Source organism: Anolis carolinensis, unplaced genomic scaffold, assembly GCF_035594765.1.
Source record: "Anolis carolinensis isolate JA03-04 unplaced genomic scaffold, rAnoCar3.1.pri scaffold_14, whole genome shotgun sequence".
NCBI lineage: Eukaryota > Metazoa > Chordata > Lepidosauria > Squamata > Dactyloidae > Anolis > Anolis carolinensis.
In genome coordinates this window covers 14,940,722-15,012,810 of record NW_026943825.1, presented here as the reverse complement: position 1 = coordinate 15,012,810, position 72,089 = coordinate 14,940,722, and the positions used below count along the sequence as shown (strand labels likewise).

The 72,089-nt window shown below is 42.1% G+C and overlaps 3 protein-coding genes and 3 long non-coding RNA genes across 6 annotated transcripts in view; 4 read left to right on the top strand and 2 right to left on the bottom strand.

Moving 5' to 3' along the window:
- LOC107983375 (uncharacterized) overlaps window positions 1-911 on the top strand; it is a 2,802-nt gene extending 1,891 nt beyond the window's left edge. The window contains exon 2 of the long non-coding RNA XR_001730813.2: window positions 335-911. This is a non-coding gene — a long non-coding RNA (uncharacterized LOC107983375). The remainder of the gene's footprint in view (window positions 1-334) is intronic.
- An 8,643-nt stretch (window positions 912-9,554) lies between these two features.
- On the top strand, window positions 9,555-12,074 carry LOC107983372 (uncharacterized). Its single transcript, XR_001730811.2, has 2 exons — window positions 9,555-9,599; window positions 11,200-12,074. It is a non-coding gene; the product is annotated as an uncharacterized LOC107983372 (long non-coding RNA).
- Window positions 12,075-13,326: 1,252 nt separating this feature from the next.
- Window positions 13,327-17,384, bottom strand: LOC103280369 (keratin-associated protein 4-3). Its single transcript, XM_008119133.3, has one exon. It carries the CDS (start codon window positions 15,091-15,093, stop codon window positions 14,368-14,370), a length of 726 nt encoding a protein of 241 aa, XP_008117340.2. The 5' UTR covers window positions 15,094-17,384; the 3' UTR covers window positions 13,327-14,367.
- An 11,311-nt stretch (window positions 17,385-28,695) lies between these two features.
- LOC103280368 (keratin-associated protein 4-4) lies at window positions 28,696-33,055 on the bottom strand. Its single transcript, XM_008119132.2, has 2 exons — window positions 32,790-33,055; window positions 28,696-29,911 (listed from the first exon to the last, which is right to left on the bottom strand). Exon 2 carries the CDS (start codon window positions 29,888-29,890, stop codon window positions 28,994-28,996), a length of 897 nt encoding a protein of 298 aa, XP_008117339.1. The 5' UTR covers window positions 29,891-29,911; window positions 32,790-33,055; the 3' UTR covers window positions 28,696-28,993.
- A 4,365-nt stretch (window positions 33,056-37,420) lies between these two features.
- On the top strand, window positions 37,421-40,843 carry LOC107983363 (uncharacterized). The gene is made up of 2 exons (XR_001730807.2): window positions 37,421-38,251; window positions 40,291-40,843. It is a non-coding gene; the product is annotated as an uncharacterized LOC107983363 (long non-coding RNA).
- A 17,280-nt stretch (window positions 40,844-58,123) lies between these two features.
- On the top strand, window positions 58,124-59,249 carry LOC134294369 (involucrin-like; the record flags this gene model as incomplete). The annotated part of the gene is made up of 1 exon (XM_062965214.1): window positions 58,124-59,249. A coding segment is annotated over one exon (612 nt), but the record flags the coding sequence as incomplete, so codon positions are not given.
- Window positions 59,250-72,089: the final 12,840 nt, after the last annotated feature.

Genomic DNA, 72,089 nt, shown 5'->3' with positions numbered 1-72,089 from the left:
AGATCGTTCCTGGCCCTTCTCCACCATAATTGAAAAACCATTCGGTACAGTTGCGGTTTTAATTTTCCAGCAACCTCTGGAAGCAGAGTACAACAGGGCATTGTGGGAAATAATAATAATAATAATAATAATAATAATAATAATAATAATAATAATAGTCCAAGGATGAGAATCCTACCAATGGAGGGCAGGCTTCACCAGAGGAGACTTCTCGCAGAGCTCTCATCAACCTATAGTTAGTACAACAACCAACAAGCCCCCATAGAACCCTCAGGTTTTGCATGTAAGTATTAAGCAAAAGTACCAAAATAATTCCTTGTTTTTTCTTTTGTAGCCTTATCCTGCCTTCACAATGATGCCTATGCTGGGAAACTTAATGATGGGAAGCGGAATGATGGGAGGCGGAATGATGGGAAACCCAATGATGGGAAACGGAATGATGGGAAATGGAAGGGTTATGTGTATACCTATCAACGGTGGCGGCGCGAACTTCAATCCTTCTAGCAATGGCCCATGCATCTACATGGTTGGTGGAGGACGCCACTAACTCCTGCTGTTGATGTTGTTAACTAAAGCTCCGGGAAAGAACCTCAATGAGTAGCAACATGGATGTCCCACCAGGCAGAACTATCTCGGTGTCAACGATATCTATTTGAAGACCTGTCTGATGACCTTTTTTCCTCCTCATTGACCAGTCAAAACTAAAGCTTTGTGGTTGCCTCTTGAAAAAATGCCTACCTTCTTTCTCCTCTTCATTTTACTTTGAAAATCTGATTCCTAGATGTCCCGATAAACACAGAAAAAGGCCCGATGGATCGTGCTGAAAGCATGGATGCAGATCTCCTTTTACGTCTCTAGGCTATCACTGAAAATCCCCCCCATTCTTCTCACAATAAATGAAATCATAAGCATTTTTTTGCACGTGTGTGATTTTTTTTTAAAGCTAGGTACTTCAGAAATGAAAGGGGTTAGGATTGGAATGGACTCCTTGAGGTCTTGAGGCTATCTTAGGTGTCTTCAAAAGAGCTTTGCCTTCCTTCTAGGTCACCCAGAAGGTTTCTGCAGTCTCTTCTCATTGAAAATCAGATCCCAAGAAGTCCTGAGAAATCAAGGATGCCTGATGGATCATGTTGAATTCATGGATAGCATTCTTGTTCTTGTCTTCATGGGCTATGGAAGTTCTCGGACTATCCCTATATGAGACATCTGACAAAAATATTGGTGTTTTGAACAAAGAGTTGGCATAAAGGAAGATTGTCATAAAAGCCCATTGTGTAGCCTGGGTGAGCCATTCTAGGCTGGGCTTTGCGTGGAGAGGGTGGTGGTCTGCAAACAGAGAGCAAGCAAGCCTCTTGAGGGAGAGAGAGGGTGAATTTCTAGTTTTCAAAGTATCTTTGCACACCTTGCCAGGGCATTGCTTGACGTGGTGGTCACTGGTCCATTTCTAATTGAAGGCATTGAGTTGAGGCTTGTGGGATCACATAGCTAGAGACACCATTGATTTCCAGTGTCCTTCTTGCTTACAAATATAGCAAGGGAATTTCTAGTTTTCAAAGTATCTTTGCACAACTTGATGAGGATAGCTCAAGAAATGAGGGCGGGAGAGCCCTGTAAACGTCCCCCCATTCCTTTTTTTGGCGATTGCGCATGCGCGTCCGCCATTTCAGAAACATTTAGAATCATTACGAATTTTTGGAAATATCCGAAATTTTGGGGTGAAAAAATTGGAAATACAGTAGAGTTTCACTTATCCGACACTCGCTTATCCAACGTTCTGGATTATCCAACACAGTTTTGTAGTCAATGTTTTCAATACATCGTGATATTTTGGTGCTAAATTCGTAAACACAGTAACATAGCATTACTGCGTATTGAACTACTTTTCTGTCAAATTTGTTGTATAACATGATGTTTTGGTGCTTGCCGGCCCGTTTATGTTAGATAAGTGAAACTCTACTGTACTTTCTATATCGAAGCGCCTGCGTCCTCTACTTTAGAAACGAGAATTGGAACATTTTTTTCATCGATCGGACATGCCTACTAAGTATACTTTAGAAACACTTTATAAGTGCCCACCCTCAGTTTTGTAATAACTTTTGAACCATTTTAATGGATCATTATTTATTTATTTATTACAATATCTATATCCCGCCCTTCTCACCCAACAGGGGACTCAGGGTGACTTACAATAAAACACACATATAAAAGCTGTACAATACACTATAAATCGGTTAAAAAATTAACTTACATAAGACATTCATAAAACGCATACATCATACATCCCTACTGCCTCCATAATGAGCTGCTCCAGAATCTTTCGTAGTATTTATGTCAAGTTGACTAGATAGTAATTATTTGGGTCCGCCACCCTGCCCCTTGATGATAGAGACAGTAATATTTGTTCTCCTTCAATCTGCTGAGACTACTGTTTTCCAAGATTTCTCAAAGAACATTGCCATTTGAACATTACAGAGATCAGAAGATTGAGGTTCAGGGATTGCCGACATATTTTTCTTTCTCTACCATAGAAGACATCATGATCCCTAAACTGGGGCATTAAACTGCTCCATTACAACCTCTTGTGGAGCTCAAGAGAACTGCTGCATGCATTTATGGCTGCTATAATGGACATCAGGATATGATCTCATCCCTGTCCTGGTTGTATTATCTGCCTTTTGTGGGGTGTATGCTACTGTGAAGCCATGCTGGAACATGACGTCAAACAGCCACAAGATTTCCCCCAGATGAACGAGTGGGTTGGCATGTTCTGGTTTTAGATATGTCCTACCGAACCTTAGTACAACAGTAATCTTGTTCAATAGAACCACAGTCTTTCTAATTATTCTTTCTCAAACAATCACCCAGATATATTGTCTAAGGCTGTGAATCTTTTGGGCTGTATGGCCATGTTCCAGAAGTTTTCTCTCCTGACGTTTTACCCACATCTCTGGCAGGCATCCTCAGAGGTTCTGAAGTATCATAACAAACAACACACAACAACCCTATCACAATTAGATTATCACCCAGATAATCTAATTTCCAAGAAAACACAATTTTAAGGCTAATTGTAGTTGTACCTGGATTGGGTTGAGAAAGTTCTGTTTTCTGTGCTTAAAATACAACACATTTTAAAAGTATCCCAGTGAAAAGAATGAAATTGCGTCCAGGATGTTCTTAAATAATAACTTACGGAATAATAACATGGGAAGGTTGGTGATTACTAGGCATGTCCGATCGATGAAAAAAATGTTTCAATTCTTGTTTCTAAAGTAGGGGCGCCTACACATACATACTAGCTTTGCCCGGCCACGTGTTGCTGTGGCTTATGCTTTCAGAGTGTTGCTCTTTATTTACTGTCCTGATTTTAGAGATTATATTGTTCTGTATTATTATTAATCGCTTTGAATGCGATTTCCTGCTTCTTGGCAGAATGGGGTTGGACTGGATGGCCCATGAGGTCTCTTCCAACTCTACTATTCTATGATTCTATGATTCTATATCACAGTAATTATTACATATTATATTGATAATCTTATATTATCTGCTTAGAACTGGATTATATGAGGCCCCTTCTTCACAGCTGTATAAAATGCACACTGAAGTGGATTATATGGCAGTGTGAAGTCCAGATAATCCAGCTCAAAGCAGATAATATAAGACTATAAATGGGTTATATAGCTGTGTGGAAGGGCCTTGAGTCTACACTGCCATATAATCCAGTGCAAATTTGATAATCTGTGGAAGAGGCCTAAGTGAGGCCTAAGTCTGCCTGTCCACCGGCCTGAGTTGGTTGCTAGGAGTGGGCAGAGATTAGTCCTCTAACTGGCAGTAATTGGATAAAAACAATTATTCCTTTCCCTCTAATTAGGACTTTATTTTTCTTTTCTTTTTGTTGTATCAGCCTAGAGGCGTGGATGATGGGTTGTATTGTCAAATTTCGAGGTTGGGGGGCCTGTAGTTTTGTTGTTTTGTTGGTCGCCGTGATGCCATCACACACACACACATATATATATATATATATAAAATTCTATTATTATTCTATTATTATTCTATTATTATTCTATTATTACTATTATATTATTATTATATTATTCATTATTCATGATTACATTGAAACTACAACCGAGAGAAATCAGCGTGGAAACTTCAAGAGGGACCATAGATTGTTGTACATGGAAATAATGGTAGTAAATAGTTTTTGATTTATTAAATACAGTTATATATTACAATTATATATTTTTGTTATTTAAACGATATATATTGTGAAATTATGGTTTTTTTCCTCGAAGTGACACACCACCCAAGTCATGCTAGGTTTTTTGGTGAATTTTGACACACCAAGCGCAAAAGCTTGCCCATCATTGTTCTACGTGTAGATGTGTCGTAAGAGCTGAATACAGGGGAATGGAGATGCATGCGCTTGGGTTCTGGTTCACAGAGTTATAATCAATAAACAAAGGATTTATGAAGCTGTGGTCTGAAGGTAAAAGGAGGCATGGTCTAATGTTGACGTGAAAGAGCAAGAAGAACATGTCAACCTTGTAAGATAGGTGAGGCTCTTCACATTTTCCCCCATTTTCCTGAAGACAACTATTGTCCTGGCAGGTGGAGACCCATCATTCAGTTGAAGCATCCAAGCAACGTAGTACCTCCTGGTTGATGATTCAAATTGTACTGTTGTTAGCAAAAGCTTGTCTTTAATCATTCACAAATGAGGAGAAAAGATAACAGGAGTCAAGCCAACATCATGTTGTGGGCAGTTGTTTTGCTTACTAACAGGAAATTAACCATTCTCCATCAGTGTCTCACTCCATAAGTAGAAGGTTACTGAGATGACCGACCTTGTCATTAGCTTCAGATGCCGTTTGTTTGGGATGCGTATGACACATCGGGAAGGAGACGTTGTTCCCTTAGTGTGCATCCATACTATATAATTAATGCAGTTTGGCAACAACTGCCATGGTTAAATGCTATGGAATCCTGGAAGTTGTAGTCTGATGTTCTTAGGCAGAGAAGGCAAAAGACCTTGCAGGATGACAGCTCTGGAAGAGGAGGCACAGGACACACATGTCACAAAACACAAATATGAGTGGCAATTATTTAGAATGGGTGTGCGACTCAGCAAAAAACCATGCCATTTTCAGCCTTGTTTACTGTGTCCTCCCTCCCCTGTTGTTGTTGTTGTTATTATTATTATTATTATTATTATTATTATTAATATTTTATTTTTCTATCCCGCCTCCATCTCTCCGCAAGGACTCGGGGTGGCTAACATGGGGACAAGCCCAACATGGGGCTAAAATGGGGCCAAGTTCTATTTACCAGGAAATTCCCAAAATCAGGAAGGGGGTTCCCTTAACATCCTGGTAAGATTTGGTCTATTAGTGCCAATGGCGAAACTTTAGAAGCTCGTTTCTCCATCAGATCTATCAGCATGAAACTTGCCTCACTTGTAGGATATATTTATGACTGCAAGCTTGCCAAGTTTCAGAGCGTTTCACCAATCCACTGATTTTTGGGAAATTGTTGGTTTTTTTCACCATAACAGTAGAAAGACCCACAAGAGGGGGTTCTGGGAATTGAAGTCTGAAGCCCATGTCACAAGAGGGTTGGGGGGTGAATGAACACAGTCATAATCAGCTCTGAATCCCCTTGGGGAAATAGAACGGAATATACATAAAGTATATTATTATTATTATTATTATTATTATTATTATTATTATTATTATTTTATGACACAGCAAACAAGATAGATATGCTGGATTTCGTATCACAAAATCACAAGTCAAACACTTCCCAAGTGTCTAGGACTGTGTGATGTATTTTCGGATGATGGGTGCAGATCCCAGCAGGGTGGCCTTTTGCAGTTGGCAGATCGTAATTTTGTCAATGTCTATTGTTTCCAAATGCCGGCTGAGATCTTTTGGCACGGCACCCAACGTGCCCATCACCACCGGGACCACCTGCACTGGTTTCTGCCAGAGTCTTTGCAGTTCAATCTTGAAGTCCTGAGAGCGGCTGAGTTTTTCCTGTTGTTTTTCGTTAATGCAACTGTCACCTGGGATGGTGACATCAATGATCCAAACCTTTTTCTTTTCCACAACTGTGATGCCTGGTGTGTTGTGTTCCAGAACTTTGTCAGTCTGGATTCGGAAGTCCCACAGTATCTTTGCGTGCTCATTTTCCAATACTTTTGCAGGTTTGTGATCCCACCAGTTCTTTGCTGCTGGGAGGTGGGACTTGAGGCATAAGTTCCAATGAATCATTTGGGCCACAGAGTTGTGCCTCTGTTTGTAGTCTGTCTGTGCAATTTTCTTACAGCAGCTGAGGATATGATCCATGGTTTCGTCAGCTTCCTTGCAGAGTCTGCATTTTGGGTCATCAGCTGATTTTTCGATCTTGGCCTTGATTGCCTTTGTTCTGATGTCTTGCTCCTGGGCTGCAAGGATCAGGCCTTCTGTCTCCTTCTTCAGGGTCCCATTCGTGAGCCAGAGCCAGGTCTTCTCCTTGTCAGCTTTTCCTTCAATTTTGTCAAGGAACTTTCCATGCAATGTTTTGTTGTGCCAGCTGTCAGCTCTAGTCTGTAGTGTGGCTTTCTTGTACTGGTTTTTTGTCTGCTGTGCTTTGAGGAGTTTCTGATTTTTGACTTCAATCAAAGCAGTTTCTTCACTTTGCTTTACATATTCTGCCAGGGCATGTTCTTCTTCTTTGACTGCTTGTTTTACTTGTAAGAGTCCTCTGCCCCCTGATCTTCTATTATTATTATTATTATTATTATTATTATTATTATTATTATTATTATTATTATTATTGTCTGATTTGTGAGGCTGCCCACACACCACCTCCACCTCAGGTAGGATGCTGCTCAGCCTCATTAACCCCCATTTATCCCCATTATCTGAAACGATCAGGCTGCTATGAGCCGTATCGGCAAAGGCTTCAGCTGCCCACTGCCAGACTTCTTCCTGGCGATTCAGCCGTTGAATCCCCAGAATCCGGTGCATCAAAAGGATATCATGCACATCCCTAATATGTACGGTGGGATCGTCCAGACATACAGATGAGGGAAGCAACCATAGGGCAATGACAACCTTTTTTGATGGGCGGGAGCTTGGAGGACCAAATGAAGAGGGGAATGGAATAATACCGAAAAATGAATCATTCTGTCTCGGGTTTGTACACACGTGGTCAACGCGTGAATAGTGACCTGTCCCAAAGCAAACACAACCAAAGAGGTACATGATATCATCTTGCTTGCTATCCAAACGAAACACGGTTCCACGTTTAATCACTTACCACAATGACATCCTACTTACTCCACCAAGATGGAATGTTCTCACCCTTCCCTGATGTTGTTTATTCTCATTGTTATTGTGTGTCTTCAGGCTGTTCGCAACATTTCCAACTCTACGTGAAATCTTTGGTTGAAAAGATTTGTTAGAAGGAGGGTTACTGATATAATTAGAAAAACCTTGGCTTCTCCTCCCTACATGTGTGTTTCACCTGTTTATTCCCCTTACAGTAGACAAGGAAAGCTATTTGCAGTTCCTAATTTCCAACCAAGGCATCTTGGTAGCCAAATGTCTAAAAAAACCCAATGTGACGATCGTGTGAAACAATGGGAGTTTAGGGTCTAGATCTCTCATTCTCAACGTGTGGCACTTGCCCCAAAGGGTCTCAATTTGAGAATGAGATAATAACTGTGAATTTTCACCTCTGTTATACTTTCTGCAGCCTCATATACAATGTATAAATATACTAGCTGTGCCCGGCCACGCGTTGCTGTGGTGAAGTCTGGTGGTATGAGAAATAAAGTATTGAGGAATTGGTGGTAGTTAAGGTAAAGGGTAAAGGTTTTCTCCTGACATTAAGTCCATTATAAATGGGTTATATAGCTGTGTGGAAGGGCCTTCAGTCTACACTGCCATATAATCCAGTTCAAATCAGATAATTTGTATTTTATAGGCAGTGTGGAAGAGGCCTAAGTGAGGCCTAACTCTGCCTGTCCCCTGGGCTGAGTGGGTTGCTAGTAGACCAAGTGTGCGGAGCTTAGCCTTCTAACTGGCAGCAATTGGATAAAAACAATTATTCCTCTCCCTCTAATTAGGACTTTATTTTTCTTTTCTTTTTGTTGTATGAACCTAGAAGCATGGATGAGGGGTTGTGCTGCCAAGTTTAGTGTTTCTGGGATGTGTAGTTTTGTTGTTTTGTCCTTGGCCGAAATTTCATTACCCTTTTATATATATAGATATTATGACATCTACATTTTAAAATGAAAATCTGAATGTACATAGTAATCAGCTGCTGACAATGGTGAATGGGGAAACTGGCTAATAGAGAGGAAGAAGTGGATGGAGCATAGAGGGAATAGGGAGTGAATGAGCTATCTGTAGTTAACTCTACAACTACCAGGCGTGTGAACAAAAAGTAGAGTTGTGCATGGAATGCGGATTAGTTTTTGGTCAACTTTATATTCAGTTTGGTTATTTGGGGTGCTGATTCAGAAAATTGCATTAGATAGGCCACATTAGCTCTAGTTTTTGATCCAGAATATATGTCATCCAGTAGTTGCCGTCTGCTCATCCACAGAAAACCATATTTAATAATCTAGAACTGATGTGGTCTATCCAATGCAATTTTCTGAATCAGCATCCCAAATAACCCTAGGAACAGACATAAAAACGAAGACACCAAGAAAAAAAATTGGTTTTGGTTGTGCTTTGTTATTATCCATAGTTGTAACGATAAGGGTGTGGGCTATATTTTAGTTCTTGTGGACCGCTGGTCGTCCATGGACCACAGGTTGGGAATCACTAACTTAGGTGAACGACACAATCACAGAAAGTCCCATGAAAGGTTCATCATAGAGTGACCATGAGTTGGGAAAAAAACACTTCAAGGCACACAACAGCAATGCTTCACAACCAGTGACAATTGGCACTTCCAGGACTTCCGGTTTCACTCCAAACGTTCAAGGAACATCCATGGATCCAGGTCCTTAAAGTTGAGGCTTAAACCTAGGGGAAAACCCACCGGACACACTAGTTGCCACTGATGATATGAGAACTAAGCATAATGGTGAACATGTCCTTGAAATGTCAAGGTTCACGTGAAATCCTAAATGGAGCAAACTGTTAGAAAGGAAATGAGATGATCCAGAGCAAATACTGATTAGGTTGGACATCAGTGATGGGGTGGAGTCAACACCACATTGGCCACACCGAAGGCATTTGCTTTGCATCACATTGAATAACAATGATGGTGACAGTTTCCATTCATTCCTACACACTCCTTTAATTGCTTTTCGCTTTGATGTCACAATACTGGGTGTATGGAGCATATTAGTATTAAGGCTCAGGTATTAACCACACACAATTTATAAATGCTCCCTCGATGAGAGATATGGTCAAAGCCAGGCCACGCAATGCGGAAATGAAGCAATACAAGAGGGCATGGACACTTTGCCAAGGGTCACATGATCCTCAGAGGTGCCTCTCATCCTCCAGCAATGGTGGATGATGCCCTATAAAAGGGCGCAGAGGCTTCCCATCCATACACTGAAGCATCAGTTGCTTACGAACTTCCTACACTTGAGCAAGGTAAGGCTGATCCAAGCGAAGAGTGAGAGGTACTAAATTTGGACCTTGGTCCAGTTTGGTGAATTCAGGGATTCTTGTGTGTGTGGATGGTTGAAATCCGTATGTTGATAAATTATGATGGCATATATTAGCTTTATGACAATTTTTTTTTTGGGGGGGGGGGGGTTGTTGTTGAGGAGTCTGTTTCAATCATGGAATGATCAGACCTGCTCAAAAAGACACGCTCTACATGGGGTTGCCTTCGGAAGCTTCAAATGGTCCAACGGACGGCAGCCAGATTGCTCACCAACTCCTCCGTTACACCAGCTCCACTGGCTGCCAATCTGCTACCGAGCACAATTCAAAGTGCTGGCCTTAGCCTATAAAGCCCTAAGGGCTAATCAATACAATGTTCTTCTTTTAACAGATTGTGTTAACCAATAGACATGCCCAAAAAATCGTTTTGAATCGTATATCGGAATTATTTCAGATTGTTCTCGCTTTTTGATACGCATTCCGAGACATTGTCTCACAGTGCAACCAGCAATGTAATTTGAACCATTGTTGGCCCATTCTCTCATTGTCTCTTAATGTTTCGTTAATTCTCCCCCCCCCCAAATATTTTTAATATATTTTTAAAAATATTTTAATTTTTTTTTGTTTCTGCAATCTACCTTGAGTGGGAGCTTAGCGCAGCCTAACATGGCTGCCACTCCCCGGCCAATCAGAAGCTTCCACGATGGACACAAAGGTGGGGGCTAACGTCCTCTGCGTCCACATGGAAGATTGCCATAAAAGCCCGTTGTGTAGCCCTGGCAAGCCATTCTGGGCTGGGCTTTGTGCGGAGAGGGTGGTGGTCATGTCTCCGTTGCTGCGAACGGAGAGCAAGCAAGCCTTGTGTCTGGAGGGAGAGGGTGAAGGGGCCCAGTCTGGCTGTTCCCACAGAGAGGTTTGGAGAAAGGGTTAGGGTTTTGTTGCTGGTTCTTTCACTTAGCAAGGTAATTTCTAGTTTTCAAAGTATCTTTACACTCCTTGCCAGGGCATTGCTTGGCGTGGTGGTCACAGGTCCATTTCTAATTGAATGCATTGGGTTGAGGCTTGTGGGATCACATAGCCAGAGACACCATTAATTTCCAGTGTCCTTCTTGCTTATGAATATAGCAAGGGAATTTCTAGATTTCAAAGTATCTTTGCACAACCTGCAAGGGCATTGCAAATTTGATGAGGATAGCTCAAGAAACGAGGGCGGGAGAGCCCTGTAAAAGTCCCCCCCGGTTCCTTTTTTTTTGGCGATTGTGCATGCGCGTCCGCCATTTTAGAAACATTTAGAATCATTACGAATTTTTGGAAATATCTGAAATTTTTGGGTGAAAAAATCGGAAATGCTTTCTATATCGAAGCGCCAGCGCCCCCTACTTTAGAAATGAGAATTGAAACATTTTTTTCATCGATTGGACATGCCTATTAACCAGCGCCATGTCTGTTTCTGCAAATGGGTGACATTACATAAGCTCATGGAAGGTCATGTTGGGTGACTGGGTGGGGAGCTTCTATGTTACTCTGACCTGATATGAATACTTGGCTGTTCCTTCACAGAACCTCCTTCTGTTTTCTCTTAAAGGCTCTCCCTTTTTTGTGCCGTAACCATGAGCTGTTGCAGTCGTTGTGGTGCACGCAGCGGTTGCTGCTGTTGCCACCGAAGCAAGCCCAGAGTGGTCTACTACGTGAGGAGACAGGTCCCCATGGTGCCCTGTTGCGGCGGTGGGCAGTATTCCTACTCCTACGTCCCTGCAAGAAGTTGCTGCTGTGCCCCTAGGCCCCGTCTGCCCATCCAACAGTGTACCATGCCGGTGAAGAAATACTAAGCACGCCTCAAGGATGTCAAGGAAGCCTGCAAGTCTCAGCCAGCTGGAGGAGACGAGTGAATAGTCAACACGTATTTGGAGACTGTTGTTTATCTTTTGTGCTCATCTTGCCAATGGAAATACCTGCGGCTTCTGTCAACTAAATTATTCAGCACTCTCTCATTCCTTTCACATGATTCCTTGAAAACAAATCCAAATAAGTGGAGACTGGGCGGCTTTATCTTCTCAGCATCTTTTCTTCTGCCGCTGTTCTTTGATGACTCCTTTCTTTGGTGTATACCTTGCCAGCATAATTTGATGTCATGGTCCAATGTTTGTTCTCTCTAGTAACTATAAAGTATCTAGTAACTATAAAGTTCTCAGCATGGTCACTAAACTATAATTATGAGTTCTCCAAGGCAGTGGTTCTCAACCTTTGGTTCTCCAGATGTTTTGGACATCAGCTCGTGTTGTCGATGCTCAAGAATTCTGGGAGAGGAAGTCCTAAACATCTTCAGAACCAACGGTTGAGTACCAATGCCTTAGGCTGAGTCATGGTGTAAGACCAGTTATGATATTTATGTTCTACTTTCACCTGGTGTTTTCTTTTTCCTAATCTGCATACAACAAGCAATAAAATCCTGAAAATCAAGTTCACATTCTTACACTGTCTTATTCCCCTTGAAGTGCTCAAGGGTTCAATTAGAACTCATAGATCCTTCTATACACACAGGCAATGGGCTCTTTCGGTATTGATTTGATTAATATCATGGTCTACTGCAGGGGTTCTCAAACTTTTTCAGCTGCAGAGCCCTTTTTGAAGCAAAAGTTTCTCATAGAACCGCAAAAAATATTTATATATAGTATTATATACTAGCTTGGAGACCCAACGATGCCTGGGTTATTAGAAAAAGGCATTGTTTGTTTTTGGATGTTTGGTATTATCAGTTTGGTGTGGGTGAACTATAATTTCCAAAATTGTGGGTCAATCCTCCCCAAACCCTGCCAGTATTCAAAGTTGGACATTTTGGGTCTGTACACAAAGTTTGGTCCAGAAATGTAATCGTCTGGCTGCAGTGCTCTCTGGATAACAGTGAACTACAGCTCCCAGACTGCAAGTCTGCCAGTATTTACAGTTGGCCATGTTACGTCTTTGTGCTACGTTTGGTCCAGATCTGTCATTGGCTGGGTTCAGTACTCTCTGGATGCAGTTGAATTATGACGTCCAAAATCAAGGCCAATCCCCTGAAGTATGTTCAGTTGGTCATGGAGCTTCTCTATGGTGAGTTTGGTCTTGGTCCATTGTCGGTAGGGGTCACAGTTTCTCTGGGTGCAGGTGAACTATACATCCCTTTTTACCAAACTTCTCCAGTATGTTCTGTTAGTCATGGGGAGTCTTGTGTGCAAAGTTTGGTCTAGGTCCATCACTTGTGGAGGTCGCAGTGGTCTGTTGAAGTTGGAGCCGATTCGGGTGAAGGTACTGCAAATCCCATCATCCGTGGACCATCCTCCCCTAATCCATACCAGGACGTAAATTGGGTCATGGGGCGGGGGGGGGGGGGGTCTGTGTGCCAAGTTTGGTCCAGGCCTGTCTATAGATATAGATAATGTATAGATCAAGCATGGGTGAACTTTTAGGCCAACATAAACTTAACAGTATTTCAGTGGAAGACCCCAGGAGCCATCCACTGGAACTCTTTTTTACCATGCAGAAAACCACAAAGTACCCAACAGATAGCCAGCCTTTGTAATAATAATAATAATAATAATAATAATAATAATAATAATAGGAGCAACCCCAGGGACCATCCAGTTCAACTCTCTTCTGCCATCTAAGAAAAGCACAACCAAAGCACCCTCTGAGAGGTGGGAGGGAAATAGGGTATTGGAAGCAAGCAAGGCAAGGAGTAAAGGATCTGAGTGGTGAGGAAAGTGAGGAAAAAAGGTTTTGGAGATGAGGGAGGCAGGGGAGGGGAATGAAAAGGAAAGAGGGAAAGTTTTATGGGGTAGGGGGAGTAGGAAGGAAGACTAGGGAACCATGGAGCCCCTCAATATGCTTCACGGAGCCTCAAGGGCTCCATGGAGTACAGTTTGAGAACCACTAGTCTTCTGATTTGGGGGTCTGACTACAAATATGGAAGACCAGAGATGAACTCAGAACTATCCCACACTTTGTCCACCCTTTCCATGTGGAAATAATGGAAGAAATGAAACAAGACACAGATTATCTGTCACACCTTTTACAGTCCATTTCCATGGATTGTACCATCCATGGCTTGAAAATACTCCCCCCGTTAAAAAAAAAACTAGCCTTGAATTTGCCAATTTATATAAGGAGCACCACCACTGTATAGAATGGGATTTCAGCATCCATGGATTTTGGAATCCTTGGCGGAATATCCTTGAGTTTAACCCCACGGATACTAAAGAAGTCATGTATTGTTATGTGCCTTTTAGCCACTCTATTCTATCAAAAGCTAGACACTATTCAGACTACGTGAAGTGCTCTCCAACCACTCCGTGTGCCCGTGAAGTTCGTCTCATTTAAAGTCTACTTTGGGAAGCAATAGTGGGATACAAATAAATACGATAATCATGATCTGTCATCCCAAATGTTGACATTAGAAGGAAATCCTCCAAAACCCAAACAGAAATCCTCAAAACTGCTTTGATGGTTACATGCTTTTATTGGAGAAGATATGGAGAACATTGAAGACCCAAGCACCAAGAGGGGAGTGAAGACAAATAGTAAGCATGGCTCCTTTGTTGATGGGAAGACAGTTCAGGCATGGATTACGGAAAACAAGAAGAAAAGTTACAGATATGGTTGAAGGAGCCAGGTAAGAAGATTTGGGCAATTCAGATGTGCTAGAAAGCAGACATGATGAACATGGTTGAGGGATAGGTGAAAGATTTCGAGACTTCCTTGGACTTGAGTGGGCCCCTTAGCATTTCTTGCTCTGGCAACAGGGGGGTGGTGCACAGCAGGAGGATTTGCAGCAGGGAGGTGGTGCACAGCAGGAGGATTGGCAGCAAGGAGGTGGTGCACAGCAGGAGGATTTGCAGCAAGGAGGTGGTGCACAGCAGGAGGATTTGCAGCAAGGAGGTGGTGCACAGCAGGAGGATTTGCAGCAAGGAGGTGGTGCACAGCAGGAGGATTGGCAGCAGGGAGGTGGTGAACAGCAAGATTGCTTGCAACAGGGAGCTGGCGCACAGCAGGGAGGTGGTGAACAGCAAGGAGGTGGTGAACAACAAGATTGCTTGCAACAGGGAGCTGGCGCACAGCAGGGAGGTGGTGAACAGCAGGGAGGGGGTGAACAACAAGATTGCTTGCAACAGGGGGGTGGCGCACAGCAAGGAGGTGGTGAACAGCAAGATTGCTTACAACAGGGTGGTGGCGCACAGCAGGAAGATTTGCAGCAGGGAGGTGGTGCACAGCAGGAGGATTTGCAGCAGGGAGGTGGTGCACAGCAAGAAGATTTGCAGCAGGGAGGTGGTGCACAGCAAGAAGATTTGCAGCAGGGAGGTGGTGCACAGCAAGAAGATTTGCAGCAGGGAGGTGGTGCACAGCAGGAGGATTGGCAGCAGGGAGGTGGTGCACAGCAGGAAGATTTGCAGCAGGGGGGTGGCGGGCAGCAAGATTGCTTACAGCTTTGTCCACAGGAACACATTTTCTGGGGTTCAGGTCAAGCTGAAATAGAACCGAGAAAGCTCATGCGTTAACGTTTGCAACATCAGTAAAAGGTGGAATTTACTGCAGAAGTGTAAGAGGGTAGGATGCTCGACAGACTTGAAAACTACCAATTTGAGCTACTATTAGAAATGAATTTGGAAGAGAATTCCAGGGAAACGTCCTCTGACACTTGCCAACTGTTCCCTACAAAGACGGTTGCGGGAAACACAGCAAAACTCCAGTCTCCATTAAGTAAAATTATTGGGCCCAGCTGTGGCGCAGCTGGTTAGTAGGCAGCTGCAGTAAATCACTACTGACCAAGAGGTCATGGGATCGAAGCTCGGGTGGGATTGAGCTCCCAACCGTTAATAGCCTAGCTCGCTGCCCACCTAAGCAGCTCGAAAAACAGTTGCATCTGTTGAGTAGAAAATTCTATGTACCACTTTATGTGAGTAGGCTAATTTAACTAATTTATGACACCATAAAAACTGCCAGCAGCGTGAGGAAAGGAAAGAGGAAGCACTATCATCAAGAACGATGAAGCAGCAGCTCTCCCTGTGGCCGGAATTGAGCATACCCTCATGAAGCTGGAAGCTGGAAAATGTTAAATTGCCTCTATGTGTGTCTATATATTATACTAGCTGTGCCCGGCCATGTGTTGCTGAGGCAAAGTATGGTGGTATGGGAAATAAAGTATTGAGGAATTATCAGATTAGAACTGGATTATATGAGGCCCCTTCTTCACAACTGTATAAAATGCACACTGGAGTGGTTTATATGGCAGTGTGGAGTCAAGATAATCCAGTTCAAGGCAGATAATATAAGATTATAAATGGGTTATATAGCTGTGTGGAAGGGCCTTGAGTCTACACTGCCATATAATCCAGTGCAAATCTGATAATCTGTATTTAGGCAGTGTGGAAGAGGCCTAAGTGAGGCCTAACTTTGTGGGTTGCCAGGAGATGAAGTGGGCGTAGCTTAGCCTTCTAACTGGCAGCAATTGGATAAAAACAATTATTCCTCTCCCTCTAATTAGGACTATTTTTCTTTTCTTTTTGTTGTATGAACATAGAGGCGTGGATGAGGGTTGTGCTGTCAGTTTTCGAGGTTGTGGGGTGTTTAGTTTTGTTGTTTTATCCTAGGCCGAAATTTCATTACCCTTTTCTATATATAGATGTCTAATAATAGCATTGAATGTTTGCCATATATATGTGCATTGTAATCCACCCTGAGTCCCCTTTGGGGTGAGAAGGGTGGAATATAAATATAGCAAGTAAATAAATAATACATTCGTATGGTGGACCCAAGATATAATAAGTTGCAATACCCCCTTTCTACTGCTCTCATTACAAAATTTCAGCACAGATCGTGGGATGGAAAGAGATGGAGAGGCATAAATTGCACTCTAGTGAGGTTCATCAATCAGGATTCTCTCCATACATTATAGGATTGGAGATCCCAGCATCCATCACCTTGGTTCATAGCTCAGTCTGACACTGGAGGCCTGCACCATTCTCAGTCTTGGTCCATAGTGCTATATTTTGTTGACCCACCTCAATAGAGCGGTAAATTTCCACACACAAAGAAAGATGTGGGAATACCTTGTTAAGGAAATCTGTCAAATGCTACTATATCCCACCAACTGTTCACAACAAGCAACAGGAGTCCTCTTACCTTACTTAGGAGTGGTAGATGGTGAAGGCAATTGAAGTGAATGATGGGATGGGAGGTGGGAGCCTTTTTATACAGCTCCCCGATTCCTCTACCAAGGAAATGAGGCAGCCGCAAAAAATGGCCCTTGCGATGAGTGGGTATTCTCACCACTTTGAAATCATCCGCTCCTTGCTGTATTCATGATGAATGGAGTTGGAAACACTATAGGGCCTGTCATTAACTTTTGCTTCATCCCATAAGACTGCAATTTGCTCCAGTGTTAGCACCAGTGTTAGCATCCACGTGGCTCCTGGAATAGGATGGATAGAGAATAGGGTCATGGAGATGCCAACTGAGTTGTTCTCCAGGAACTAAGGATGGTCACCTTGAGGATGAATCAACCAAAGGGTCTCACCACGGGTTTAATACACTCAGAAGCATATGGATTATACGTTATTTCCTTCTGCATACATACGGACTGCAGGGCATGGCTAATAATTATACTCCTTGGAGTAGGAACATGGTACCCGGCCAAGTCTCAATTAATACCCCAAGAAGCAATCCATGGTGGCAATAGATATAATCAATGGACATTAGAGAAAAGTGCCAGATGGCTGTCACTATTGTACATCAAGGGTATGCTATGCATGCCTCTTCACCAGAATAATATCACAAGATTCCTATTTTTAGTCACTCTCATTCTTGATGGAGTCCTCATCCCACAACTGTAAAGTCCATTTCAAGGAAAGGGAAAGAATAATAATAATAATAATAATAATAATAATAATAATAATCTTTATTTATACCCTGCCACCATCTCCCCAATGGGGACTCGGGCGGCTTACATGGGGCCATGCCCAGAACAATACAATTTGACAGGATATTTTTTAAAAAAACAACAATAATACAGGATGAATATTCCTTACCCAGAAATCCAAAACCTGACACATTGCATGGCTGAGATAGTGACACTTTTGCTTCCTAGTGGTTCAATGGACAGCTGGTCCTCTGTATCCATAAATTCTGCATCCATGGATTCAAACATCCACGGCTTTAGATATATATATTTTTTTAATCTCAAAAGGAAAAGCCTGATTTTGCCATTTTACATAAAACACACCAGTAAAGACTTTCTGCATATATTTCAGATTTCAATATTAATGTCAAAAATACGTAGCATGATTTTACAAAGGATTCGTGCTACATTAGAACAGTAAAGACAAATATCAAGTAAATATTAAATAACCAAAAAAAAAAAATAATAAGGTATAAACACTAAGCTAATCTGGGAATCTGCTATTGCAACACATCCAATGAAGTGGTTTAAAACTAATATAAAAAAGATTAGGACTAAGTATGTTCCAGTTTACTTGGAATACATGTTACTATTTCATTGTTTATTATGGGACTTAAGCATCCATAGATTTTTTTATCTGCTAGAATCCTGACAGCAAACTGCAACCAAATACATGTCTCAACATTGGATTGTATCTTAACTATGTTTTTATGTATGTTCAATTTTAATTTAGTCTTATTTCATGTTTTATGTTTTAGGCACTATGTAGAGAAAGGTGGGATATACATATGGTAAATAAATAAATACCACAAAACTTTGTTTTGTGCACTAAATTATTAAAGATATTCTATAAAACTACCTTCAGGTTCTGAAAGGAATTCCGTGTTTACACTTGTGCTTCATCCCCATCATATTTCATTATGAATACATATGTCAATTCAGGGATTCCAGTACAAAATTAAAAAATAGAAAACCCCAAACACTTCTGGAGTTTCAGATAAGGAAGATTCAACCTGTAGTATATAGATGCTTTTCAACATGCAGGAGACTAAATCATGGATGTTGCATATAGCCCAAAAGTGGAAGGATTCATGGATCATTAGAAAAGAAACACCTTAAGAGCAATGGATTTAAATGACAGTAAAGGAGATTCAACCTGAACATTAAGAGGAACTTCCTGACCACAAGAAGAGCTATTCAGTGAGAGAAACCTACCCTCGGAAGGGAAATTCATTCCTGGAAAAGTTATTATCATGGGGAAAGGTCGTCTCTTCAATCCTTGTTTCCACAACAAACCAAATGTTTAAAAAAATCCAATTATCACAGGGACAGAAAATGAGATGAAATCTTCTGAGCAGGAAAAACAAACAGCATTGATTTGGGAATGGGCCCACCAGTCTATATCCATATCATGACATTGTTATCAATTTTATTTATTTATTTATTTATTTATTTATTAGACTTGTATGGCTCGGAGTTTGGCTCGGAGCGGTTTACAGAAATAGATTAAAGCAATACACTTAGCTTTAAAATAACAATAAAAACAACAATAAAAACAGACATAGCCCCGAGTTTTTCACCCATCGAAAGCTTGTCGGAAGAGCAAGGTTTTGCAGGCTTTCCGAAAGGCAAGTAGGTCTCGGATAGTTCGAGTTTCAACTGGCAAGGCATTCCATCAATGAGGGGCTACAATTGAGAAAGCTCTCTACCTAGTGGAAGACAAATGATAAGTCTGTAAGTTAGGGACTTCAAGCAAATTTTGGTCTTCGGACCGAAGTAATCTCTGGGGTTGGTAGGGGGATAAGCGGGCCCTCAGGTATGCCGGCTCCAAACCATGTAAGGCCTTAAAGGTTAGAACCAGTATCTTGAAAGTAATCCGGTACTCAATCAGTAGCCAGTGCAGCTGTTGTAGAATTGGGGTGATACGCCAACTCGCCGGCACCCCGGCGAGAAGACGAGCAGCCGCATTTTGCACCAACTTCAGTTTCCGGATCACTGACAGAGGAAGGCCAATGTAGAGGGCATTAGGGTATCCCCTGGGCAACGTCCAGCCAATTTTCTCACACCAGAAATGACTTGCAGTTACTCAAGTTGCTCCTGACACGAAAAAAAATCCATAATAATGTTTCCTTACAAGATTTACCTTACAATGAAAGACCCAACAAATAGAAATTGAAGCCACTAAAAATTAAGGTGTAGCTTAATGATGAAAATGAGAGGACAACATGGGGATCAAGGAGACCTTCAGCTCATGCTTTCGAATATTTGACGATCTCACAAGCACAGTTCCCTCTCTATTTTGTGGTTCGCTTATTGCGTTTTCGCAGTTTCGCGGTTTTCCAATAAGCTCTAAAAGACAATTATAAATCATAAAAAATTACATCTCACCTGCCTACGTACTAGTCAATAAAGGTAAGCTGTTCCAAACATTTACTAGATCAGTTGTGATGAATCCAACTGTTGTGATGGTTTTTCTATTCATGATTCACTTAATTGGAAGTACAGTGTTCCCTCACTACTTCGCGGTTCATTTTTCGTGAATTCACTGTTTTGCGGTTTTTTTCAATAAACTCTAAAAGACTATTATAAATCATTAAAAATTACAATTTGCAGCCTAAGAAAGGGAGGAAGGAGAAGCCGAAGGGAGAGAAAAGGAGCCCAAGCAGCAACGGGAGGAGGCAATTTATCAACACACAATTGGTTGATAAAGACTTGAAATAGTGTATAACTACTAAAATAATGTATCAATATTAAAATAAATATAACGTCCCTACTTCGCAGATTTTCACTTATTGTGGGTGGTCCTGGAATGTAACCCCCGTGATAAGGGAGGAAGATGCAATCACTAAAATTGAACATATAGTTTAACTTGAAGGTGTGAGGGCAATATGGTCACTAATAAGGTACTCTATGGACTCATGGTTCCTACCCTCCTGACGACTCAAAGAGGGGTACAATAAAGTCAAAACACAGGACCATAAAATAATACAATAAAATACATAGATAAAAACACACCATTATTTAAAAACATACATCAAACACAGGGTACAAATTTAACATATCAACGCAATAGAATGTACATAGAGCATTGGTCAGCTTCTAAACATAGAGCTGCGTATGGAACGCAATTTGGTACGCCAAATAGTTTGTGCAGGAATTTTGAATGAAATGATCTAATGGCACTGTTAGTTGGGGTTAGCCAAATCGGTGCTCCATAGAGTATTTGTGCTCTCACCTTTGCTTCGAAGACTTGCAGGGCTGGAGGATATATATTGGTTGAGCTTGGAGAGGTAGAACCTCCCGATGGCACTGGGACTTGGTTGGTGTATTTTAAATGAGTGGACCATGACAAGTTGTTGCTAAACCGGAGCCTTAGGTATTTGAAATTTTTTACTTGCTCAATGTAGTGTATTCTGTCACTTGCTGGGCCTGTAACTATTGTCTTTGCATAGGACGTATACTTTATGCCCAGCGGGAAGCCAGGGCACCTCAAAAGAGAGGTTGTTGAGGATTTTCCTGAACAAGGATAGTCCTTTGGGTCTTTAATGAGATAACAAAGTCTTTATTGATGAACAAATAATAAATCTTCAAGGAGTCAAATAACACTTCAAAGTTTCCTTAATAAACTGTTGGCCCTTTCAGTCTTGTCCCCAAGGGACAGGCAATTGGTTTTGGATAACTGTGAAAACCCTCTTATAACCTCTCCCAGGCTGTTTATTTTATGGGTTTAGCTGATGTAGGACCCACTACCGATTCCAAATGCGCCTGGGTATCGAGTGGACCTACCAACCAAGGCTTGCAGATGTTTCAGCTGGGGTTCCGTGGATCTGTGATACTGTTCTCTCTTTGAGTCTTTGGAAACTTAGGGCTGTTTCCCTCAGGAGCTGTGAGGCTGAGAGGCTGTAAGCTCTCAGCCAGAGCTTTTGGGACCTTTCCCCTGGAATTTCTGTTTCTGTTTCCTCAGATGTTCTATATCCCCGGATGTTCTTGAGATATGAAGCTTTTCTACAGGACAAGCTGGTCTACGTCCTATAGCTTAACTTTCTAAGTGAGACTGACTTAAAAATGGCTCCTTCCATCCCAGAGCTCTGAACAAGGGGCGGAACCAAACTTGATGATTAACAGGTGGCCTGTCCTATGATTGCAAACATTAGCAACAAGAAAATAAAGTCGGAGCTTTTGGTACAGCCGTACCAGCACATAGTGGCCCTTTACCTTCCAGACTTGCTTTTTGTTGCTTTTCCCAAAAACCAAGATCTTGGTTTTGTCATAGTTCACCTGGAGATCAGAAGTCAACAAACCTATGCAGGAGACTTTTTAATCCTACGCGGGAGAGGGATAGTAGGGCTGTATCATCTGCAAATAGGAACATGCTTTGGGCCAATCTTGGGGGAATGCCCGTCCACTTGGGCAAGGGCTATAGAGAGATTGTGCAGGAAGATGTTAAATAGTAAGGGGGCTGGTAATAATAATAATAATAATAATAATAATAATAATAATAATAATACTTTATTTATATACCACCCTATCTCCCGGATGGGACTCAGGGTGGTTTACAGTCATAAAAGCAACACAACATTAACATAACAACATAACACACATTATTAAACAAGGTAAAACAAGGTAGTACGCACCCTTGTTTGACTTTTTTGACCTTGATCGGGTTCGATAGAAATCCCCTGTGATTTTTTACCTGGCATAAGTTTTGGTTGTGCAATTGCTTGATTAGAAAAAGAAGTCTTGGGTCAATGCTGAGGGCAGCTAGTATCTTCACAAGGATAAATGAAATGGAGATATTGACAAAGGCATGGACCTCCTCTGTAATGGTCCCAATATTTTAAAAAGGTGACCAAAACGATCCAGCAAACTACCGACCTATTAGCCTGATCTCTATTATAGGGAAGACTTATGCCAAGCTTCTCTTGATTAGACTAGTATTGTGGGTCAAACAAAAATATATAATTGGCCCTGAGCAAGTGGGATTTTCTAAGGGGAAATCAACACTCGACCAGGCCCATTCTTGGCCCACTTAGACAACAAATACTCAAAAAACAACCCTAACAAATTAAGTGTGGCCTTCTTGGACCTTAGGGAGGCATTTGACTCTGTAAGCAGAGAAAAGCTTGTGGAGGAAACTAGCTGCCCTGGAGTAAATGTAAAGCCCACAGAACTTAGGTGTCCAAAGGGGCCATGAATTGTGCCGGAGAAGGTGATACTGTATAGGGGTGTGCAGAAATGGCAGAAAACCATTATGTTTTCATTCCGAATTTTGGGTGCCCTCCATGCTGTTTTTGGGAAGATTTCAGGAGATTAGGATGGGAACCGTCTGGATTCGCAATTCGAGATTCAGAGTTCCGTTTCTGTTTAGGGAAGAATCTTCCTGAAAACAGACAGGAGGTGGGGGAGACACCTGAAATTTGAAATGAAAATTGAACAGATTTCTGCCATTTTGCACACCCCTAAATAAGTCACCTGGACCCAAACCATGTAGAGCTTTAGAGGTCAAAGCCTACACTTTGTACTTTGTATAGAAACTAATTGGCAACCAGTGGAATTTCAATTTCAATATGGGGGTGATATGCTCACGCCTAGATGTTTCTGTAACCAATGTGGCTCTCATATTTTGAATTAATTGGAGTTTCCAAACTTGGTACAGAGGTAGCCCAATGAACAGAAGTCCATCCTTGGGAGCACCACCATCCTTTGTTTCTCCAAGTCTAGGAAGGGGTGCAACTGGCATATCAGCTGACGCTGGTAGTAAGCCATCCTGACCACCACATCTCCCTGGGCTGACATTTGGAGAATCCAGGAGCATTTCCAAGCTGCAAACATAGTCTTTCAGGGGAGTGTAGCCCCATCCAGAACTTGTTGACATACCTCCAACCCTATGTTAGGACCCTTGACGGGAACTATGTTTTATTTGGATTCAGTTTCAATTTGTTTTTCCTCATCCAGCCCATAGTTTCCTCCAAGCATTTATTCAGAGAAGATATACTGTCCTTAGCAGAGGCTGTTTTTGAAGGTCCTTCTAAAACGAGTTGTTGTTTTAGAAGGTCATTGACTTTCTCTGTCAAACTCCAACTCCCAGGGTTCCATAGTATTGAGCCACGACAGATCAAGTGATGTAAGACTGCATTCATTCCACAGTATAGATCAGAGTTTCTCAACCTGGGGGTCGGGACCCCTGGGGGGGGGGGGTAGCGAAGGGGGTTTCAGAGGGGTCACCAAAAACCATCAGAAAACACATATTTCTGATGGTCTCAGGAATCCAAATCCTTCCAGTATTTTCTGTTGGTCATAGGGAAGTTGGCCCAATTCTATCATTGGTGGAGTTCAAGGGGCTCTTTGATTGGAGGTGAACTATAAATCCCAGCAACTACATCTCCCAAATGTCAAGGTCTATTTTCACAAATTCCAACAGTGTTCACATTTGGGCATATTGAGTATTCGTGCCAAGTTTGGTCCAGATCTTTCATTGTTTGGAGTCCACAGTGCTCTCTGGATGTAGGTGAAGTGCAGCTCCAAAACTCAAGGTCAATGTCCACCAAACCCTTCATATATTTTCTGTTGGTCATGGGAGTATACATCCTGCATATCAGATATTTACATTACAATTCATAACGGTAGCAAAATTACAATTATGAAGTAGCAACGAAAATAAATTTATGGTTGAGGGTCACCACAACACGAGGGGTCACGGCATTAGGAAGGTTGAGAACCACTGGTATAGATGCACTCTTGTAAAGCTCTAAAAAGAATGACCCATTATCAGGGGTTTGCCATTGACTTCTCATGCAGTTCAGAAAATGAGACTAGACCATGGTAATCCAGTAGGTTTCCATACAGAAGGGTAATTTGAACCCTGGTCTCCCAGTATCCTCATCCAAAGCTCAAACATCGGTTTTCTTCTTATTCATAATTTTTTCCATAAGACCTAGTTGGAGGCATTATTTTCTTTTTAAATATTTATTGGGTTGCATTTTTACATGATTTCGTCTTGGTTGCAATGGCTTTTATGAGAAGCTTCTTGCCCACCATCTCGAAAAGAGATCAATTGCTTACCAGAAAGATTCCATATTATCTCTATCTACATATACACCCCTAAATCAAGATGTTGACATGGGAAACAATATAGGCAAATGAATGGAAAACAAGTCCCAAGATCAACTTTGATAGTTCCACGATTTTATTATTTTTGATATATTCAGTTGGAGAAAAAGTCAGCAGTTAAGGAGCCCATACACCAAGAGAGGGACAAAAAGACCGTCTATTCTATGTCTTGAATCCTTTATTTATGAGAAGGGTGAAGAGCTGGTGGAACAGAGGCATAGACCTGAATCATCAAAGTCCACGGTTGCTGGAGTTCTTCAGTTTCCACCCTGAGATTTCTAGACTTCCTGGTGCTCCTTAGCATGCCTTGGTCTTGCAACATGAAGGGGATCAGGGGTTGTAAGGATTCGGGCAGTAGTAAGGGTGACAGCATTGTGGTTTGCAATGTGGAGGGCAGCAGCATGGGTCGCAACATGGATGGGAGCAACATTGTTTGGGATAGGGATCACAACATTGCTTTGGGCAAAGGTCACAGCATTGCTTGTGGCAAGGATGGGAATAGCAAGGTGAGCCGCTTTTCTGGCAGGGAAACAGCTCACAACAAGGAGAGCTGGTGTGACAATAGTTATAAGCCATCTTGATGGAGTGAAGAGAAAGCTGGAACAGAAGAGAAAGAATTCACTTGTAAGTATTTGCATCAGTTGTATGTGGCATGCCTGAAGGTACTGTAGAAGCTCAGCAGGCAGAAAGCTCTGTGTTCTGGAGGACCTGCATATCAACACAGCTTTTCAAAACACACATGTTTTGAATGGCTATCAAACTGAAGCCCTCAATGGCAAGATTTTTAGAATGAATTGCAAAATACTAGTCTCCAGAGCAAGTTAAGCAAAGCCCAAGATAATATATCTTGACTGTGGGATGCAGTCAAGATATATTACATTGCAATACCCCCTCTCTACTACCTTCCAATGGAAGTCTGACTGCAAAGATCTCAGTATAGGTAGAGGATGAGAAATGTTCTCTAGAATTTGGAGCAAATACTCCAGGCAGAGGCGGTTCAACCACCAGGCCAACTAGGCAGTTGCCTGTGGCGCCATCTTGTTGGGGGCGCCATCGAGGCAACTCCTGTCTCCTGCGGCCTGCCTCTGCAAGGTATTGAACTGCTTTTTCTGTTGATTTGTTGTAAAACATGATATTTTAGTGCTTAATTTGTAAAATCTTAATGTAATTTGATGTTTAATAGGCGTTTCCTTAATCCCTCCTTATTATCAAACATTTCTGCTTATCCAACGCTTTTATTTTTCAGTAATTGGTATTGGTTTGAGGGGGGGGGGGTGTCAAAATTCTGTTCGCCTACACTTGAAAAATACCTAGGGCCGGCTCTGACTCCAGGGCCCATTGAGAAAAGTACCTGACCAAATGTCACTAGTGGGGATGCAATCAAGATTTGTTATCTTACAATACCCCCTATCTATTAGCCTTTACTAAGCATGGGTCAGAGATGAGATCAGGGTGGAATGGATTACGGAGGAGAATATAGGTGGCTGACTTGAACAATAAAAAGATAATTCTACAACAAGGTTGGGTAAAATACACCTCTTCAGATATTATAGAATTTCAGTTGCCAGCACAGATGGAGACAGCTCCTCTAACTTTGGATCAAATCTTGCTATTCCTCGTCAACTTCTCATCCAAATCACTCAGCTTTCTCTTACCTTGCTTGGTGGCAGTAGATTCTGAGGGAAATGGTATGAATGGAGACTGGAAGAAGGGATGTGTTTATATACCGTTTCTGCAGTCTTCCTCACAGGAAGTGAGGCAGTATGAAACCATAGAAGACCTCTTCTGAATTTATTCCTAGCTTATGTACAAAACCTTCATTTGTGACTTTTCATGGCTTATGGATGTCATGAGGTGAAAATCCAATGGGCCTGTAATTAGTTACATCCCATAAGACTATAATTTGCTTTGGTGTTGAGGCAGCACTTTAGTGGCCATTGGGATAGGATGGATGTTTAGGGTGCCAGAGAAGCAGCTGAGTTATTCTCCAGGAATTCGTAATGAATGCCTTGGGGAATGAATGAAGTTTTCCCAATACTTCTTTCCAAAAACATGGAGATCCGTTGCCATGGTTCACTGTCCAAAAAGAAAACAGGACATTACTGCTAATTATACACATGGAAGAAGAAATATGGTAGCCGGTTAAGTCACCCTGGTTGCGTGATGAATCCCTAAAGAGTTTTTGGTGGTACTAAGTGATGAAGAATGAAGGAAGTAGTTGAAGAAAAGCTAGTAAGGGTCTGGATCTAGTCTCCTAAAACTATTTGATGTGCCACCCCCCCCCCCCCCCAAGCAACCTTCTCATCTTTGACTCGTGAACCTCATGAGCTAAAATTCATAGGATTGGTATTTTTAGTCAGGTCCATTTTGTATGGAAACATAGTTTGTGCACCTTGGACCATCTGAAAGACATGTGTTGTTATCTCAACCACACATGTGGACAATTTTGGAGTATTTAAGATATGGGATACTCAACCTGTAGTCTCCTTCAACTACTTAACCTATATACTCATATGTAAGTCTAGAAATTTTAGTTCAGAGAAATGAAAATGAAATAGTGGAGGCCAAGCTAGAACATTTATGGAGAAATCCATGTGCTTGAATGGCTCCTCATTGGTCATGGAGCTAACAGATACATTAGGAAGCCCAAGATAGAAATCTGAGATGTCTCCCAAGTCATTTGTCTTATTGGTGAGACCTCTTGAGTTCATGTGGTCAATCTGTTAACAATGACCTGACAGCCCATATTCTATCAACTGGTCTATAAGTATATCATGAGGACCTGATCTCTTCCACAACCTTCCCTGATATAATACTTAGTGGACTGTAGTTGTGTTGGTCCTCTTTTCTGCTATTTTTGAAGATAGGGACAATATCCTCCCTTTTCCAGTCTGCTGGGACATCTCCAGTTCTCCAAGAATCCTCAAAGATTATGGACATAAACTTTAACGTAACACCTACATGTTCCTCTGATGCTCTTGGATGGAGTTAATTTTGGTCTTCATTTAGAGTTTAGCATGTATACACTACACTTTACCTGTCCTGGGATGCTGAACCCATCCTGCATCAGTTATGATCTTTCCATGAGGTTGAACAATGTTCTCCCTGGCCGAGAAGACTGAGGCAAAGAAGGTATTAGACAGTTTGAACCTCTCAGTGTTACCTGTTAACATTTCAATATCTGGATATCCTTAAAAGCAACCAGTAGGTGGATGTTATTCACTGGAAGCAACTTCTAGTCCATCTTTTGACAGCTTGGTGATTTGATCCAACCTTGGATTGCTTACTGACTCCTCTACTTGAACTTTGTTCTAATTTATGGCTTCTTGACATGAAGGGAATTGTGTAGGCAGATAACTCTCAGGTCTCCTGTGGTCCTCTAGATGTTGTTGATCTACTGTTGACCATCTCCTAAGTACACCAACATCTGTAGACCCATGATTTCCCAAGCCCTGTCAGAGACTTTCATCCTAAATACTTTACCATTGGAACTTGATGGTTTTTGGAAGTTCATTCTCCAAGATCTTGGTAAGGTTGCAAGCCACACGTGTAGGTGGAATGGGAGCTCCCTGTTTGTGTTGGGCTACTGGCAACTCCTTCTAAAACAGTGGTTCTCAACCTTTGGTTCTCCAGTTGTTTTGGACTTCAACTCCCAGAAATCCCATCCAGCTTACCAGATGTGAGGAATTGTGGGAGCTGAAGTCCAAAACATCTGGAGGACAAAAGGTTGGGGACCACTGTTCTAAAAGGACCAGGCAGCAGAAAATCATGTTTGTGCCTGAGATCACGAAGGTGGAAACCAAATCAACATCAACAGTTTAGGGTTGGGTGGACAGCATGTGATGCTCTAGGTCAGTGGTTCTCAACCTGGGGTCCCCAGATGTTTTTGGCCTTCCGTTCCCAGAAATCCTAACAGTTGGTAAACTGACAAACATCTGGGGACCCCAGGTTGAGAACTACTGCTCTAGGTGTTACTGACTTAAATCTAGATGTAGCCATTAGACACAATACAGGCAAATGGATGAAAGACAAGTCCAAAGGTTTGATTTCACAATTCCATAATTTTATTATTGACTATATATTTAGTTGAAGATGTGTTGACAATAAAGGACCCCATACACGAAGAGAAGAACAAAGACACCACCTATCCTACATACAATAGTCTTGACTCCTCCATGAGTGGAATAAGGAGAGGACCATAAGAAGAAACATCTACGATGAAATTGAAGGAGCCAGGCAAGAAGCTGGTGCATTGAAAGCATAGCTCTGAAACTTTGAAATCTAGACTTTTTGAGGTTAAGCTATTCTACTCTGGGATTTGTAGACTTCCTGGAACTCTTTAGCATTTCTTGGTCTTGCAGCATGGAGGGCAGCAGGGCTTGCAGACAGTCTGGCAACAGCAGGGTTCACAGCATTGTGGCTTGCAGCAGGGTTCGCAACAGGGTTCGCAGCATTGTGGCTTGCAGCAGGGTTCGCAACAGGGTTCGCAGCATTGTGGCTTGCAGCATGGGTCACAGCATTGAGGTTTGCAGCAGGGTTCACAGCAGGGTTCGCAGCATTGGGGCTTGCAGCAGGGGTCACAGCATTGGGGCTTGCAGCAGGGGTCACAGCATTGGGGCTTGCAGCAGGGGTCACAGCATTGGGGCTTGCAGCAGGGCTCGCAACATTGGGGCTTGCAGCAGGGCTCACAACATTGAGGTTTGCAACAGGGCTCGCAACATTGAGGTTTGCAGCAGGGCTCACAGCATTGCTGTTTGCAGCAGGGGTCGCAGCATTTTTGTTTGCAGCAGGGGTCACAGCATTTTTGTTTGCAGCAGGGGTCGCAGCATTTTTGCTTGCAGCAGGGGTCGCAGCATTTTTGTTTGCAGCAGGGGTCGCAGCATTTTTGCTTGCAGCAGGGGTCGCAGCATTTTTGTTTGCAGCAGGGGTCGCAGCATTTTGTTTTGCAGCAGGGTTCACAACATTTTGTTTTGCAGCATGGATCGCAACATTTCGTTTTGCAGCATGGATCGCAACATTTCGTTTTGCAACAGGGTTCGCAACATTTCGTTTTGCAGCATGGATCACAACATTTTGTTTTGCAGCAGGGTTCGCAACATTTTGTTTTGCAGCAGGGGTCACAGCAGCTTTGCTTGCAACAGGGGGTGCAGCAGCATTGCTGGCAGCAAGATTGCTTGCAACAAGATTGCTTGCAGCATGGCGTACAGCAACAAGAACAGCAGTTGTTGCAGCTCATCTTTGTGGAGGGAAGGAAAAGCTGGAATAGAAGAGAAAGAACTCACAGATGAGCATTTCCAATAGCTGTAAGTGAAGGAACCTAAGGTAGAAGCTGAGTGGGCAGAAGGCATTGTGTTCATGAGAACCTTCATAGCAACATTGCTTTTTACAGTGTATATGGCAGACTTTATTCAGAATGAGCATCGAAGTGATTGTTAATTTTCTTTGAAATAGGTGAAACCCTCTATGAGAGCATTTTAAGAGATCTCTAGAATGGATAACAAGGCCCTAGAGCAGGCATGGGCAAACCCTGGCCCATGGGCTGGACACTACTCTTTGGCCTCTTCTCTCGGGCTGTGGCCCACCATGTTTCCAGGCTGAGAGGAGGACTGAGGTAGAAGCACAGTACTGGCGAGAGCTCTTTGGAGAGCTCTCACTAGCACCTATTTCTCCTTATCCTCTGAGCCTTGGGAAGGCGGTTTTGTGACCCAGCCACAGGCTAACCAGAGTCAAGATGAGGAAAGGGATTTTGGATTTCAGATTCAAGAGCCAGCAGTGTCAGAAGTTGATGGCTTGGAAATGCAGGCTGACTCAGAGGCTGGAGAATTGCAGTTTGAGCAGAATGAACTGTTGACCCCAGAAACTATAGATAACAGACAGGCTGATATTCCCATGGGAAATAATGAGCGAGAGAATTCTCAAGTCCTGGTTAATGAGCGGGATTGCTCAGCTCCATCTCAGGTGCAAGATAACAATAGTATAAGCATTGATTTATCTAGGGAGGACCATCTATCTTGGAGGGGTTCTCAGGTCCGAAGAAGTGAGAGACTGGCGGGAAAAAAAAGGCCACTTCTGGGAAAAGGAATGCCTTTCTGGGTTGCTTTTAAATGTGTGTTTTGCAGATAGCTCTTTGTCAAAGCAAATCCTCGCTTCATCTGTGTGGATGTTCTCGTTTCATGCCTAAGAAGAGTGTTCTTGGATCTTTGTATTTTAGGCCTTTGGTTCTTGGGATCTACTGCCTTGCTTCATGGGTTATTACTATTGACTATTGCCTTGCCTCATGGATTATTAGTTTTGCTGAGTTTTATGGACTTATGGACCTTTCATGACTTATGATGTATTTGGATTCTTATTGACTCTTTCCTTACAACTTTGAAAACCTTTTTCAACTGCCTGCTTTGATTTATATTATTTCTTTGCTTAATAAAACTACAAAAGACTTCCTTCCGTGTCTGACTGGATATCTATAGCAAGGTGAACTATTCTGAGGTGCGACAGGTGGGTTGCCTTCCCTGAACTCAGAGGAGAAGCGGGAGGAGAAACATGGTGTTGGCGAGAGCTCCCTGGAGCGCTGTGTTTCTCCTTCTCCTTTGAGCCTTGGGAAAGCCTTCCCTGGACTCAGAGGTGAAACAAGGTTAGAAACTCGGTGCTGGATAAAGTGTTCTCACCAGCTCCATGTTTCTCCATCTCCCCTGAGGCTTGGGAAGGCGTGCCTTCCCCAGACTCAAAGGAAAACTGGGGGAGAAACACAGCACTGGAGAAAAGGTTCTTGCCAGATCCGTATTTCTCCATCTCCTCTAAGGCTTGTGAAGGTGAAGTGCACCATTACCAAACTTAAAAGAGAAGCAGGGGAGAAACACAGTACTGGTGAGAATGCTCTTGTGAGCACTATGTTTCTCCCCTTCCTCCCACCCCACCCTCTCCTGCCCCAGCCCCTCCCATGTCTGGCCCCAGCTGTGCCTCTTCTGGCCCTTGCATCCGGGCCCAAAAAAGTTTGCCCATGCCTGCTCTAGAGTCAGTAAAACAAAACACAGGACCAAATGTTACTTCTGGGATGGAATCAAGATATATTAGGTTGCATACCCCCTTTCTATTATAAAACTCATTGCAAAAATCCCATCATGGGTAGGTGAAGAGAGAAAACTCTAGGTTAGAAAGTAAACCTTCCAGAGCCAGCAAAAAAAAAAAAGCACAGGGCCTAATATTGTGGGATGTAGTCAAGATATACTACATTTCAGTAGCCCATGTCTATTAGGTGAAGACGTAAATCTCATTGCAAATCTCTCTTCATGGGTAGGAGATAGAATAATAATAATAATAATAATCTACACGCATTATCCGAAAATACATCACACAGTCCTAGACAGTTGGAAGTGCTCAACGTGTGATTTTGTGATATGAAATCCAGCATATCTATCTTATTTTCTGTGTAATAATAATAATAATAATAATAATAATAATAATAATAATAATAATAATAATAATAAAGCTTTATATACCACTCCATCTCCTCAAGAGGACTCAGGGCAGTTTCCAATATGAACATAAAAACATTCATTTGTCAAAAATCACCATACAACAAAGTTAAACATAATAAATGTAATAAACAATATTATAAGACAGAACCAAAACAATTCTATTAGAAACAGACATAAAATTACCAATCCAAATCAATATACTCCATCAAGGATTCAAATACCAGTAAAGAGGACTTCAAGACATGGCTAAAGACTTTGGGAAACTACCACGCTCAGGGCTCCATAGCATTGATCCAAAGGTGAAGACTATTATCCACCATATTACTATCTCTATTATTATTATTATTATTATTATTATTATTATTATTATTATTATCTTCCATTTTATAATAACAAGACTTTATTTCTATAATATAAAAGAATTTCTATATATAAAAGAATGTTTCTATAATGGATAGCAAAAAATCCAGAAGCAGTTAAGCAAAACCACGACCAAAGGTCACTTCTGGGATATAGTCAAGATATATTATATCGCAATGCCCCCTCTCTACTATTCCTTAGTAGAAAGACAAGTGGAAAGAGATCATCTAATTTCAAGAACAACTTAGCAGTCGATCAAGCTCTACTACGCCTCATAAAAGTCTTTGAAATTGCTCTTACCTTGCGTGTAAGTGGTAGTAAGACAATGGAGGACTGAATGAAGTGTGGAAGGACGGACACCTTTATATACCGCTTTTTGCACCCTTCTCCAAGGAAGTGAGGCAGCGGCAAGCTATGGGTGACCTTCCATCACGATGCAATTCCACCCCTCATGCAAAATCATCCTTCTTGATTCTTGTTGTCTTTAAGATAAAAGAGTTGGAAGCCCTACAGGGCATGTTATTAACCTTGTTTCATCTAATAAGTCTGTAATTTGCTCCCGTGTCGAAGTAGCTTACAAGTGACTACTGGGATAGGATGGGTGTTTCGGGATGGCAGCAAAGCAACCGAGTTGCTCTCCGGCGACTGGTGATGACCACTCTGAGGATGAATCAGTATGGAGTCTCACCATCAGTCTATCCGCCAACGGAATTACGGTTTCCCGTATCCAATCTAAGATTGCAGAAAAGTCTGGCTAATTGTGCACGAGGAAGAAGAAAAATGGTACCCAGACAAGTCACCCAGGTTGAGTAAGGCAGTCTGTGGAAGCCAGAGAGCACTGAGACACAAGCATCATGACCTAGGGGCTGGGTGTTGAACCTTGAGCGTATATTACGCAGCTTTTATCACGTTGTAATCACCATTTGCTCTCCAATCTAGTTATTTTGGTACTCTCATAGGGTTACGTTGACACTGCAGAATGAACACAATTCTCAATGTCTCAATGCCATGGAATCCTGGGATTTGTGTATATTGTTAATGTATTTGCGCTGTTACTTTTGTAACATTGTGAGCCACCCCAAGTCCCCACGGCAAGATGGCGGTGTGGTATAAATAAAGTTTATTATTATTATTATTATATTATTATTTGTAGTGCTGCCTTCTCTGTAAAAAGAGGGCCAGGACATCACCAAACTACAAAGCCCAAAAATCTATAGCATGGAGCCATGAAAGTTCTAGTGGGGTCTAATTGCATACATTTGACAGTGTACCCCCAGACATAAGTTTGGAAACAACTCCAGGAATTATTTATGCACTTTGGTTATGAATTGACATAAGCACATTCCCCCCTCAATGGATTGTCACCTTGTCGTGGTGAGGGGCCTTGCGTGTTCCAATGAACCTGTGGGCGTAACTACCGGAGTCATGCACTCCTGGGGGGGGGGGCAGGGGAGGTTCCAGACTGAGCACAATTCAAAGACCTCAACGGCACATCATGTGGAAGATAGTATGATATAGTTACACAGTTGTGAAGATAGAAGAAGTCTGCAATAGACAGAGCTGTCCTTAGGTAATTTTCTGTAGTAGGCAAAGTTAATTTTGGCGCCCCCCCCCATGGTGTGGGGAACGGGGCTGTATGGGGGCCAGGGACGAGGCAGCATGGGGGTGGGGCCATGCAGGAGGTGGGGGGCAGGCTGCGCGGGCCGTGATGGGACGGCCCAGGCAGCCTGGCTGGGCCTTCCCGCCACAGCCTGGCTGGGCCTTCCCGCCACGCGGCCTGGCCCCGCCCGCTGCGCCTCGTGGCCCCGCCATCCGCGTGGCCCCGCCCCCTGTGCCGCATGGCCCCGCCCCCCATGGGAAGACCCAGAAAGGAGGAGAAGGAGGTGGGGGAGTGGCTCTATCCTCCCGGGGCCTCGATGGCGCCCCCAGGACGATGGTGCCACAGGCAAAAGCCTACCTCGCCTTGCGGTTGAACCGCCTCTGGCAACAGATTGGGAAGCCACCATCGTCGTGTTAACCACACCACTGGTTGGGACACTCGCTCTATGAAGACTGTGTGTTGATAGGCTGTGCACCAACCTCCACGCATTAAAAAAACTCACCCACTGGCATCTTCCAAGAATTTGGAAGGCCATCATACTCGGACAACGAGGGATCGCCTAAGAAGAAGAAGAATGAGTGGACACATCTGTCTCTATCTGGGACATAAGATTGTCCTATATATCTTTCTGTCTCTCTGTTTAACCAACTATCTGTCCATCATTTTGTTTCTCCATGTTCTGGTGAGATGAGAAGTTTGCACTCTATATTCAGAACATGCTTCATTCTTCAAAGATATTGTCATGTTAGTTTGTAATACAAGATAGCAGTGGTTCTCATCCTTCCTAATGCCACAATTCCTTAATCCAGTTCTCCAACCATAGCATTATTTTCGTTGCCACTTAATAACTGTCATTTTGCCATTGTTATGAATCGTAATGTCAATATCTGATATGCAGGATGTATTTTCCTTCCCTGGACCAAATTTGACACAAATACCCAATATGCCCAAATTTGAATACTGGTGGGGTTGGGTGGGGAATGATTTTGTCATCTGGGAGTTGTAGTTGCTGGGAGTTATAGTTCGCCTACAACCAAAGAGCATTCTGAACTCCACCAATGACAGAATTGAACCAAACTTGGCACACAGAACTCCCATTACCAAAAGAAAACACTGGAAGGGTTTGCTGGGCATTAACCTTGAGTTTTGGAGTTGTAGTTCACCTACATCCAGAGAGCACTGTGGACTCCAAACAATGATGGATCTGGGCCAAACCTGGCACCGATACTCAATATGTCCAAATTTGAACACTGGTAGAGCTTGGGGAAGATAGTCCTTGATATTTGGGAGTTGTAGTTGCTGGGATTTATAGTTCACCTACAATCAAATAGCCTCTTGAACCCCACCAACGATAGAATTGGGCCAAACTTCCCACACCGAACTCCCATGACCAACAGAAAAATACTGGAGGTATTTGGGTTCCTAGGACCATCAGAAATATGTGTTTTCTGATGGTCTTTGGTCCCGACCTCCAGGTTGAGATACACTGCCATAGAGACTAACTGAGATGTGTCTGTACAATATAATGACTGCAGTTTGATTGCTATACCTCCATGGTATGGAATTATGGGAGTTACAAGGTAGTTTTGCCAGGTAGTTAGCCTTCTTTGCCTGAGAGTGCTAGACATCCCCAAATTACAACTCTCAGGATCCCATAGATCTATTCTAGACGGTCGGCAACACCCACTCCATAGAAGTCAAGTATTGTGCCTTGGAGGTTATTCCAATTACTTTGAAATACCACAAATGAACACCATGCTCTCTCAATGCTCAGTTGGCTCATCCTTCTTGGCTGTAAGTTTGGCTTTGTTTTGAAACCCAAACCTACAATGTAGTGTGAATCATACATTGTTGTGATGTCGTTGTCAAGTTGGCGGAGACTTGAGAAAACCCTATGAATGGGAGACCTCCAAAAGCCTTGGTCGAATCTCGTGGTTTCCTTTCATTGCACTGTCTTCCCAAGAGCAGGTAAAACTATCCCAACAAGTATTTGGTAAGTCCTTAAGGTAAAATGAACTTTGTGTAATGTTCTGGACTTCTATTTATTATTATTTCTTTTTATAATGGCTTAGGTTTTAATTGGTTTTCATCTTCTCAGCTGGCAGAAGTTATAAATCTGGAACCCGGAGTTACTGATCCGTAATTGATCTGTGCTCAATAAGACAAAAAGTCTCATTACGGTATGTCACTCTACACCAACCTTGGTCCTCCAGGTTTTTGGGACTTCAACTCCCACAATTTCTAACAACTGGTAAGATGGTTGGGATTTCTGGGAGTTGAAGTCCAAAACACCTGGAGGACCAAAGATTGGGAACCACTGCTCTACGCTATAGCATGGATACGGTTTACTACCACAATAATAATAATAATAATAATAATAATAATAATAATAATAATTCCAGCATATATATTGTTTGCTTTGTCATACTGTGTCTTTGTGTCAATAATAATAATAATAATAATAATAATAATAATAATAATAATATTGTAAGAAAATTGCACAGACAGACTACAAACAGAGGCACAACTATGTGGCCCAAATGATTCATTGGAACTTATGCCTCAAGTACCACCTCCCAGCAGAAAAGAACTGGTGGGATCACAAACCTGCAAAAGTATTGGAAAATGAGCACGCAAAGATACTGTGGGACTTCCGAATCCAGACTGACAAAGTTCTGGAACACAACACACCAGACATCACAGTTGTGGAAAGGAAAAAGGTTTGGATCATTGATGTCGCCATCCTAGGTGTCGAAAAACAATAGGAAAAACTCAGCCGCTATCAGGACCTCAAGATTGAACTTCAAAGACTCTGACAGAAACCAGTGCAGGTGGTCCCGGTGGTGATCGGCACATTGGGTGCCGTGCCAAAAGATCTCAGCCGGCATTTGGAAACAATAGACATTGACAAAATTACGATCTGCCAACTGCAAAAGGCCACCCTGCTGGGATCTGCACGCATCATCCGAAAATACATCACACAGTCCTAGACACTTGGGAAGTGTTTGACTTGTGGTTTTGTGATATGAAATCCAGCATATCTATCTTGTTTGCTGTGTCATAATAATAAAATAATAATAATAATAATAATAATAATAATAATAATAATAATAATAATAATACATCACACAGTCCTAGACACTTGGGAAGTGTTCGATTTGTGATTTTGTGAAACGAAATCCAGCATATCTATCTTGTTTGCTGTGTCATAATAATAATAATAATAATAATAATAATAATAATAATAATAATAATAATAATAATAATATCTTTATTTATATGAGGTCCTAAATGATTCTATAGTACTGGCAGTTAGAGTACTGCAAGGAGTACGATGTTTCTATTCCCTTCCACCAGCAAATGAGGTTGCAATAAGGATTTGCAATAGGGGGTCCTGGTTCTGATTGTCTTGCTTCCTGGTGGAAGGAGCTGAAGGAAGACTTTATTTTTCTTTTCTTTTTGTTGTATGAACGTAGAGGCATGGATAAGAGGTTTTGCTGTCAGTTTTCGAGGTTGTGGGGCATTTAGTTTAGTTGTTTTGTCCGGTGCCATGATTCCATTACCCTTTTACAGTAGAGTCTCACTTATCCAACATAAATGGGCCGGCAGAACGTTGGATAAGCGAATATGTTGGATAATAAGGAGAGATTAAGAAGAAGCCTATTAAACATCAAATTAGGTTATGATTTTACAAATTAAGCACCAAAACATCATGTTAGACAACAAATTTGGTAGAAAAAGTAGTTCAATACGCAGTAATGCTATGTAGTAATTACTGTATTTATGGATTTGGCACCAAAATATCACGATATATTGAAAACGTTGACTACAAAAATGCGTTGGATAATCCAGAACGTTGGATAAGCGAGTGTTGGATAAGTGAGACTCTACTGTATATATATAGATATATACAGGAGGATGGAGAACTCATATACTGGATAATGATATAAGAGAAGCTAGGGTTGAGGGCTAATTAAAACCTCACCATTCTTGGGAAGTGACTCCTCACTCATAAATCTATATAAATAGCACCTTAGAGACCTTAGTTCACTACTTTTGACTTACTCACTTCTTCAACAGTTCCTGCTACAGCTCTGAACAAGGTAAAGGGCATTCCAGTGTTTGTTAATATTTGAGGATGCAGTGATGGGCATGATTGGAGGTAAGACCTGAGGTAGGACCCCACGAGACCTCAAGGCTATAATTGACACCTCTCTAAATATTATCGAATTTTTGTCTATGGTAATGTCTGGTAGAAGGTAGAATCACTAGAAAATTCCCCAAGATGAAAGGTAGAAGAAAACCATAGATGTCTGGGGGACAGATGGTGTTCTTCAAAAATCTAGATCCTAAAATATAATTTGAAACCAGTTAAACTAGAGCACCATTCAAGGCTGTGTAGAACAGCCCCAGTTTAACTGCCTGGTGAAACTCAACAGAGGTGGAGCTAGCTTCATATCCATTGGCAAGGAGTTCACCAGTTGAGTTGCTACTAGAGGGAAAGTTTGGCTAGATGCCTTCCTATCACATTCTAACCTTAAGAGGCGTTGGGGTATACAAGGGGGCTCATCTGAGGATCTCAAATTTCAGGTGGGCACTTATATAGAGAGGCGGACTTTCAGATAACCTGGTGCCAAGTTGTTGATCATTGTAGGTTGACACTAGGATCTTAAATGGATGCCTAGCCTATCACAACCTAACCTTAAGAGATGTTGTGGTATATAATGGTGCCCCTCATCTGAGGATCTCAAATTTCAGGTGGGCACTTATATAGAGAGGTAGTTTTTTAGATATCCTGGTGCCAAGTGGTTGACCTTTGTAGGTAGACACTAGGACCTTAAATGGATGCCTAGCCTATCACAACCTAACTTTGAGAGTTGTTGGAGTATACAATGGGGACACATCTGAGGATCTCAAATTTCAGGTGGGCACTTATATAGAGAGGCGGACTTTCAGATAACCTGGTGCCAAGTTGTTGACTTTTGTAGGTAGACACTAGGACTTTAAATTGATATCTAGTCTATCACAACCTAACCTTAAGAGATGTTGTGGTATATAATGGGGGCTCATCTGAGGATCTCGAATTTCAGGTGGGCACTTATATAGAGAGGTAGTCTTTCAGATATCCTGGTGCCAAGTGGTTGACCTTTGTAGGTAGACACTAGGACCTTACATGGATGCCTAGCTTATCACAACCTAACCTTGAGAGGTGTTGGGTTATACAATGGGGACATCTGAGGATCTCAAATTTCAGGTGGGCACTTATATAGAGAGGCGGACTTTCAGATAACCTGGTGCCAAGTGGTTGACCTTTGTAGGTAGACACTAGGACCTTAAATGGATGCCTAGCCTATCACAACCTATCCTTGAGAGGTGTTGGGTTATACAATGGGGACTCATCTGAGGATCTCAAATTTCAGGTGGGCACTTATTTAAAGAGGCGGACTTTCAGATATCCTGGCACCAAATTGTTGACCTTTGTAGGTAGACTCTAGGACCTTAAATTGATATCTAGTCCATCACAACCTAACCTTGAGAGATGTTGGGGTATACAATGGGGGCTCTTCTGAGGATCTCAAATTTCAGGTGGGAACTTATATAGAGAGGTAGTTTTTCAGATATCCTGGCGCCAAGTGGTTGACCTTTGTATGTAGACACTAGGACCTTAAATGGATGCCTAGCCTATCACAACCTATCCTTGAGAGGTGTTGGGTTATACAATGGGGACTCATCTGAGGATCTCAAATTTCAGGTGGGCACTTATATAGAGAGGTGGACTTTCAGATAACCTGGTACCAAGTTGTTGATCATTGTAGGTTGACACTGGGACCTTACATGGATGCCTAGTCTATCACAACCTAATCTTGAGAGGCGTTGGGGTATACAATGGGGGCTCATCTGAGGGTCACAAATTTCAGGTGGGCACTTATATAGAAGGGAGTCTTTCAGATATCCTGGCGTCAAATGGTTGACCTTTGTAGGTTGACACTAGGACCTTAAATGGATCCTAGGAGCAAAACAAAATCTAGTGCAGTTCTTGGTGTTATATGATCTCTAAAGGATCAGTCTGACTGTTTTATAAGCAGAGAGAACATTGTAATGGTGAATGATGTCAAACGTGCCGTGCCTATGCCAAATTCCCCAAAGCAGAGTACAATGTCACGGATACTATTCTGAGTGAAACCTCTTGATTTCTTGCAGCACCTCCACATGGCCAAGGCAACGTCCTGTTCCCAATGCAACTGCTCTCCCTGCTGTTGCGAGCAGTGCTGTTGTATCCCTTGCGAATCATGCGCTTGCTGTCCCCATTGCGGTGTCTGTCCATGTTCTTGCCGCAACCGACACGCCAGTTCTGATTCCTACAGCTGTTTGTGTCATGAATGTGGTTATCCTAACTGAGATGAATGCTGATGATGCCTAAGGGAAGCCTGGAAGTCAAGTGAGGAACTTGCAACCTGTTGGACATGACACCTAGATTTGCATTCTATGGGCCAACACCTTGCATCAACAGTATTATTATATTGACAGTGGCAGCCATTTTTGGATCATCAGAGGGATGTGAGTCTTCAATGAACTTTCCAAGGTGCTGAGCCCAACCCCAGAAGAAATCCAGAACTTTGGAGAGCTCCTCTCAAGCATAAGTGAGCAAGGACAGAGTATTGACACTACGTGTTCTTCCACACCTTTGATTGATTTCTTTGTTGATGCAAAATTTAACAGTGTATATAGGAAACAATAAAATTGGTGAAAAAGATACTCTGTGCTGCGTAAGTGAATTTATGTTCCTCAATAAAGTGGAAGTTCCATAATCGAGTTGGTAGAATTCGAGTTGGTAGAATGCTGCGTAAGTGAATTTATGTTCCTCAATAAGGTGGAAGTTCCATAATCGAGTTGGTAGAATTCCCATTTTGAATAGAGAGGACAATAATCACATTCCAACGTACCTTCATTTGGTAGGAATGCAAGTTTTTATCTCATTCATCCCTGTGTATCAGGCCAATAATCTCCAGAGTTTTCTTCCAACCCAACTACAAATCTCAGTATTCCATAGCATTGAGCCATGATAGTTAATGAAATCCAATACTTACTTTTGGTGCTTGGGCGGAACATGAAAATAGTTAATTCTAGATGGTCCACCATGAGTTTCATTCTATTGGGGAGTGGGAGCAGCCTTATTTTGCCTTCCACATTTAGATACAATGTAAGATAGATGGGGATTCCTCTCCTCAAGTGACTGTTTGGACCTGTTGTCTCTACATGATCCCAAGTGACCAATGGACATCTGTAATGACTGATAGGGGTGGCCAATTAAATGTGAAAGAAGCAATACAAACAAATAATCAATCTTCTTCTGAATGCTGGACTTCCATGTTCATCAGAACTTCTTTTGACACCTTCTGTAAGTTCACGAACAATGCTACCTAACATAGTGGTCACTTGTTGAGCACAGTAAAGTGAATGAGGTGGAGACCAAATATATTTGATCTAATAATGAGTTATGGGCCATTCCTTATACTGTATGTGTAAATGATCATATATAGTGTTCCTCAAGGACTTGGGGTGGTATGAATAATTCTAAAACCTGAACAAGGCAGGGTTTAGGATGGCTAAAGGTAAAGGTTTCTCCTGACGTTAAGTCCAGTCATGTCTGACTCTGGAGGTTGGTGCTCATCTCCATTTCTAAGCCGAAGAGCTGGCGTTGTCTAAATCTATATAAATAAAAATGTGATGTCTCAGGCACCTTTGGCCCCTGACCCCGCAGCCATTGCTGACCAAATTGAAGAGGACTTGGGTTTTTTCCCAAGTGAGTAGGATTCAGTTTCTTTCCAGATGCCTTCTGTTGACATTTCTGTGCCAGAGCCAATTAAAGATGGCCTTGAGAAGGAGCCGGCTCTTCCCGGCTCTCCGGAGGAGTTACCGTTCGATAGAAGGGCTTTTTTGAAAACAGACCGCTCTCTAAGGCAATCTTTAAGAAGAAGTGTCAGATTAGCAGAGCGAGGCGATTGTGACTGAACCCAGTTCTCTTGGAAAGAATTGGGGAGGCAGGCACCTGGCATAATGTTTTGGAGTTTCAGTTCTCTTGGGGAGATTTAACACCTGGTTTGGGGGAGCTATGAACTTCAATAAAAGTTGTGCGCGGAGAATCTTCTGTGCGGTGTCAACTTAACTTTGGACTAAGAAGTAGCGTCGCCTCTCATTCCTGATTTCCTAGCGGCCTGACGGTGCGCTTACTCTGGAGTAGACTGGGTGTTGGTTTACCTTCTTGCCATGATGGAACTGCGTTTCAGCTCCTGAACTTCCAGCTTGCCTTGCCTTGAAACCCTGCTTGGAACCTTGCTTCTAAAGGACTCTTCTTGCTCTCTGCTCTTTTCCCCACTCAAAACTCGGGCAGAGTTTGAGTGTGTTTTGGATATTGGCTTTTGAACTTTAATACCAGACATAAGACTTTATATTATTGGACTAAAATTGATCTTACCTGGAAGGTCAATTGCTACTTCTACTTAACTGCTTATTTCCATTTGGAACTTTTATTGCTTTAATAAAGAGCCTTCTCTGTGGTGCCTTTTATTGCTTTAATAAAGGGCCTTCTCTGTGGTGGCCCCCCGACTCTGGAACACCCTCCCCAAGGATCTCAGACAGGCCCCTACATTGGCAGTCTTCAGAAAGAACTTGAAGACCTGGCTGTTCCAATGTGCCTTCCCAGATTAATAGGAAATCTCCAACACCAACTCCCATAAGCACTTTATTAGAACTAAGATCGTATATCGCACTCTGCACTTGCCCTATAAGCCTTATATATCACCTGTCACATCAGCACTTTTAATCTTGTACCCATTACTCTGGCCCGGCCCAGTTTTATTGTGTTTTAGCGTATTGTTTATTGCTTGTTGTTTATATTGTTTTAATTGTTTTAATTTGCCTTTTGTTTTGTATTGTTATATTGTGTGTTGAGGCCTTGGCCTTTGTAAGCCACATCAAGTCCTTCGGGAGATGCTAGCGGGGTAAAAATAAAGTTTAATAATAATAATAATAATAATAATAATAATAATAATAATAATATAATTAATTATATTGTTATTGGCTGTTGTGTTGTTCTCAGTGTTTGCGCCGCTTAGGAGTGTTACAAAAAATGTAATGTCCATTTGTGAGGGACCTCATAACTCCCAAACTCCTTCATAGATTGCTTTGAAATTTGGACACAATGTAGCATTTGAACTGGTGAGTGTTTTAAGGTATTCAAATACCTACTATTACACACCTGTCACACCTGAGACAGGTAAAACCATGCTTTGGTTCACAAACAGCACCATCTGCTGGACAAAAAAGCAACAGCTGAAAGAAAGATCTATATTCATTCATCCATGCTTATCTATATTTACACTCAGGGACGATCTTTAAAATTCTGTGGTTTACATCTAGACACGGATCGCTTCTCACATGGACAATGATATGTTGCATGTTCCAGAGTCACCAAATCACACAATCTGCACAGACAATGGAACAACCACAAATATTGCCTACCACCAAGCATTGTGAAATCACATATATTTGAAACCTGCTCTTTATCCTTTCTTTCCCATTTAACAGAGTAGTTCACAGTAATGCGTGGCCGGGTACAGCTAGTTTTACATAAAACAGACACTCTCCCCCACTGTACCTTGCTACGTTTCCCAATTTTAAGAGGAATAAATACAATATGGCTGCTTACTAGGGCTGGGAATCTTTGTCACAGCCTATATTTTATAGCTAATGAATCCATAGCTTTGTTTGAGTTAGTTCAGGAAATGCAAATTCGTTGTAGAAATGCAAAGAAGCCCTAATAGTGAATTGTGGAGATGTGCATCTTGTCAAGAGTGCACTAATATGTATTGCACATTTCCAATGTGTGTTGGACACTTCTGTTGTGGTTCCAATGAGACTCATTGGTCCACTTCTATTGTGCTCCAGCACTTCTGAGTCTTTGTCCAGATGTACATCAGGGAGTGACCCCATGTGCTAAAAGCCTCTTCCACATTTGACCATGCTGCATTTGTTGCTCTACCATTGCCTCTGGATACTCACACAATATTATGTCACAGTAAACCCTAGGTGAGTATGGAGGTTGCAAAACTGCATAATTCAATTTTGCACATACACAGACCAATTGCAAAGACATAAGTTCCAAAAAGAATGCTTTATTAGTAGTAGTAGTAGTAGTAGTAGTAGTAGTCTGGGTTGACAGAGGTATTGCCCAAAGAGATGAAAGAGAAGACAGACAAAAAACATCCTATCCACTAAAAGAAGGATAGGAGGACTAGTTCATGGATGTAGGAGATAGACGTTTTTCTAGCAAAGAGAAACAAGAAGTCAAGATGAATTACCCCGAAAATTAAAGAGAGTGAAATACAGCACTGGATTCAACAAATGAGTGGGAACAAGATTTGACATAAAAGATTGTGGTGTTCTTTCTTGAATTGTCGGTCCACAAGGTCTGGCCTTCATTCAAGCTTTGGCTCCAGGCTCTTCAGAACTGCCACCTTCCTTGGATTCCGCCAGGCTAAGTTGTTTCTCAGATTCCTCCGCACTGGCGCCAATGGCTTCAGCATTCTGGGGGTTCTCATGAGGGAGAGTCACCATGACGACACAATGGAAATCACAAAGATTGGGATCGTGGCAAGGAGAGCTGTCACAAGGGGATTCACAAAGGCAAGGGCGGCAAGCCTGACAAGGAGGGCAATCAGGACGGGCACAGTAGCAAGGAGCAGAGCATTGGCAGCAGTTGCATTGGTTGGAACAGCAGGGGCTACAACAGAGGCAACAGCAACATGGCTTGGGACAACAGGAACAACAGGGGCATGGCTTGGGACAGCAGGAGCAACAGGGGCATGGCTTGGGACAGCAGGAGCAACAGGGGCATGGCTTGGGACAGCAACAAGGGCATGGCTTGGGACAGCAGCATTGTGGGGGACAGCAGGAGCAACAAGGGCATGGCTTGGGACAGCAACAAGGGCATGGCTTGGGACAGCAGCATTGTGGGGGACAGCAGGAGCAACAAGGGCATGGCTTAGGACAACAACAAGGGCATGGCTTGGGACAGCAACAAGGGCATGGCTTGGGACAGCAGCATTGTGGGGGACAGCAGGAGCAACAAGGGCATGGCTTAGGACAACAACAAGGGCATGGCTTGGGACAGCAACAAGGGCATGGCTTGGGACAGCAGCATTGTGGGGGACAGCAGGAGCAACAAGGGCATGGCTTAGGACAACAACAAGGGCATGGCTTGGGACAGCAGCATTGTGGGGGACAGCAGGAGCAACAAGGGCATGGCTTAGGACAACAACAAGGGCATGGCTTAGGACAGCAACAAGGGCATGGCTTGGGACAGCAGCATTGTGGGGGACAGCAGGAGCAACAAGGGCATGGCTTGGGACAGCAGCATTGTGGGGGACAGCAGGAGCAACAAGGGCATGGCTTAGGACAGCAGGGGCAACAGCCGCACTGCTTAGGACAGCTTGGACAAGAACACGGGCAACAGCCGCACTGCTGGGGACAACAGGAGCAGGCTTCACAGCAAAAGGGACAGGAGTTGAAGTAGGTACAGCACATCTTGACAACGGGGAGGGAAGGAGGAGCTGAAAGAAAGGACGAAATAACTCATGAACCGACTGCAAGACCCTTAGACATCTCGAACCTTGTAGGTTTGTTCTCACTAAATGACAGCCATTGGATTTGTTATTATATGGCAAGTCAGGATATAGGTAAATTTCATTGATTCATCCAGTCTACTTGGGTTGAGATGAACAACAGTGTTTGGATTACGCTACACAAACACTTGGTATTAGATTAGATCTAGGAAGAACATCTGCTACAGAAGTGTCTCCACCATATAACCTAGATATGTGCTTAGCCATAAACCCAAGTATTGAAAATATTGTCCTCAACTCAGTCATCCTGCAGCAGTGGTTCTCAACCTGTGGGTCCTGAGATGTTTTGGCCTACAACTTCCAGAAATCTCAGCCAGTTTACCAGCTGTTAGGATTTCTGGGAATTGAAGGCCAAAACATCTGGGGACCCACAGGTGATCTATGAAGTCTAGTTCCATTTTAAGTAGATTGGACATCAAGGGTTCTCAACCAACTTATAGGCTGTGTGATCCAGTTCATGGGTTAGCTCAGGAAATTAAATTCATATTGAAAAGCGAAACAAATTGATTTTACCCAGTCTAGGTATGAACTCAGATTTTCATATGAAGTAAGATACCAATTGATTGGTTGGACAAAGTGAGACAAAGATGGACAATTAAGTTGTACTGGACCATATGGGAACCATATTTGGTGTGACAAAGGTATCGACCAATTAAAAATAACCTTTCCAACAATTGTTTAAAAATACTAGGAACTTGAAAAGCTAAGAACCTAGGTCTCACAATGCCCTAATTTTTCTGTATGGTAATGAAGAGACCTTTTGCAATGTATAGTAGACCTTCAAATCCCTATGTATGGGATGTATAAGCCTTCTATGGAATTCCAGGTGTACTAAAAACACTCTTCCATTTCCATTCTCCCATATCTTTCCACTCTCAGCTATGAAATAAGAACTGAATATAACTTACCTTGTTCAGTTTAGTTGTAAGAAGTGGTGTGGGAATCCAGTGAATGAAGGACCCACCAGCTGTGGATCCTTTTATACAGAGATCCATCCTTCTCTCGACAGTGAAAAACTACCCAAGAATGGAAGAGGGGTGTTATTAAGTTCCATTCATGGACTTTGTGACACCATCACATGGCCTATGAATATTGACTGTTTATCCATATAGGATATATTGAAAAAAATATATATGAGTAAAATCTGTTTTGAAGTAGTCACGTTGTGATTCTCCTTCTTACCCGAAGCGGGCACTTACAACCCTATATGTGGAAATGACAGGACTGAAAGGCATTGTGTGCGTTCATCTTCCTAACCTTAGGGGAATGGCTGTCTCACATTAGGAGATGTTCATCCCATGATGACATGCCAGCACGCTTATTGCTTACACACAACAACAACATGGGACTTAAGTGGTGTTAATAATAGGTGGAATTCAATTTTTTAATATTAGAGTTGTGCAATCTGGGTAAACCATGATCCGCTTCGTGTCCCGGCTTTCTGTGGGGGCCTCAGCCCATTTTTTTGGGAGCATCCCGAATACAGGATGCTCTGAGTTGCCAAACGATTCGTTTTTTATTGGCCCATTATAGGAGGAGGCTTCCAAAGCTTTCCTTCCCGTCATTTTATGCATTTAAGCAGTTTCTACTCTAGAGGAGAAGCTCTGCGGGCTTTCTCTCCCAGGCCTTCACTCCACATGCCCCTTCCAAGTCATTTTAAGGAGGCTTCTCACTTCCAGGTAAGGAAGAGCGACGACCTCCTGGAAGTCCTTATCCTCCCTGGACTTCCTTAAAAGAAATATTTTCGTGTTTTTATGTTGGTTATGCTTGCAATGTTAAAGTATTTTATGGTGTTGTATTTTAATTTTGTACCATTGGGCTTGGCCCCCACGTAAGCCACTCTGATTCCCTTCGGGGAGATGGGGCGAGATATAAGAATAAAGTTATTATTATTTTCTTGGCATGCCTCACTGTCCTTTCTGCTTTGGGTTTAATACGTCCGTACAGCTGTTTCTACTTTCTGCTCTAGAGGAGAGGTAACTCTGAATAGTTTTCAGGGAATGAGGATTTTCGTTTTGTTTGCTGGGGAATTCTTTAAAAAGATTAAACTGTGAAGCTATAAAGCAGAGGAAGAGCCGAGATCAGCTCCTACTTGCTTTCGCTGCGGGTGGGTTTTTGTACTGGGCCATTCCGGTTTCATGTTCCTGAAGGTACCCAATGTGTCTCAGGAATGTGACCCATGCACAACTCTTTTAAATATGAATTAATACCGATTAATTAAGATTCCCACTGGAACCATATGGGAGCAATCAAAGCTAATAGATTTGACCATCTGAGATCAGTGCCTCAGGTTAACTTTCAAGTCTCAATCGTTTCTTCTCAGTTGTCTAGCATAACTTCACTGACTTCTCATTTTTGTATGCAAGTGAAGGAGAATTCAATACCAGGGTCTAGTAGGGAGAGTTGAATAGATGAAAGGTCTATAGAGCTGAAGGTCCAGGTGTGAAGACCATCAACATCAAAGCATGCAGTTAAAGCAGACCTAAACGCCAGAGAACAAATCCAAGGGAAAGGTTGAATTTCTGTAAACCGCTCCGAGCCAAACTGGGAGTAGCGGTATACAAGTTTATTAAATAAATAAATAAATAAATAAGAGATACTTGTGGATTTGAGGGTCTGAAGTTCAAGGGTATTAACATCAGTGCATGAAACTGAAGGAGAACTCAATGTCAGAGTCCAAATTCAAAGGAAAGGTTGAATAGAAGGAAGGTCTATGGATAAGGAATGTATTAGGAAATTCTGTCACTGTATTATGCGTATTAGGTGTTAATGTACGAGATGGATTGATTTGAAACTCATCTGAGAGGATTTGAATCAACCATTCAAATAATCCAGGAGATGATTTTCAATGCTGAAAGACCAAAAGCCTACTCTTTCCAGTATATCCACAGGATGCTCCTTCCACCGAGCCCTAATGCATCCCTGTAGTTCAGTGGTTCCCAACCTTTTTTTGACCGGGGACCACTTGATCAGGGACCACTTTGACCAGGGACCACTCTCCAATATTAGTACCAAAAGGGTTACGAATTAGTTTTTGGTCAACTTTAGATTCGGTTTGGTTATTTGAGGTGCTGATTCAGAAAATTGCATTGGATAGACCACATCAGCTCTAGTTTCTGATACATAACATATGTGATCCAGTAGTCACCATCTGCTCACCCACAAAAAAACATATTTAATAAGTCTCAGCATTATAAGAAGGTTTCGCGAGACTAGTCACTCTTGTTGTAACAGTGTTGCAACACTGAGGCCGCGGACCATATTTTAGTTCCTGTGGACCACTGGTGGTCCATGGACCACAAGTTGAGAACCACTGCTCTAATTTAAGGGAAATAATTCCAGTGCGGCTATGAATGTATTTACACTGTAGAATTAATGCAGTTTGACACTACTTGAACTGCCATGGCTCAATACTATGGAATACTGGGAGTTGTAGTTTTCAAGTTCTTGAGCCTGACAAATAGTGCTGGCATTCATTAATTTACTACTCCCAGGATTACATAGCAATGATCTAAGGCAGTTAACGTAGTGTCAAATACAGCCAACATGTGATGATTTGGTGTTATAGTAATGGAGTTGTTCATGAAGCAAAGAAGAGAATGGGTAGAACAACAAAAAGGAAGGTAAATCCAGATTTTTGGATAGACTGAGAACACTATTTCGGAAACACACCAGGCATGCTTCCATGGCAAGTTGGAGTCAAAAGAAAGGTAGAAAATTACATCGTTAATTAAAGGAGTAGTTGGAAAAGCTCAAGGCACTGAAACCTTTGCAAAGCATTTCATAGTAAGAAGGTGTTGTGATTTATTGCAAGGGAGACAAAGAACTTGAGACTGAACTCCGGCGGTCTTTGATGCTATGGGAGGAACAACTGGAATGGCGGTAGACAGAAAGAATCACCAAAGAAAACCAAAGTCGGCCCCATCCTCAGAAATATGGATGTAATTCTTCTCAAAGGAAGCAAGAAGTAATTAACTAGTCTCTTCCCACTGACCAAAAGGCTTGGAAAGCCATACCGAAGCCTATTCGCAAATTGGGGGTTCTTTTTGCGCAAAATTTGCACAAGGAGTTGTTTTGTGCGGAAAGCAGTAAGTTGTTCACAGAAAATATTTCTGTGCAGAAATTTTATTTCCTGTGCATAAAATCTTGTTTTCTATCCAGCCATGTACAAGCTGAATGGAGAATAAATTCCCAATTGTAGCATTTTATGTGCAGGAAGCAACGTTTTCTGTGCAGGAAGTACTATTCCTGTGTTGAAGCAATGCATAGAAATACAGTCGGCTCTCTGTATCCATGCATTTCGGACCTACTAATTTCACCATCCATGAAACTATTTTTTAAAATTGCATTTTATATAAGGACCTCATTTTACTACGTCTTGAGCCTTGAGAAATAAAATGTATTATTATTATTATTATTATTATTATTATTATTGTATGACACAGCAAACAAGATAGATATGCTGGATTTCGTATCACAAAATCACAAGTCGAACACTTCCCAAGTGTCTAGGACTGTGTGATGTATTTTCGGATGATGCGTGCAGATCCCAGTCGGGTGGCCTTTTGCAGTTGGTAGATTGTGATTTTGTCAATGTCTATTGTTTCCAAATGCCGGCTGAGATCTTTTGTCACGGCACCCAGTGTGCCCATCACCACCGGGACCACCTGCACTGGTTTCTGCCAGAGTCTTTGAAGTTCAATCTTGAGGTCCTGACAGCGGCTGAGTTTTTCCTGTTGTTTTTCATCAATGCGACTGTCACCTGGGATGGCAACATCAATTATCCAAACCTTTTTCTTTTCCACAACTGTGATGTCTGGTGTGTTGTGTTCCAGAACTTTGTCAGTCTGGATTCGGAAGTCCCACAGTATCTTTGCGTGCTCATTTTCCACGACCTTTGCAGGTTTGTGATCCCACCAGTTCTTTGCTGCTGGGAGGTGGTACTTGAGGCATAAGTTTCAATGGATCATTTGGGCCACACAGTTGTGCCTCTGTTTGTAGTCTGTCTGCGCAATTTTCTTACAGCAGCTGAGGATATGATCAATGGTTTCGTCAGCTTCCTTGCAGAGTCTGGGTCCCATTCGTGAGCCAGAGCCAGGTCTTCTCCTTGTCAACTTTTCCTTCAATTTTGTCAAGGAACTTCCCATGCAATGTTTTGTTTATTATTATTATTATTATTATTATTATTATTATTATTATTATTATTATTATTATTTAAATAGGACCTGAGTGCTCATTAATGTTGACAGTTCTGAGGCTCTTGGAACCAAACTCCAATGGGTACTAATGGACAACTGTCTTATTTTCTACATAGAAAATCCATTTTCTAGGCAAAACAATCCCATGTGAATTTTGCACAACATTAGCACTTAGCTCTGAAGGTTCTCCTTGGTCCATGGATCTTCTCATCATGGTTCCTCAAACCTTGAAAAACCTGGTCTTGACCATTTTCTGACTATTATGGAGTATTATTTGCAACCCTGTTCAGAAAAAGTTCATGTTTTCTTTCTGAAAGCTCTATACTTCCCATTTCCATCTTGGAAGTCTCACTTGATTTGCTCTTAAACATCTCTAGAGGGTATGGGGACACTTTCCATATGTGTTAAGTTCTGAAAATGATCTCTTCGGGGCCAATATTGACTTGAGAACCCACAAAAAGGTAGTGAAAACACACTTCATAGACATTTTGGCACACTGAAGGGCAAGAATATATATATTTTTAAAGTTTTTCACGGGGGACTGTATTGTAACTATAATGAGTTAACTACTTTTTCATTACTTTATATTAAGTAATTGTACCAGTGGGGAAACTTCAGGTGCTTCTATCTCTCTCATTGTTAGAGCTATTGGCATGAAACATCCTACAATAATAGAACACATCTATCACTGCTAGCCCATCAAGTTTCAGAATGTTTCACTCATCCACGGATTTTTGGGGAATTTTCAAAGTTTTTATAAACAAAAAAAAACTCCTTGAATTTTCTATATAATAACACTTGAGCCCCTTTTACACACCAAGATTTTGGGGAGACATAGTATGCCTTAGATGTCTCCGGCTTTCTGCTTAGTTCCTAGAAGGCAGCTGAATCAAGATCAGCCTCCTGGATTAAGCAATGTAGCCTGGAGGAACCCAAAACACAGTTGCCACACAAATCTGTCACTAAGTCTCCACTCCAAAAGCTCCCTGTGGCAATGTTAATTCTCCAAGGAGCTGATCTTTACAAAAGGTGAGGCAGGAGAAGGAATCCAAAGGTTGTATACCAAGATCTCAAATACACTCATGCATAGCCGTCCACTTTGTAACACGTTTAGACAAGTCTATGGCATTTCCTGGAATTGTTTGGGGACACAATGAGATGTATGCTTGAATTAAAGATGGCCCAAATGGTACGTTTCATTTTTTCTAGCACTTCTATTGGCTCATTCCGATTTCGCAGCTTTGTAAAAGAAATAATTATGACTGCATTGTCAAAGGCTTTCATGATTGGAATCAATGGGTTACTGTGAATTTTCTGGGCTGTCTGGCCATGTTCCAGAAGTATTCTCTCCCAAAGTTTCACCCACATCTATGGCAGGCATCCTCAGAGTTTGTAAAGTCTGCTGGAAACTAGGCAAGTGGGGTTTATTTGTATGTGCATGGGCAACACGCCTCCAGCCGAGGAACACAAAGATGACACAAACACAGGGTTGGGATAAGAAATGGCCACAACTTGTTTACTGATTACAGGAAAAGGGGTTGGCAGCCATGCATGGGTCCTGGTGTCAGCTCTTGAAAGCTATAGGACTCAAGCATGTATGTTTTACATGTTTTGATATGGTCAAAAGTGACTAATCAATAAAGAATTGCTGTTGTTGACTCAAGCAGGCTCACACAGGCAGTTCCGTGGAAACGCTTTATTGAGGACCTTCTTTACAAGATGAAAACGAAGCTAGAACTGACATATTCCCGTCAAATCCTGAGTATATCCACCTCCTACCTTTCCCCCTCCCCACATTCATACGTATCTGTTATATAGTCCTTTCCCAGGCTTGAGAAACCAGAGCAGGCCATAAAACCCATCCCTGGCCAGATGGCTCTTATCATTTAGATTATCTCCCACCCCCCATTGTTCTGGCAGGATGTGGAGAGTACAGTTGTTATGAATGCTGGGCTTTCACATCCTGATACCTGGATCATAAAATTGGCCAGCCCACTGCAGCTCGATATCGCCAACCAGAACAATATCGGGCCAACATAACTACTGCACCCCTGGTAACCACCGGATGCTTGATTTCACTCGCAGTTGAAATCACCACAAGCAGTCACTCAGTGTAAGCAATTAGGCACTATATATAAGTTCATTGTTGCTGAGTATACCAACTCCTGAAGAAGGGAATTTTCTCCCTGAAACAGGGTACAAAAATACCCGGGACCCCTGTAGACTTGGGACTTTATTTGGACTTTACTTTCGAAGACTTTTTTGAGAGCAGTGCTCCATCATTATTTTTGGAAGATATTTAATCCCTGAAGTCTATATACATTGGAACCAATATCAGACTTGGATAACTTTTGTGTTAGAGTTGTTGCTCCTTTTCATTTTGTCTGGTACTGTCAAATTGAGCTTTGTACCGGGAACTTTAATAATATTATATGTTATTTGGACATATTTTCTTTGTACATAGACTATCTTGTGTTTGTGTAGATACTTTACAAGTATTCTAGGATTTTGTATAGTAGTAACCACTGGATGCTCCCCCTCCTTCCAATTGGGGGGGGGGGGAGGTAAGCAAGCCATATCTAGGGCCGAAAAACAGTTGTGTTGAAAAACAGTTAACTGAAACAACACACAAAACAGATATGCAGGTAGGGTGGAAAGGAAAGAACAGAAGCAGGCCCGGTGCCTGTATTAACCCCAGAATGGCCTTAGATAGGCTGTGGGGGCTGGCCATTGATGGGCCCCTAGCCAATCAGGAAGCGGGGCAGGTCCCGCTGCCGATTGGCTGGCGGACCAGATGGCGGGAACCCTTCCCACCATGCAGAGGGTCTTCTGGGATGAAGAAGCCCCCTGCTCCCACCATGCTATTCCGGAGGGCACCCAATGTCACAATACCTTGCCTGGAAGGTATTCCACATCTCTGGATTGTCCAGGGTGGGAGAAAGAACTCTATTTGAGGCAAGTGTGAATGTTGCAATTGGCTCCCTTGATTAGCATTTAATGGTCTTACAGCTTCAAAGCTTGGCTGATGAAGTTTGACATAGATGTGGGTGAAACGTCAGGAGACAATGCTTCTGGAACATCCCGGAAAGCTTACAGCAACCCATTATGTTATGTTTTGATCTGACTTCATTTGGAATAATTCTGTGTCTGTTTCTGAGCATCTGAATTTAAGAAGTATATTGGCAATCTGGACGGTGTTCAGAGGAGGGTCTTCAAGATGGGCAAAGGTCTGGAAGCTATGAATCCCTCTGAGGAGTGGCTTGGGGAGCTAGATCTGTTTAGTTTGGAAAAGTAAAGGTTGATAGAATGGGACATGACAACCGTGTTTAAATATTTGAAAAGAGATCATCTTGAGGAAACGCAAGCTTATATTCTGCTGCTCCAAAAGCTAAGACGCAATGGAACAAGGGATTCAAATGACAGAAAAAGAGGTTCCACCTAAAATTTCAGAAGGACATCCTGAGGACTAGAGTGGTTGGACAGGAAGCACAATGATGAAACGGATTTAGGTCTGCAAAGTACACCCACAATAAAGCATCACCAAAGTGCTGAAAAGAAAAGGTTTTTAATTGCTTCTTATTTGTCGGCTGTCTGAAACCAAGACAATGTTGACAGCTCCATCAGTTATTAAAAATGATTAATCCCGGTTCCTGGAGAAGTCAGAGACAACATGCAATTAGAACAGGGAAAGCAACAGGTGTATAATTTGTTAAGATACATGTTGGAGATAAACTAGTAGGCCTTCAATAAGGAGGTGTTCATGAGAGTCGACTCCTCCCAGTGGTTGAGTTTGAAACTTCCAGGATACTTTAGAAACTGCTTTTGCTGAAATCCTGTTGGTTATTACTGGTATTGAGTCAACATACAAATGAATTGAATCAGATGGATTTATTTGTATGTTGACTCAATAACAGTAATAACCAACAGGATTTCAGCAAAAGCAGTTTCTAAGGTATCCTGGATACCTTAGCTTAAACTAACAAGGCCTTGCTGTTTCTTTGGCTCTTCTTCCCAGGGATGGAAGCTTCTTGGATGGAGATGCGAGATCTGGATGGAGAATCAAGACCTTCACAGAGACAAGAATCCTAGTGTCCACCATAAGAGGATGTGTTTCTTGTGAAATAGGTCCCTTTGGAGTTTCTTTGCCTCTTTTTCACTGGGATAGAATCTTACTGGATGTGGATGCAAGATTTGGACAGGGATTCAAGACCTGGACCTCTTTATGAACACAATAATTCTGGTGGCCACCATAAGAAGATTTGTTCTCTTTCCTGTAGTTTGGACTAACAAGGGGATTGAAGCCTTGGCGTTTCTTTGGCTCTTCTTCACAGGGACGGAAGCTTCTTGGATGGAGATGCAAGATGTGGATGGAGAATCAAGACATTCAGGGAGACAAGAATCCTAGTGGCCACCATAAGAGGATCTGTTTCCTTGTAAAATAGGTCCCTTTGGAGTTTCTTTGGCTCTTCTTCATTGGGATGGAATCTTACTGGATGTGGATGCAAGATTTGGACAGGGATTCAAGACCTGGACCTCTTTATGAACACAATAATTCTGGTGGCCACCATAAGGAGATTTGTTTCTTTGTGGAAAAGGTCCCTTTGGTGTTTGTTTGGTTCTTTTTCACTGGGATGGAATCATAATGGATGGCGATGCAAGATTTGGACAGGGATTCAAGACCTGGACCTCTTTATGAACACAATAATTCTGGTGGCCACCATAAGAAGATCTGTTTCCTTGTGAAATAGGTCCCTTAGGTGTTTCTTTGGCTCTTCTTCACTGGGATGGAATCTTACTGGATGTGGATGCAAGATTTGGACAAGGTCCAGACCTGGACCTCTTTATGAACACAATAATTCTGGTGGTCACCATAAGAATATCTGTTTCCTTGTTAAATAAGTCTTTTTGGTGTTTCTTTGGCTCTTCTTCACTGGGATGGAATCTTACTGGATGTGGATGCAAGATTTGGACAAGGTCCAGACCTGGACCTCTTTATGAACACAATAATTCTGGTGGTCACCATAAGAATATCTGTTTCCTTGTTAAATAAGTCTTTTTGGTGTTTCTTTGGCTCTTCTTCACTGGGATGGAATCTTACTGGATGTGGATGCAAGATTTGGACAAGGTCCAGACCTGGACCTCTTTATGAACACAATAATTCTGGTGGTCACCATAAGAATATCTGTTTCCTTGTTAAATAAGTCTTTTTGGTGTTTCTTTGGCTCTTCTTCACTGGGATGGAATCTTACTGGATGGGGATGCGAGATCTGGACAGGGATTCAAGACCCAAATGGGAGCTCAAGACTTGAACTCCTTCATGAACACAAGACTTCTGGTGAACACCATAAGACGTTCTGTTTCCTTGTGAGATAGACTCCTCTTCCACAGATGCTATTTTACATTATAATTTCATCCATTGTTGTTTAACTAAGAGGTTCAAACAAAAAAGAATTCTGAGGGGCATGCAAGTTCATCTTGCATGAAGGGACGTCATTGTCCTTGAGAAACATGGATTTGTTCCAAATTGTTTCCATTCACAGATGAAAGCTGAGGCCCATATGGTCAAACAATGTCAAGATGGCCAAAGTTATGGATGAAGAAAGACAGCTAAGAGAGGCTGCAACAGTTGGATTTGACTTGAGCCAACTGGGAAGGGTAAGATTTCATTATCTCATCAATTGCCTACTAAATTTATTGAATGACTTTCTTGTTGAACCCATTGATATCAATTTAAGTAAGTTAAGGATCAAAATATATGGGAGAACCTAGAGGTGCATTGTATAATGAATGTAGTTTGATACCAAGTTAACTACCATGGCTCAAAGTTATGGAATCCTGAGAGTTGTTGCTGAGTGAGTCACCAGCACTCTTTGTCAGGATAAGGTGAAGGAACTTGTGGAACTACAGCTCTCAGAATTCCACACCAATGAGTCATGACAATGTGGGTGTCAAACTGCATTCATTCTATGGTGTAGATCAGAGGTTCTCAAACTTTTTCAGCCACAGAGCACTTTTTGAAGCCCTAAGGGCTACATGGAGCACACTTTGAGAATCGCTGGTGTAGATGTACCCTGGAACATTTTAGATTCGGTCAGGAAAATGGAATGACAGTGGAGTAACTGAGACTGTCTCAGACAAATGTGAATGTCTTGTCTCAAAATATACAATATGTGTTTGTGTTGTATCTAAAATATATGACAGGATAAGAAATTCTAAAATATAGAAAAAAGAGATGAAGATATAAACTAAGGAGCAGAGAACAAATCACCACATGCAGAAGCACCATAATTTTATAATTTTAATGATGAGAGTTGCTACACAAGTAGAAGACATTACAGAATCCCAAATCACCAAGAAGAAAAGAAGCATGTTAACTATTATGAAAACTCAAAAACTCTTTCATGTTCATTGGAGAGTTTCCCCAGAATTTTGCAAGAGAATAATCTTCCTTTTCTTGAAGGAGGCACACAACGTAGACATTGAAATTAATGGATGAGTCTAGGAAGAGAAACCGGTTTTTCATGTTGATGGTCCAGATGTTGCATAGGCTACATCTGCTAGGTTTACTTTCCAGGAATTAGCTGCGAGTAGGTTTTATTCTTATTCTTATCATCTCCAGAACTTCCTTAGGATGAGTTAGATCAACAGTTGGATTAATAAATGCCACAACCACAAGAGTGGCCATAGCAACAGCAGGGACTGTAATTGTAATAGCATTGACCACGATAACAGGGGAGGCAGCATGATCGGTTCAAGGCGCTTCGGGCACACACACAACGAGGACAGCAGCAGGGCACATAGATGGAATACTTGACATGGGTATAGCAGCAACAGGGAGAAGATTCACAGTTGGAGCATGGAGACTTGGGACAGCAGCATGGAGAGCATCCACACTTGGAACATTTGGGACAGCTGCAAGGAGAACATCCACATGTGGAGCATGGAGACTTGGGACAGCAGCAGGGAGAACATCCACACTTAGAACATTTGGAACAGCTGCAAGGAGAACATCCACATGTGGAACATGGAGACTTGGGACAGCAGCAGGGAGAACACCCACACTTGGAACATTTGGGGCAGCAACATGGAGAACACCCGCACTTGGAGCATGGAGTCTTGGACGAGTAGCAGGGAGAACATTTGCATTGATAACATGGAGACTTGGAACAGCAACATGGAGAACATCCACACTTGGAACATTTAGGACAGCAGCAAGGAGAACATCCACACTTGGAACATTTGGGACAGCAACACGGAGAACATCCACACTTGGAACATTTGGAACAGCAACATGGAGAACATCCGCACTTGGAACATTTGGGACAGCAACATGGAGAACATCCGCACTTGGAGCATTTGGAACAGCAACATGGAGAACACCCGCACTTGGAACATTTGGAACAGCAACATGGAGAACATCCACACTTGGAACATTTGGAACAGCAACATGGAGAACATCCGCACTTGGAGCATTTGGAACAGCAACATGGAGAACACCCGCACTTGGAACATTTGGAACAGCAGCAAGGAGAACATCCGCACTTGGAACATTTGGGACAGCAACATGGAGAACATCCACACTTGGAGCATTTGGGACAGCAACATGGAGAACATCCACACTTGGAGCATTTGGGACAACAACATGGAGAACATCCACACTTGGAACATTTGGGACAGCAACATGGAGAACATCCACACTTGGAACATTTGGGACAGCAGCAAGGAGAACACCCGCACTTGCAGCAGCGAGAACCTTTAGATTGACAACATGAAGTCTTGGAACAGCAACATGGAGAACATCCACACTTCGAACATTTGCGACAGCAACATGGAGAACATCCACACTTTGAACATTTTGAACAGCAGGAAGAACTGGGACAGCAGCAGGGAGAGCATCCACATTTGGAACACTTGGGACAGCAGCAGGGAGAACATCCACACTTGGAACATTTAGAACAGCAAGAAGGCTTGGGGCAGCAGCAAGGAGAACATCCACACTTGGAGCATGGAGACTTGGGAGAGCAGCAAGGAGATTTTGATTGACAACATGGAGACTTGGGACAGCAGCATGGTGAACATCCACACTTGGAGCATTTGGGACAGCAGCATGGTGAACATCCGCACTTGGAACATTTGGGACAGCTGCAAGGAGAACATCCACACTTGGAGCATGGAGACTTGGAAGAACAACATGGAGAGCAATCACCCTTGAGACAGCTACGAATCTGTGCACAGCACTTGGTCCAGGGAAGCTTTGAGCAACAGCAAGGGGAACATCCGCACTTGCGACAACTGCTAACTTGGGTACAGCAGCAGCAGGGGGAGCATCCACATTGAGGACAGGTCATTTTGATGTCGTGAAACTGAAAGAAGCAAAACAGTTCTTTTATTATACACAACCTTTCAACATTCATGGACATACCTTCTTCAATTAGGCCAGTGGTTTCCAACCTGTGGTCCGTGGACGACCATTGGTCCCCAAGAACTAAAACATGGCCTCACCGTTACTACACCTTGCAACAAGAGTAACTGGTCTTGTGAAACCCTCTTCTAGTGCCGAAGCAATGGAGATTTTGGGAGGGGAGAGGCTGACTACCCACGAAAGACACAACAACAAGCCTCCTGACTGCTGCTTCTCCTCCCTCCTTCTGAGCGGTTCCGTTCCATATGGCGCCTGAAAGTGGGGGCGCTTTGGTGTCATTTTGAGGCCTGTTCCTGGGGTTATTTGGGGTTCCGATTCAGAAAATTGCATTGGATAGACCACATCAGATTATTAAATATGCTCTTCTGTGGGTGAGCAGATAGCGACTACTAGATGGTATATGCTCTGTATCAGAAACTAGAGCTGTTGTGGTTTATACAATGCAATTTTCCAAATCAGCACCCCAAATAACCAAACCGAATCTAAATTGATTTGTAACCCTTTTGGTACTAATGTTGGGGAATGGTCCCTGGTCAAGTGGTCCACTCTGGTCAAAAAAAGGTTGCGAATCACTGAATTAGACCATACATCTGTGTGGTAGATTTGGATAAATTTGCTACTATGTTGACCATTCCTTTGGATACATTCTGCCCCTTGCTGCTACCAAATCATTGTCCTACGACTTCTGAATTGTTACTTTGCTTTGCCAACCATAAATGTATCTATCTGAACCCTGCCAGAAATGATAGAGAAGTGCTCCTGTTCCCCACCCATCCAATTTCCAGTTTCCAACTGAGTTAAGAAGAGGAAAGCTACAAAATATCACACTGCTAGGTAAAGCTGAGCTCAGGTGAAAATATCAACCTGGCCTTTTGGTTGGATCCAGAGCTGGCCCTAGGTAATTTTCAAGTGTAGGCGAACAGAATTTTGGCGCCCCCCCCCCCTCAAACCAATCACTGAAAAATAAAAGCGTTGGATAAGCAAAAAATGTTGGATAATAAGGAGGGATTAAGGAAAAGCCTATTAAACATCAAATTACATTAAGATTTTACAAATTAAGCACCAAAACATCATGTTTTACAAGAAATCAACAGAAAAAGCAGTCTCGACTGCGCCCCCGTATGTTTTGCGCCCAAAGCGACCGCTTAATTCGCCTCATTGTTGGACCAGCTCTGGTTGGATTCAGGCCTGTAGTGAGGGGGGGGGGGTTTAGGGGTTCAACCCCCCCCCCCCGAAATTTTTCAAGTTATTAAAAAAATCTCGTTTACTCATGAATTTTAACTGGTTAACCAAATCCCCATGCTAAGTCTATGAGATGCAAAACATTAAGAGTCCCTCCAGGCACTATCTCAAGCAGATATCGACAGGTTTGTAGCGGGGAGGGGTATGTGCTAGGGGTTCAACCCCCCCCCCCCGAAATTTTCAAAACCCCTCCCAAAAAAATTTTCTGACTACGGCCCTGGTTGGATCTATTCCTTCTTGGCATTACCAAAGCCAGGGCAACATTTAATCCTGACAGTTGGGTGGTGGCAAGGAGAACTCTAGAAGCTACTTAACTCTTAAGTTGCTTTGAGTCTCCTTGTGGAGAGAAAAAGCGGTGTATAACTAAACATAACAATAGTAAATGTAATAATAATAGAAAACAGCCTGGAGAGACCTTCCTTTCCGACCCAAACTGGGGAAGAAAGAAGGAAGGAAGAAAAGATATCCATCGAATCTTGCCATGCAAGTTGGTCCAGAAGAACCCTTCATTAAGTCCCGTGGCTGGAAGAACCTCCATCTACATCCTTATTTGCCTTCTTCCTGAGGTTTCAATTTGACTTACCTGGTTGAGCAGTGAGAACTTGTAAGCCCAGAGGAGACACAAGCGATCGAGTGAAGAAATGAGAGGTGGCGGAGTGGTTTTATACGGCTTCAGGACTCCTACCCTTAGGAAATGAGGCACTGGAAAAGAACGGGTCACTTCTTGATGACCTTCTCAAACACATGTCCATGTGCCGCGCCATCTTCCAAGCTAAGCCCTTTGATCTTTTTTCCCTCTCTCTCACCTTTCCACATCTTTCATGGTGAGAGAATTTTCCTAAGGTGTATAATTATAGGCCCTTGATGCTCGGCCACGGCATCATGGTTACATCATGAGCACCAGAGGGCACTGGGAAAAATTGTTCCACGAGTTGGAATACGGGGAGAATGGACTGCCCTCCCAATGACCATCCATGTGGCTCAGCATCACAGCCGTTGCTCAACCGCACATGATTTGTTCACATTCTGGTCACCCCTCTAGACGTTTCTTGCTAGAGGTCATGCTTTTTGTTGAGTTGTAATTAGCCACGACGTGAACATTTTTATCACATAATAGGAAAAAATTAAGCCAGCACCCTGGGAAGGTCACCTCAAGTCATCTTTTTCACACCCCTTCCCTCATTTTAACCAATAATTTCATCCAACTTGAGTTTCCTCTCCTTGGGATACCATCTGAACCTGGCTCCCATAATTAATTTCCATAAGAGTCCCCCAAGTCAGAAGGTACCAAGAGCCAGAACATTTTCCAGGCGAATCCCTTGGTTATGCAATTTTCAGTGCCTTTCCCCTTCTCTTCTTGGAGACAGCTTACTTCTGTCTTTCTCCAAAATTTGCTTGTCACTTACCTATTCACCTGCTATCCTTTCTTCATCCTTCATCTATACAAATAAAAATGTCAATTTTTAATATCAATTTGTGAGGCACCTCATATCTCCCAAATTACTTCACCAATTGCTTCGAAATTTGGACACAGTGTAGCATTCAAACTGGCGAGTATTTTAAGGTATTTACGGAGCCCCGGTGGCAAAGTGTGTTAAAGCACTGAGCAGCTGAACTTGCAGACCGAAAGGTCCCAGGTTCAAACCCCAGGAGCGGCGTGAACGGCCGCTGTTAGCTCCAGCTTCTGCCAACCTAGCAGTTCAAAAACATGCCAAAGTGAGTAGATCAATAGGTATTGCTCCGGCGGGAAGGTAATGGCACTCCATGCAGTCATGCCAATGGCCACATGACCTTGGAGGTATCTATGGACAACGCTGACTCTTCAGCTTAGAAATGGAGATGAACACCAACCCCAGAGTCGGTCACGACTGGACTTAACGTAAGGGGAAACCTTTACCTTTACCAACATGCCTACTATTGCATATCAGTCACACCTGAGACAGGTAAAACCATGGTTATGTTCTCAAACAGTGTCATCTTCTGGGCAAACAAGCAACAGCCGCTGTACTACAAATGACTGTTTAAGAAAGGAGGAGAAGGGAGCGTGGTGATAGTGAGGGCTGAGGCAAAACCAGAAGCAGCAAGGAAAAGGAAGGGAGGAAGGCAGCAGAGGTGAATAATAATAATAATAATAATAATAATAATAATAATAATAATAATAATAATTTTATTTTTATACCCCGCTCCATCTCCCCGAAGGGACTCGGGGCGGCTTACATGGGGCTAAGCCCAGACATCAGACCATATAAAAACATAGCAATAAAACAAGTCAATCGACAATAAAACAAATCATAAAACAAGTAAGGTCACATACAATAAATATAATGATAAAATCTTGGGTTGGCTCCAAAAAGAAGGACATTTCCCTCTACCTCAGAGATGGAGTGTCATTCTCCTCAAGAGGAGGGCAGAGAAAGAAAGAGATCTACATCTATCTATCTATCTATCTATCTATCTATCTATCTATTTATCTATCTTTACACTCAGAGGCAATTTTAGAATTCTGTGACCCTCCTAACACTTAAGGAGGGGGTGCATCTTTGGAGCCCCACCCAACCACAAACAAGAACTACAACAGCAATATTAGAGAGGAGGGAGCACTGGGGTCGCTCCTTAGGAGGGGTCTATGGCCTCTCCCAGCAGGAAAATAATGGAACAACCATAAATATTGCCTACTCACAAGCATTGTGAAATCACATATATCTTAAACCTGCTCTTTCTCAATTCTTTTTCCCATTTAACCAGATTAGGCCACAGCAACGCGTGGCCGGGTACAGCTAGTGCCTTATATTTTTTATTGGCATTCTTCTAGGACCATACATTGGTCCATCTGACTCAGGGCAATCTATTCAGACTATTGGCTGTTTTCCAAGGTTTGGTATTCCATGGTGGTCAGGTCAAACCTGTTTCATGTTAGGATTTCCAGAGCATATTTTAAAATCGTTTTTCAATATTTTTGGTATATTCTTTGCATATGCCTATATGGAGTATTAGAATCAGGGCTGCGTGATGAAAGATCTAGGACAGTGGTTCTCAGCCTGTGAGTCCATAGATGTTTTGGTCTTCCACTCCCAGAAATCCTAACAGCTGGTAAACTGGCTGGGATTTCTGGGAGTTGTAGGCCAAAACACCTGGGGACCCACAGGTTGAGAACCACTGATCTAGGACTTCAGACATGATGATGGTGTTATCTCTCCTCTTACATTTACATTGAAGAAGATGAGAATAATGATTTAATCAGAGTCGGACAGTCATCTTAAATTACAGTTTTATGTAAATATTCAAAAACATTTAACCTACTGATGCCTCAATTAATGTAATGTTATTGGCATCTATATTTATTTTTGAAATGTATCGCTTTCAGCTTATACTTGAGTCAATGTTTTCCCAGTTTTTTGTGGTAAAAATAGGTGTCTTGGCTTATACTCGAGTACCCTGTTTCCCTGAAAATAAGACATCCCTGAAAAATAAGACCTAGTAGAAGTTTTGCTCAATTGCTAAATATAAGGCCTCCCCCAAAAGTAAGACCTAGCAAAGTTTTTGTTTGGAAGCATGCCCGCCGAACAGAACACCAGAACATACAGGGTTGGTAAATGCACATACCAGCTGTACATGAAATTCTTGATAGGATTCACAGTTTGTCTGGTTATGCTGGTTTGTGATGACAACTATTGTACAGCATATAATAAATGTTCATTTTTTGTTCAACAATAAATGTGAATTCTTCTTCATGGAAAAATAAGACATCCCCTGAAAGTAAGACCTAGCACATCTTTGGGAGCAAAAATTAATATAAGACACTGTCTTATTTTCGGGGAAACACGGTATATGCGGTATATTTCCTTTCACACCTAGTGAAATTTCATAAAGTGGGGCAAAATATAGATAATAACTCAATATTTGTCCTTATTGTGTTCACCTATGTTTTCAGTCTTAAAATTACAACGTGGTATGGCACATCCAGTTTGGTTAGAACATAACAATAAAGAAACCGAGCTTTCCTAGAGAATAGCCACAGGCAATTCCACGTGATTCAACCATCGTGATAGCAAATTACCAGGTTCAATGCATTTTCCATCCAGGTTCATATGATATCGTCATATGAAGTTAAGGAGACTCATTTATGGAGAACAGAAGTCCTTCTGGCTGTAGAGTCCAAAGTGTATATGTCCATAGAAGTGTGTCAGAAGTCCCGTGGCGATGTTAATGGCCCTCAAATTCCCATTAATGCCTTGACAAGCCAATAGGCTTGTTTGAAGTATAGTCATCTAATCACTTTTCTTGTGAGGATTAGATGTCTGTTATTAGTTCAGGTGGCTTCATGAAATCATGTTCTTATGCTAATTCTTTTCATATTAGTGAGAGAAGAAAGTTGAGTCAGTCAATGATAGTGTAGTGGACACCTACATGCCTTGGTGGTTGGCAGGCATGTCATCATCCATGGTGGTTCATTTTTGATAGGAAGGATCCATAAGATTGGTCCATATGAGCTTACTCAAAGATAGAGTTTCTCAACCTGTGGTCCCAAGATGTTTTTGGCCTTCAACTCCCAGAAACAGCTGGGATTTCTGGGCGTTGTAGGCCAAAAACATCTGGGGACACCAGGTTGAGAACCAAAGCTCTAAGCTCTAAGAATATGGATAAGCTCCTAAGCTAAGATCTTATAGGTTCTTCTCATTAGAAATGATCCACCATGAATGGTGACTTGCATGTTAATCCCCAAAGCATATAGGTATCTATCGTTTTAAAAATATATTTTATTGATATTATCTTATATTTCAACCTGTGGTTCCAAGATGTTTTTGGCCTTCAGCTCCCAGAAATCCTAACAGCTGGGATTTCTGGGAGTTGTAGGCCAAAAACATCTGGGGACACCAGGTTGAGAACCACTGCGCTAAGCTCTAAAAATTTGGATAAGCTCCTAAGCTAAGATCTTATAGATCCTTCCCATTAGAAATGATCCACCATGAATGGTGACTTGCATATTAATCCCCAAAGCATATAGGTATCTATCTTTCTTAAAATATATATTTTTATTGATATTTAATACAAATGTTCATACCTAAACATCATTTATCTCCTATCACATTTCTCCATCCTCTTCCCTTCTATATTGTCTACTCACATATCTAATATATCATCATTCTATTCATTCTTTTTTCCCCTTTTTTCCCCGATACTCCTCCCACCATTGCAGAAATTCCTCCGGATTCTTTAACCCTCCAGCAACCCAGTTCCATCCAAAAGTTACTTCCCTCGCCACAATTAAACTTCAGCTGAAGGCTAAGGAGGTTCCCTTTATAAATGGAGATTTGCAACCTGGAAATCTGCTTGTTGTTTTCCTGCATTCCTCTCCTGCAGTTACGAACCTGGCAGGTTTCAACTCTTTTGCTTTCCCATTAATTGGTTACTAATAATAATAATGTAATAAATTTAAAAAAATTGAATTAATATTGGAGACATTTGGATTCAATCACTGTTACTATTGAATCGGCGATGGATTAGCATTTGGATCAGGTTCCAAAACTTGGAGCTACGAAGTTTCCACATGGTATAAAAATTTTTTAAAATATACTTTTTATTAAGATTTCTTTTATAATACAATAATAATACAATAGTAATAAAGAGGTAAAAAGAAAAGAAGAAAGGAAAAACAAGAGAAAAAGAAGGGTTAATATATAGATATGAAAAAGGGACATAAATAGAGTAGATTTAATACTGCAAATTAGAGTATCTATTTTACTATGTGTATTACCTACACTAAATTGTGTATATTCTGGAAAAAATTAATTAAAATTTTTGTTATTATTGTTATATTTACTTAATTGAAGTAGATAGAAGAATATATATATATATACTAGCTGTGCCAGGCCACGCGTTGCTGTGGCTAGGACTTTATTTTTCTTTTCTTTTTGTTGTATGAACATAGAGGCGTGGATGAGAGGTTGTGCTGTCAATTTTCGAGGTTGTGGGGCGTTTAGTTTAGTTGTTTTGTCCGGTGCCGGGATATCGCGTAGGCGAAGAAGAAATGGAGATATAAACATAGGTTAAAATGATCAGGATAGAGAAACGATGTTACATAGAAAAATGATTGTTTGTTTTGACTTCCTGGTATCTTCCAGAGGTCTATTCCTTTTCTATTTTTCTTTCCTATTCTTGTGCTTTTCTCCCTTTCTTCTTTCTTCCCCTTTGTTTTTGTACATAATTTTGTTTTTACGAATAGTTCTTATTTTTTTATTCTTTGACATGAGATGTTCATTTACTTGTTTCCAGTTGGTTTCCTTTATTTTCATTCCTTTATTCTTAGTCATGAGAAAGGTAAGCCTATCCATATTTCTAATTTCTAAAATTTTTGTAATCCAGGTTTCTTCATCAGGTATATTTTGATTTTTCCATACCTTAGCATAACACCGTCTTGCGGCTGTGGTCAGTAAGAATAACAATGTGTCTGTAGTTTTTTCCATCTTTATTTCATGTATTCCTAGTAGAAATGTTTCCGGTTTCCATGGTATAGCAATTTTTAGAATCTTCTGAAGCTCCTTGTGTATTGTTTTCCAGAATTTTTTTTGCCTTTTCACATGTCCACCATAAGTGGAAATATGTTCCTTCTCTCTGCTTGCATTTCCAGCAGCTTGTGTTGGTATTCTTGTAACATTTTCCCAGTTTTTTTTGGTGTCATATACTGTCTGTATGCAGATTTAATCCAATTTTCTTTTAGATCTATTGAGTATGTATATTTTAGTTTCTTTTTCCAGATTTCTTCCCAATCATGTTTTGACCAGGAACCACTTTGATCAGGGACCACTTTGATCAGGGACCACTTTGACCAGAGACCACTCTCCAACATACCAAAAGGGTTACAAATCAGGTTTTAGTCAACTTTAGATTCAGTCTGATTATTTGGGGTGCTGGTTCAGAAAATTGCCTTGGATAGACCACATCAGCTCTAGTTTCTGATACAGAACATATGCCATCCAGTAGTCACCATCTGCTCACACACATAAAACTATTTAATAACCTAGAGCTGATGTGGTCTATCCAATGCAATTTTCTAAACCAGTTCCCCAAAGAACCCCAGAAACAGGCCTCAAAACGAAGGCACCAAGGCAGCCCCGCTTCCAGGTTCCACATAGAACGGCTCTGCTCAGGGGAAGGGAGGAGGAGGAGAAGCAGCAGTCAGGAGGCTTGTTGTTGTGCCTTTCGTGGTTAGTCAGCCTCTCCCCTCCCAACATCCCTGATGCCTCTGCATAATAATAATAATAATAATAATAATAATAATAATAATAATAAACTCAGGACCTCAAGATTGAACTTCAAAGACTCTGGCAGAAACCAGTGCAGGTGGTCCCGGTGGTGATCGGCACATTGGGTGCTGTGACATTTGGAAACATTTGGAAACAATAGACATTGACAAAATCACAATCTGCCAACTGCAAAAGGCCACCTGACTGGGATCTGCACGCATCATCCGAAAATACATCACACAGTCCTAGACACTTGGGAAGTGTTCGACTTGTGATTTTGTGAAACGAAATCCAGCATATCTATCTTGTTTGCTGTGTCATAATAAAATAATAATAATAATAACTTTATTTTTATACCCCGCCCCCATCTCCCCGAAGGGACTCGGGGCGGCTTACATGGGGCCGAGCCCAATCAACAACAATAAAACAAGGCGATAAAACAGATCAAATAACAATAAAAACAAGTCATAAAATCACATACAGGGATAAAAGATAAAATCTTGGATAAAATCTGGAGAAACCTGGGTCAAAAGTGCTAGTTGTCAGATCATCAGGAAGGGGTGGATTATCCAAATTGTTGTCACCTTCAAGGTGCAGGAAGAGGCGTAAATACAAGACTACTATTGGAAATGCAACAGGTCAGACTTACTAGATCAGTTATCGAAGGCCTGCTGGAAGAGCCATGTTTTCAGGCTATAAGAGGGTTTTGTGAGACCAGTCGCTCTTGTTGCAACGATATAATAAATATGAGGCTGTGGACCATATTTTAGTTCTTGGGGACCACTGGTGGTCCATGGCCCACAGGTTGGGAACCACTGGTCTACACTGTAAAATTAATTTGATTTCACACTTTAACCACCATGGCTCCATGCTATGGAATCATTAGAATTGTAATCTGTTTTCTATGTCTGGGAAGACTCCAAACCTTGTAACACTACAGCTCCTATGATTCCATAACATTGAGACATAGCAGTTCAAATGGTGTTAATTAATTCTGCAATTATTTTATTCAAGTTTCATGTCTATGTCATACAGGGGCAGCATTGCCAACCCATTTGTCTAGATAAATGCAGGAGAATATGATTTTGGTTCATTTTGGTAGCCTTTACCTTTTCTTCCCAATAAACTGGAGTCAGTTGTAACAATGGTAGTAAAAAGAGGTACAGCAGTATGAATCAACACAGTAGTATACGGTTGCGTAAAATTGGATTTTTATTGATTCTCAAGCATGTAATAAAAAGATGCAAGTAAGGAAAGAGGTCACTAAGAAGCTGGAATGCACGCATTTGTCCCAGATTCCAGGAAGCTCGTGAAACATAATATCCAGGGAACATGTTTTCTATTCTTGGATAGAGGATATTCATTTAGCATTTTTGAGCTTGTTTTGGACTCACACCAAATTATAACATCATTTGCATTTTGCACTACTTTGCACTTAGCAAACGCGAGTCTTCTTAGGAGGATAGGAAGAGATACGAGTACGGCGGGAATGCGTAGAAAGTCGTACATCTTAAAAGCATTGACATGTATACAGTTTAAATGCATAGACATTGATGTACTTTAAATGCATAGAGAACATTGCAGAGAATTTCAGTATATACTTTCATGTAGGTTTCCCCTCCTCAAAAGCCACAAAGGATCTAGTTTAGGACTGAATACACGGACCACCGACTAGAAACGAATGGATCTATCCAGGATTTCAGTAGGGATTGCATTGCTTAAATCAGTGGTTCTTAACCAATGGGTCCCCAGTGTTTTGGCCTACAACTCCCAGAAATCCCAGTTTACCAGCTGTTCGGATTTCTGGGAGTTGAAGGCCAAAACATCTGGGAAACCACAGGTTGAGAACTACTAGCTTAAAGGAAGAAGAAAGGAGAAGGCGTTTTCCATAATGGAGCTCAGGAGATATCTTGCCCAGTTGAGATGTGGGTTGAAATCCATCCATGAATAATAAGACCATGGTCGTTGTTGTCTGTCTCCAGCGATGGGTCCTGAGGAGCATCTACACTGTCGAATGAATGTAGTTTGATGCCATTTTAACTGCCATGGTTTCGTGTGATGGAATCCAGAGATGTATAATTTGGCGACACATCAAGACTTTGGCAGAGAAACGTCAAGGCCTTTCATAGCACTGAGTCATGACAATTAATATAGTGTCAAGCTGGATTTATTCAACAGTGTAGACCAGGCATGGGCAAACTTGGGCCCTCCAAGTATTTTGGACTTCAGTTCCCACAATTCCTTACAACCTGCTGACTGTTAGGAATTGTGGGAGTTGAAGTCCAAAACACCTGGAGGGCCAACATTTGCCCATGCCTGGTGTAGATTCACCCATCATGGCTTAGTTTGACAGCAGCTTTTCTGAGCCGGAATGCAGGCCTTGACTTGGGCAGGAAGCTGGCAGGACTGCACGCATTGCATGGGAGGCACGCCACATTGCACTGGGGGCATGCAGGGCGGGGGCACTCTGCACGGCGGTTTGCAGCAAAGGACAGTTGTCCTCTCGCATTCGTGTTCACATCCGTGCCGAGATCCACATCCGCATCGTTCGCGGTGGCAGCAACGACAACATCTCCCCATCTTTCTGGAAGTGAAGCTGGAAGGAAAGAGAGAAAGATATAAACCAGGGGTCTCCAAACTAAGGCCCGGGGGCTGGATGTGGCCCTACAAGGTTATTTATCTGGCCCCTGTCTTAAACTTTAGACTAAGTCTAGCTGGTTTTTGGAGGTCTCTTTGCTTACCTTTGGTCTTATGAGATTGTCTAGATGGTCTTTGAAGGTCTCTTTGCTTAGCTACGGCCTTATGAGACCATCTAGTTGGCTTTTGGAGGTCCCTTTCCTTACCTATGGTTTTATGAGATTGTCTAGATGGCCTTTGGGGGTCCCTTTCCTTACCTATGGTCTTATGAAACCATCTGGATGGTCTTTGAGGGTCACTTTCCTTATCTATGGTCTTCTGGTGGCCTGATGACATCATCTAGATGGCCGTTGAGGGCCCCTTTCCTTACCAATGGTCTTTGAAGGTCTCTTTGCTTAGCTACGGCCTTATGAGACCATCTAGATGGCTTTTGGAGGTCCCTTTCCTTACCTATGGTTTTATGAGATTGTCTAGATGGCCTTTGGGGGCACCTTTCCTTACCTATGGTCTTATGAAACCATCTAGGTGGTCTTTGAGGTCCCTTTCCTTATCTATGGTCTTCTGATGGCCCGATGAGATCATCTAGATGGGCTTTGAGGGTCCCTTTCCTTAACGATGGTCTTATGAGACCATCTATATGGTCTTTGGAGGTCTCTTTGCTTACCTTTGGTCTTATGAGATTGTCTAGATGGTCTTTGAAGGTCTCTTTGCTTAGCTACGGCCTTATGAGACCATCTAGTTGGCTTTTGGAGGTCCCTTTCCTTACCTATGGTTTTATGAGATTGTCTAGATGGCCTTTGGGGGTCCCTTTCCTTACCTATGGTCTTATGAAACCATCTGGATGGTCTTTGAGGGTCACTTTCCTTATCTATGGTCTTCTGGTGGCCTGATGACATCATCTAGATGGCCGTTGAGGGCCCCTTTCCTTACCAATGGTCTTTGAAGGTCTCTTTGCTTAGCTACGGCCTTATGAGACCATCTAGATGGCTTTTGGAGGTCCCTTTCCTTACCTATGGTTTTATGAGATTGTCTAGATGGCCTTTGGGGGCACCTTTCCTTACCTATGGTCTTATGAAACCATCTAGGTGGTCTTTGAGGTCCCTTTCCTTATCTATGGTCTTCTGATGGCCCGATGAGATCATCTAGATGGGCTTTGAGGGTCCCTTTCCTTAACGATGGTCTTATGAGACCATCTATATGGTCTTTGGAGGTCTCTTTGCTTACCTATGGTCTTATGAGATCGTCAAGATCAGGGGTTCCCAAACTAAGGCCCATGGGCTGGATGCGGCCCTCCAAGGTCATTGACCTGGCCTCTGTCCTAAACTTTAGACTTAGGGTTGACCTAAGTCTGAAATGTCTTGAAGGCACACAACAAAAACAATCTTAATTTTGGACTATTTCATCCTAGTCCAGCCCCCCAACACTCTGAGGGACTGTGAATCGGCCCTCCACTTAAAAAGTTTGAGGACCCCTGATATAAACCAACAAGGGTGTCCAATTCTACGCCAGAAACAGCCTTAGACACAAGTGAAAGCAAATAAAAAAGGCTTTACTTCAGCCGAAATAAAGATAA

Coding starts and splice junctions, on each gene's coding strand:
- LOC103280369 (XM_008119133.3), bottom strand. CDS start 15,093: ATGTGTTCCTGTGGACAAAGCTGTAAGCAATCTTGCTGCCCGCCACCC.
- LOC103280368 (XM_008119132.2), bottom strand. CDS start 29,890: ATGAGCTGCAACAACTGCTGTTCTTGTTGCTGTACGCCATGCTGCAAG.